Source organism: Bidens hawaiensis, unplaced genomic scaffold (assembly GCF_021521415.1).
Source record: "Bidens hawaiensis isolate Kalapana, Puna unplaced genomic scaffold, B.hawaiensis_p1.1 tig00009067_1, whole genome shotgun sequence".
NCBI classification, from domain to species: Eukaryota; Viridiplantae; Streptophyta; class Magnoliopsida; order Asterales; family Asteraceae; genus Bidens; species Bidens hawaiensis.
Genome location: NW_027491664.1, coordinates 219,895 through 291,983, shown reverse-complemented (window position 1 = coordinate 291,983; position 72,089 = coordinate 219,895). Strand labels below are relative to the sequence as shown.

Here is a 72,089-nt window from a genome sequence, read left to right as displayed (position 1 = left end):
AGTGAAAACAGTGAAAATAGGGGCTGTGAGACTCACCTGTGGTTCTTGTTAAGGGATTAATCGAGATTCGGGTTTTCTTGGTGTCGGCCTTTGAATTGAAGGTCTAGAATACGATTAAATAACAAGAAGTATATAAGAAATAGGAGAATATAAGGGTTGGAAAGTAGATCTCAAGTTTATAATCTCGGCTTACCTAGTAACAGGAACGGAATTGAAAATAACGGATGCTTGGGAGATGTTTAGTGCAAGTTTGCAGTTCTTAAGAGAGAAGTTTGAAGTGTGTTTTGGGTGATAATTTAGGTTACATATTTATAGGCAAGATTTAGGGGAACACAATCCCTTGCTTCAGGGGATTGAAATCTTTTCATATCTAGGTGTAATGATGATAAAGTATGGAAATTATTATTATTTATTTAAAAGTGGAGGAGTGGATAAAAGATTCTGATTTGATTTGGACAGGGCATGCAGGTCTGTGGTTGGTGGGAGTAGGGTGGCTGACAGTTGACTTTTCATGTTACAGTATGCTTTTTCAGGTGCTTTAGTCAGTGTACAGTTAAAAAGTAGAAATTTCTGAAACACGCTACTGTTTCCTTTTGGGCGGGAATAATCCTCCTTAAATCTGGAGATTAGGCTAAGTGTTCTGCGCGTATAACTTTGTGCGCATAGCTTTCTGCGTGAAGGACATTTCTTTGCTGCGGGTAGGTGCGTAACCTTCTCGCAGTTAGGGACATTGAGTTTCTTTTGTAGATTCTCCAGGTGGTCTTGGTATTTCAACATAGTGATCAGTCATGTTGAAGTCAATTCCATCTTGGAGCTTCAGACAAACTAGCTCTCAATGTTCCCGCCATGCGGGGAGGTTAGTTCCCCTTCCGCATGCGCATAAACGTTTTGGGATGCACCCGCCTTAGCATCATGCGGGACGGTCAACCCATCAGACAACATAAAGTTAAGTTACATGAAAACATAAAGCCAAAACATTCGCGCATGGCGCACATAACATATGCCCACGCCGGTTCTTACATCGCGCGCTCGCGCAGGGCGCACATAACACATGCCCGCGCTGACTCTAACATAGCGCGCTCGCGCAGGGCGCACATAACGTGCCCGCGCTGACTCTAACATAGCGCGCTCGCGCAGGGCGCACATAACACATGCCCGCGCTGATTCTAATTTAGCGCGCATAATATTCACAATCACCTAATTATTAGGTTGATTACTTAGTTTATAGGGTTGGGAAATTACCGGGTGTCACATTTTCCCCCTGTTAAGAGAATTTCGTCCCGAAATTTAGGAGACGTCGCTGGCAGAAGCCATGCTCTGAAAGAGGTGTGGGTATTTCATGCGCATCTGGTCTTCTCTTTCCCAAGTGAATTCAGGCCCACGCCTTGAGTTCCATTGAACCTTTACTAACTTGATTCTGCTTCTGCGTAACTTTTGTTCTTTCCAATCGGTTACGGCTAGAGGCTCTTCTACGAAGTGTAGTTGTTTGTCGATGTGAATCTCGTCCAACGGTAAAATTAACGTTTCGTCAGATAAACACTTTTTGAGGTTGGACACATGAAACGTATCATGAACTCCACTGAGTTCGGCGGGTAAACGGAGTTTATAAGCAACCGGACCGATCCTTTCCAGGATCTCAAATGGGCCAATGTAGCGCGGATTCAACTTTCCTCGCTTGCCGAAACGGGGGACTCCTTTCCATGGAGAGACTTTCAAAAGTACTCTATCCCCTACTTGAAACTCCAACGGTTTCCTTCGCACATCTGCGTAACTCTTCTGTCTGTCGCGCGCTGTCTTAAGGCGATCCCGTATCTGAAAAATCTTGTCTGTTGTTTCTTGGATCAATTCTGGACCAGTCATTTGCTTGTCACCCACTTCAGCCCAGCACAGTGGGGATCTACACTTGCGCCCATACAAAGCTTCAAACGGCGCAGCCTTGAGGCTTGTGTGATAACTGTTGTTGTAAGAAAATTCAACCAATGGGAAGTGAGTATCCCAGCTACCTCCGAAATCGATTACGCACGCGCGCAGCATATCTTCCAATGTCTGGATTGTTCGCTCGCTTTGCCCATCCGTTTGGGGATGATATGCCGTACTCATGTCAAGACGAGTACCTAAAGCCCCTTGTAACGATCTCCAAAACCTTGAGGTGAACCGACTATCTCTATCAGAAATGATGGACACTGGGACTCCATGTTTTGAAACTACTTCTCGAATATACAATCGGGCTAACTTTTCCATCTTATCGGTTTCCTTGATCGGCAGGAAGTGCGCTGACTTAGTTAGCCGATCTACAATAACCCAGATCGTGTCATAACCCCCAGGTGTCCTTAGCAGTTTGGTAATGAAGTCCATAGAGATTTGTTCCCACTTCCACATGGGAATTTCTGGCTGTTGAAGCAACCCTGATGGTTTTTGGTATTCAGCCTTTACCTTCGAACATGTCAGGCACTTACTGACATACGTCGCGATGGCGCCTTTAAGATTGGGCCACCAATGCAGCGCTTTAACATCTTGGTACATCTTGTCTGCGCCAGGATGTACGGAATACCGCGTCTTGTGAGCTTCGTTTAATACTTGCTCGCGCAATCCTCCCTTGAGAGGGACCCATATGCGGTTAGCAAAATATCGAGTGTTGTTCTCTTTGAGCTCCAAATCCTTAATCATACCCCCAAGGGATTCGTTTTTAACAAACTCTGGTTTCAAGGCTTCTTGCTGAGCGTCTCGGATGCGGGTAGAGAGATCTGCGCGAATGGTAAACCTTAGAGCCTTGACTCGTAGCGTTTTTATTCGCTCCTTCCTACTTAGCGCGTCTGCTACCACATTCGCCTTTCCAGGGTGGTACTTAATTTCACAATCATAATCATTCAACAACTCCACCCATCTTCGTTGCCTCATGTTTAAATCCTTTTGATCAAATATATGTTGAAGGCTCTTGTGATCCGTAAAGATTATACATTTTGTACCATAGAGGTAATGGCGCCAAATCTTTAGCGCGAAGACAACCGCTCCAAGTTCCAGATCATGCGTTGTGTAGTTCTTTTCATTGGTCTTGAGTTGGCGCGAGGCATATGCTATGACTTTGTCTCGCTGCATAAGGACACATCCGAGTCCCTGATGTGAAGCGTCGCAGTAAACGACGATGTCATCCGTCCCCTCGGGCAGAGACAAAATTGGCGCACTACATAACTTCTGTTTTAACATTTGAAATGCTGCTTCCTGATTTTCGCCCCAAACAAACTTCTTGTCTTTCTGAGTTAGCGCGGTCAGTGGTAGAGCTATATTGGAGAAGTTCTCAATGAAGCGTCGATAGTAGCCAGCTAGTCCTAGGAATTGCCTCACCTCAGTTGGGGTTTTTGGCGCTTCCCAGTTTTCGATGGCCTTGACTTTGGAAGGATCAACGTGTATTCCTTTCTCGTTTACAACGTGACCGAGAAAGTGAACTTCTCTAAGCCAAAACTCACACTTGGAAAACTTCGCATACAACTTTTCTTTCCTCAACAATTCCAAAATCAATCTCAGGTGTTGCTCATGCTCGGCCTTGGTCCGAGAGTAAATCAGAATATCATCTATAAACACAATTACAAATTTATCCAAGTATGGTTTGCACACACGGTTCATCAGATCCATGAATACAGCCGGCGCATTAGTTAGCCCGAAAGGCATCACTAAGAACTCATAATGGCCGTATCTAGTTCGGAAGGCTGTTTTCGGCACATCTTCCTCATGGACCCTAAGTTGGTGGTATCCTGACCGTAGATCTATCTTCGAATAATAACTGGATCCCTGCAACTGGTCAAATAAGTCGTCAATCCTCGGTAAGGGGTACCGATTCTTGACTGTCAGCTTGTTCAGCTCCCTATAGTTAATACACATTCTGAACGAACCATCCTTCTTCTTAACAAACAGTACTGGAGCTCCCCAAGGTGAAAAGCTTGGGCGTATGAAACCCTTGTCCAATAGTTCCTGTAACTGATTGGATAGCTCTTGCATCTCAGATGGAGCTAATCGATAAGGCGCTCGAGCCACTGGCGCAGCTACTGGGACTAAATCAATACGAAATTCGACTTGTCGCGGCGGCGGTAATCCGGGCAAACCTTCAGGAAAAACTTCTGGAAATTCGCGCACTACTGGTAAGTCTTCAATTCTTCGCTCATCTCCTTCCTTCTCTACTACATGCGCCAGGAAGGCGTAGCACCCTTTCCTTAGGCACTTGCGCGCCTTTAGGCACGAAATCAGTTTCGTCGCAACTCCCCTTCTTTCCCCTTGAATCACCAAGGTTTCTCCGTTCAACAGTGGGATCCGAACCTGCTTCTCATGGCAAATAACCTCTGCGTGGTTCTCGACTAACCAATCCATACCTACCACAATGTCAAAACTTCCCAAGTCTATTGGCAACAAGTTAATATTGAACCCGTGACCTCTCATGACTATTACACATTGTTCAGTTCTTTCGTTCGCGCATAACTGCCTACCATTGGCTAGTTCTATAGTATAAGGTGTGTCTAGCCTACTGGTTGCTAGGCCTAGGGAGTTTTTAAACTCAGCAGATATAAAACTTAGGTTAGCGCCAGTATCAAATAAGACAGATGCAAAATGGCCGTTAAGCAAAAACGTACCGGTTACCACATTCGGCTCTTCTTTAGCTTCGCTTGCGCCGATCACAAAAGCTCTCCCGCGAGCTTGGTTTCCCCTTTGCGGGCAATCCCGACTCAAATGCCCTGGCTTTCCGCATGCGTAGCAGTTGTCACTGGCTCCAGCTTCTTTAGCACGGCAATTCACCGTCTTGTGCCCTGGCCTGTTACATTTGGCGCACGTGACGCTCGCGCATTCACCCTCGTGGTGAAACTTGCATTTGTTGCACCATGGGTAAGGCCCGCTGTATCCTTTCTTTGATGGCTCCGCGGCTTGGATCGCGTAAACCCTTGCGCTTTCCTGCTTCTTGAACGGTGGCTGCTTGGAGTCGGACCCTCGGTGGTGAGAGTTCCATTTCCTCTTGGAGTCAGAGGTTCGCTGCTCATTTCCGCGCGTAGTCAACATACCCGCACGGACCGTATCCCTTGTAAGGGTGATGGCCCGCGCTACCGCCTCATCAAAGGTTGGAGGCGCTGCGGCGTTGAGCGGAACCCTAACAACAGGAGGTAACCCAAAAATATACCTCTCGATCTTCTTTTCCTCCGTGTTTGCCATGTCTGGCACCAACTGGCAAAGCTCGTTGAACCGGTTGTTGTAGGCGTCGATATCCGTTCCTACCATGGTGTGGTTCCAGAATTCCTGCTGCAGACTCTGAATTTCTGCGCGAGAGCAGAACTTTCTCATCATCATTTCCTTCAGTTCTTCCCAGGTCTTGTGAAGAGCAACTTCTTGCCCCAAAGTCTTCACTTGAAGCTTCCACCAAGACGAAGCTGCTTCTTGGAACATGCAGGTCGCGTAAAGGACCTTCTGGTTCTCACTACATCCGCTAATGGAGAGAACTGTCTCCATCTTGTCAATCCAGTTGTAGAGCCCAATGGCCCCTTCGGTACCCTTGAATGGCCAAGGCCTACAGGCCATAAATGTCTTATAGGAGCACCCTTTGTCCAAGGCTCCTGATTCGGGTTCTGGGGTCTCGTTCTGACGACCCTGACTAGATTCGGCCTTGCTGGCCTCATGTGTCGCGATCGCCTGCGCGATTATTTCCGCGAGTTCCTCGGGTGTCATGGTAATTCCCTTGGCTCTAGTTGGTGGCATTCTCGCTTTAAGAGTGAAAATATATCAAACTTAGCGCATGTACTCTGAGCACATAATGTTCTTATCTTTATTCACTAGACACTGTGTGACCCATGTTCCTAAGTGTGTGTATAGTTTCTTTTGAAAATATTTTCTTTGAAAAATATTTCATGCGATTCCCCAACGGTTATAGTCTAGGTTAAAACTTCTTTTCCTAGTTCGCTATAACCAGTGCTCTGATACCAATCTGTCACACCCGGCCCTGAACGGCGGAAACAGCCGGGCGCGCGCGAGTGGGGATTGATAATTAAGCACGGGCCATTGCAAACATTCAAAGTAAGATTTTCATTGCGCATGAAATGTTTAATACAAATACATTACATTGTTTAAAAATTACATAAAAACATCCAAGTATGAAAACTGTTGAAGATTTCCACGACATATCCCCTTGCGCGGCGAGAACAACCGTGCGCATCGAAAGGATAGAACTAAAATCTTCCAAAAAGCTAGTTTTAGATGTTCAGCGTGAGGTGCTCTAAGTGTGACTCCATGCGTTACCTAGTTATCTCCTGAAAGACACGTAAAACATTTGAATCAGTATAAACTGAGTGAGTTCACAAGTTTTAGTAACTTGATAAATCGTATTGCATCATAATCTTGATAAAAATCATTCTGAAACATAATTCGGATAGCATCATTAAAACACATGCTTGGTAAAACATAGTTCTATCAACATATTCTGATAAAATCGTTCCGCGGGTTACGCGCGAACATTTCTGGGAACTGTGCTCGTCTGTGTAAGTGGCGCTGCCACTACGAGCGAAATAAGTAATACCGTCCCGCGGGTTACGCGCGGACACTTCTGAAAAACCGTGCTCGCCTGTGTAAGTGGCGCTGCCACTACGAGCGAAATAATACCGTCCCGCGGGTTACGCGCGGACGTTGTGCCAGAAAACAAGGCGCTCGTCTGCGTAAGAGGAGCGACCTCTACGAGCGGGCTCAATCCCATAGTACTGCCCCGTGACATGCTAGGCACTCGTCTGTGTAAGAGGTGCGACCCCTACGAGTGGGTGGATCAAACCAGCAGTCCCTACCCTTAGAGTTCCAATGGTGAAGAGGTATGTACCCGCCTCAACACCGAGCAAGGCGGGTCAACCCACAAGATAAACACATTATGAAGGCACAAAGCCAAAACCTATGCGCATGGCGCATACAAAACATGCTCAGGCATCATATGCCCAGGCACACATATGCTCGCGCATCACATATGCGCGCGGCGCATATCACATGCTCGTGCATATCACATCTGCCCAGGCACACATATGCTCGCGCATCACATATGCGCGCGGCGCACCAGCGCGCGGCGCATATCACATGCTCGTGCATATCACATCTGCGCATGAAATATCTGCGCGTGAGAATAAAGAGAAGACCTCGCGCATCCTCAGGATTGGCGCATATCACACATGCACATAATCGACCTCGTCCTTATCCAAATCAGGATTAGGGCAACCTTGATTGTGCACGTCAGACAACCTTCCAGAAGGCATCTTTTTAAGGAGTAAGAATATGCTGATGTTGACAGCTGCCAAATGAAAGGTCGACAACTCAGCATGACACATGTGCTACCACGTGGTTACAACCAACGAGAAAGCGCCAGGTGTCCCAGAGGACACGTGGCGCAGTGCGATTGGAGGAGGCCAACGAGGTTGAGCCCAACCAGTGGAAACCCTAGCACTATAAATACAGCATCAACTCCACTTTGATGGACACATTCATACTCAATCATTGACAGTTACAGGCAGTGATATCACATTCAATCATATTGAATCACATTCACTCACAGTCAGTTACATACAAACACACAGTCACACAATCATACAGTATTCAGCTATTAAGCAATACTCTCCAAATTCCCTTACTGTCACATTATTATCTTCTCCACCATATACTTATTCTCACGCCGGAGGGTTACCCCAAAGAGGACCCCTCTGTCCCTTTCTGAGGGGTAAGTTAACGGCGTTGTTCATTTTGTAGGTGGAAGAACACAGATCCAGAAGAACCATCGGTGAAATAGTACAATCAAAACCCGAGGAAAGTAGATCTGCTACCAGCGAGTAGATCCACGTTTCTTCATTGGCGCCATCCACTGTTACAAACGGCAATCAGATCTCATCAGATCTACATAAAAAAAAAATCAATCACCATGGTTTATGGCATTCGTAACGCTGATCAAGCTCTGGAGGATATTGAACGTGAGGGTGTCAATGAGGGACAACAGTTTCTGAGGGTGCCGCGTGATTCTACGCGCAACACCAGTAACCGTCCCTTCATCACAACCCCTCACGGCCAGACTGAAACTCCTCCAGACGATCTCACGTTACAAAATCTTGCCGGCGCGAAACTGAAAGGACCAATGGGTCCAGAAGAAGAAACGAATGATCCGAATGAATGGCTCATAAACGAGCAGCGGCGTCTACTGGAAAAGTACAATGAAATGGTCAAACAGAAAAAGCTAGCCGACCAAACACAAAGGCAAGCGTTTGATAAGCAGACTACAAAAAGGCCGCGCGCGCCGGAAGAAGGACATTCTGTTCACACTGCACACACTGAGTTCAGTGATGAAGAAGTGCATAGCATGAGGAAGACGCGAGATACTCATGCAGGAGGCTCACAACTCCGCGCGCCTGTGAACATGGCGCCTGGAGCCAGAGCAGATCTGGATCTGCACATGCCGTACAGCCCGCCAGTGAGGGGGCAAGTGGACGTAACCACGCCGTACAGGCCGGCCATCTTAGTGAAGCACTCAAAATTTACTGAGCGCATCGCTAAGGCCCCCATCCAGCACAAGACCAAGATGCCAAGTGGTCTGGGCAAATATGATGGTACAACAGATCCAGATGACTTTTTGCAAGGTTTCTATAACACGGGAAACCTAGAGAGCTGGACGATGCCAACATGGTGTCACATGTTTGCCCGCTGCCTTACGGGCGCGGCGCGGGTCTGGTTCGAGAGCTTGCCGACTGGGCAAATTGATGGGTTCGAGGAACTATTGGAAAAGTTCCAAGCCCACTTCGTACAGCAGCGCAGACACACGCGCGATCCTGATGACATCATGCACTGCCTGCGCAGGAATGATGAAACGATTGAGGACTACATCACTCGTTTCAATCAGGAGTCTCTGGCAATCGGGGGTATAACTGAGCAACTCCTGCGCGTGGCTTTTATACAAGGCGCGCGCAGTGATCAACTCCGCCGAGCTCTCGTAAGCAGAGATGGTATGCCCACCACTTGGGCAAAACTAATGGAAGCATCGCGAGTCTTCGCGAGAAATGAATAGCAGATTGCCCAAGATAGGGCAAGAGAAAGAGCGCATCAGGCTGAATCACCGCGCAGCAAAGAGAAGAAGGCCAAACAGAACTCTGTATGGTCCAGGTTGCAACCAACAAGTTTTTCTTCCGCAGAAAAGCAAACGCAACCAAGCTCACCCCAGCCCCAAAAAGATGTTCGTAATCGCGGGGAGGGTGACAAGAGGGAGGGCGGCAGAGATCCTAGCAGACCTCTGCCAAGAATATGGACTCCCATCACTAAAACACCTTCACAGGTGCTAAGTACTGAGAATGTCCAATTCAAGCCCCCCAAGCAACTACACTACAAGGGACCGCAAAACAGTGGCAAATATTGTGAATTTCACAGGTCCCCGGGCCATAACACCGACGCATGCCATCATTTAAAGGATGCGATCGAGAAGGATGTAAAATCAGGCAGGCTGGCTCACTTGGTGAAAAACCCAAGAATAGAGGATGAGCAACCGGAAGGAGCCTCTGCCAGCAAGAAATACAAAAGAATCTGTGTGGCTGAGGGGGGACGACAAGGGCAGACGTCAAAAAAGAGAAGCGCGCAAATCCACGGAGATTGGCGCGAGCAGCAAGTTATCTTCCCAAGAATCAGGGGAGGCCCTTCAATCAGCAGCCCTCTCGTCATCACCACACACATTGCTCATTACGAAGTGTCAAAGGTCCTGGTGGACACTGGAAGCGAATCTGACATTATGTATGAGCAATGTTTCAGAAAGTTAGACCCGGCAGACCAAGCGCAGCTCGAGATGGTGAACGCACCAATTTGTGGTGTTTCAAATGAAATCATCCATCCCCTAGGTCAAATTCAGTTTGAACTAACTATGGGGGATGATGAGCACAAGCGAGCCGAAGTTGTCAACTTCTTGGTCTTGCCCACCACGTCATGCCACAATATGATCCTGGGTAGGGGAACGATTGCCTAATTTAATGCTGTACCGTCGCCAGCGCACGGCGCATTGGGGTTCCCTACACCAACAGGTGTAACATTTGTTTATCGCGATCATTTGTGCGCAGTGACAAGTACGCCGCGGGAAGGGAGAATGAAACTTCCAATGGCGGATAATGCGCCAGAGAAGTGGATTTTAAACCCAAAATTCCCAGAGCAAACGGTCACAATTGGCGCTACCATTTCAGACGAAACGAGATTGAGAATGAAAAGGTTTCTCGCAAAATACACGTCGGTCTTCGCGTGGCAACACTCCGATATGACTGGGGTCCCGCGAGACTTGGCGCAACATTCTCTTAACACGTTCAAGTCGGTGGAGCCAATTGCTCAGAAAAAGAGAATCATGGGGGATGAAAAGGCGAAGGCCATGAATGAGCAAGTTGAGGACCTGTTGCGCGCAAACATCATCCGCCCGATCCGATACCAGACGTGGGTAGCCAATCCTGTGATGGTAAAGAAAAGCAACGGGTCATGGAGGATGTGTATTGACTTCAAGGACCTCAACAAAGCATGTCCGAAAGACTGTTACCCCCTCCCAAACATCGACGCAAAGGTGGACTCCGTGGCGCCATTCAAGCTCAAATGTTTCCTGGATGCCTACAAAGGCTATCACCAGATTCAAATGGCACCACAAGACGAAGACAAGACGGCCTTCAGAACCGACAAGGGTGTTTTTTGTTACACAAAAATGCCCTTTGGTTTAAAGAATGCGGGCGCCACTTATCAGAGACTTATGGATTCGGTTTTCAGTGAACAAATCGGAAGAAATCTAGAAGTCTACGTTGATGATTTGGTTATCAAGAGCAGGGAGGAGAGACAAATGCTCAAAGACATCGAGGAAACTCTTCAGCGCTTAACGGAAGTTAACATGAAGCTCAACCCGAGCAAATGTACTTTCGGCGCGGAAGAGGGGAAATTTCTTGGTGTAATGGTCACTAAGGATGGTTTCAAGGTGAACCCTGAAAAGGTGGAAGCCATCCTTGACATGCCTTCACCATCCACCATGAAAGAGGTTCAGAAGCTGAATGGTAGGTTGGTGTCAATCAACAGGTTCCTAGCGAACCACGCCACCAAATCTACACCATTCGTTAACACTTTGAGGAACTGCTTGAAGAAGAGCCAATTCAAGTGGACGCCTGAGGCTGAGCAAGCTTTCAGTGAGATAAAAGAATGTCTCATAAAGCTGCCCGCGCTCACAGCTCCACTTCCTGGCGAAACCCTTACATTGTACTTGTCAGCTGGAGACCGCGCCATCGGCGCAGTATTATTGGTGGATCCCAAGGGGATCCAAACGCCAATATACTATGTGAGTCGGGTGCTGACAGACCCTGAGACGCGCTATTCCATCATGGAAAAGTTAGTTTTGTCACTAACACACGCGTCGCGCAAGCTTCATAGATACTTCAATGGTCATCCTATTGAAGTTCTGACAGGTTACAACATCCAGCAAGTCTTGCGACGCCCCGCGCTCTCCGGAAGGCTGACAAAGTGGGCGCTGGAATTAGGTGAACACACGATCACCTATAAGCCCCGTCCAGCAATAAAGGGTCAAGTTTTAGCGGATTTCATCACGAAAATCCCAGAGGGAAAGATTGAAGAAGCTCAGCGCGAGGTAGACCCTCCGCGAGCAAATGATGAAGAAGATGTTTGGAGGCTATTCACTGATGGAGCCTCCAACAGCGAAGGGTCAGGCGCAGGCCTCAAACTGGTGGACCCTGATAATCATGAATATACTTATGCTATTAGGTTGGACTTCAAGAGTACCAACAATGAGGCTGAGTATGAAGCCCTGCTGGCTGGTCTGCGCATTGCGCGCAAGTTTGGAGTTAAAAGGCTAGAGGCCCATGTTGATTCTTACTTGGTAGCTGCACAGGTCAATGGCCTTTATGATGCCAAGGAGAACACCATGCCTCTATATCTAGAGCAGGCAAAAAAGCTCGTTGAGCAGTTTGACTTCTTTAAAATCATACACATCTCGCGCAGCGAAAACAAGTCCGCTGACGCGTTGAGTAAGATGGCATCAACTAATTTTGATCACTTTGGCAAAGATGTCAGGGTGGAAGTGATGAGCAACCCGTCAGTGCAAACGCAATCTGTCCTTGTAATTCATACAACCCCTTCATCCTGGATAACTCCAATAATGGAATTCCTGAAGGAGGGGAAGTTACCGGACGAACGCGCACAGGCGAGAAAGATAAGACACAAGGCGCAGAACTATGAACTACTTGATGGTACATTATATCGACGCTCTTATCTTGGACCGCTCATGAAATGCCTGGATGCTGAAGAAGCAAGCTATGTGATTAGGGAGATTCACGAAGGAATCTGCGGAATACACGCTGGCCCGCGCATGGTGGTTGCCAAGGCAATGAGCTCGGGCTACTATTGGCCAGGCATGTACTTGGATGCGCTAAAAGAAATACAAAAATGCAAGGCATGTCAGAGCTACGCGCCAAACACCATGCGGCCAAAGAACAACTTGATTCCAGTGACCTCCGCATGGCCTTTCCACAAATGGGCCATTGATATTGTGGGGCCCCTGCCGCAAGCGCAAGGGCGAGTGAAATTTTTGGTAGTGGCGGTAGACTATTTCACTAAATGGGTTGAGGCCAAGCCACTAGCAAAAATCACAGCTGAGGCGATGAAGCAATTTATCTGGAGCCACATCATTTGTCGTTTTGGCCTTCCTATGGAAATTGTGAGCGACAATGGCAAACAATTCACTGACAGGAAGATATCCAGCTGGCTCAAAGAATTGCACATCAACCAAATCTTCACTTCGGTCTACCACCCTCAGGGGAATGGCCAAGTGGAGCGCGCGAATCAAAGTTTGTTAAATGGGCTGAAGAAAAGGTTGGAGGGAGAATCCCATTCTTGGGTCGAAGAGTTACCTAATGTCCTGTGGGCGCACAGGACATTAAGCAAAACTAGCAATGGCGAATCCCCGTTCAGCCTAACCTATGGGACAGAGGCTATGATCCCAGCAGAAATTGGATGCCCATCCCATAGGGTACTCATGATGAGCAAGACTGATAACGAGCGCGAAAGAAGATTGGACCTTAACTTGCTTGAAGGGCGCAGAGAAGCGGCTATCATCAATGAAGCCAAATACAAGAAAAAGCTGGAAAAATATTATAATCAGCGCGTTAAAGAGTGCCACTTCAAGAAAAATGATTTTGTCCTTCGAAACAATGAAGCTAGCCGCGCAATACCCTTAGGAAAAATGTCCCCCAATTGGGAAGGACCTTATCAAATCTCAGAAGAATTGGGGAAAGGCGCGTACACTTTAAAAGATTTGAATGGAAAAAAGATACCGCGCGCGTGGAACGCAGCACAGCTTAGAAAATGCTTCATGTAAAAATTCAAATATGTAATCAAGGCTTTTAAGCCATCATGAATGATGATTCGCGCTATCTTTCAATATTTGTTCTATTACCTTTGCATACATGTTTCACACTTCCTTTATTAATTTGGAGCAATATGACAACACTATATTGACTTCAAAAACAAAATAAAACGAAGTAAAACATACATGCGCGAGCCTTAGCTCAAACGCGTTAACGAGTCTTAACTCTAAAACGTCAGGGCATTAGCCCAAACCTACGAGCCTTAGCTCAAACACGTTAACGAGTCTTAACTCTAAAAACGTCAGGGCCTTAGCCCAAAACAAAGAGCCTTAGCTCAAAACACTCACAAACATCCATCTTACATCCCGCGCAGCCTGATCATAAAAATCCCTAAACACAACTAAGGCAAAGTACATGCCAAATCATAGTTGTTAAGGTCTCAGGTCGAGGTCGCGCGCGGAATAAAAGTGGATATCTGAGTAACACATGCTGACATGTAATGGCTAAAACTCATATAAAAAACGCTCGACAACCACGCGCAAAAAAGGAGTAGTGAAAAGTCATCGCGCATGTCAGCATAAACAAGATACTGCGAAACCACTTACAAAATAGGACTATGGTTAAGTAAATAATTTCCTTACAACCTTGTTCTTATTTTAACGTGCAAGCATATCTTATATCTATACAAGAAAACATGAAGAGATGAATGGAAATGCGCAAGATGTGAAAAAGGGAAAACAAATTTCATTCCATAGCATTGAAATTTACAAGTGTGATGGGTTACAAATTACAAGTATAACAAAAAACAAAAAAAAATTAGAAAGATGAAGGGCTTCTCAAGTCTCCACGTCGACGTCAGCCACTTCATCACCCTCATCATCTCCCGCAGCATCTGGCGCGGCCCGCTCCTCATCTCCGAACTGACCATAGTCAAGTTCTTCCTCCTCAATGGAGTCTTCTATCACGACGGTGTCAGGAGCAGATTCTTTCGCCGCGCCAGAGCCGCTGGCAGGGGCAACATCCCCCGCGCCACCATCATCGCCACCAGCCCCCTCGCATTCATCGAGCAACTTCTTTAGCGCGCCGAGGTCGGGCTGGTCAGCAAGCGCAGCTATCTGCAAATCATTAGAAAAGGATTGAGTACAAAAAACTTGGAAAATTAATCAAGAAAAATTCATTAAGGTCAAGGTACCTGCACAAGGATGGGGATGGGAGAATTCATGTACTTCTCCCCCACCGCGGCCATGTCCGCGCAGGCCGCGTCGCTCTTGTAAGGGTACTCGGATGGGTTTCTTCTTCAACATCCCATATTCATACCCATCCGTAAACCCTTCAGCTCGACCCACAAGGCGCGCGGCAGCATTGCAGTCCATCACAAGGGCCTGAAACTCGGCAGAATATTTCATCGCCAAAGCGCAACGAGTCATGCCCTGTGACACCAGCCATTGGCGATCCTGCGCGAGGCCAGCAACAGACGTCTCGAGGGCAGGAACCTGGGAGTTTAATAACTCAACAGTTTCCTTGGTCTTTTTTAGCTCCTCTTTATCAGACGCTGCTGCCGCCAAAATTTTTTCTTTCTCCGCCTGCGCAGCATCAAGTGCTTCCTGGCTAGACGCTGCCGTCGCCAAGGCCTCATCCCTATCGGCCTGCGCGGCCGCCAACTCCTTCTTCAGGCGCGCAACCTCGCTCTCCAGTGATGATTTCTCAGTGATACTCTGGACGATAGCTTGGTCACGCGCCTCCGCCTGCTGTTCCAAGACACGCACTCTCCGCGCGTACTTGGCAACTTCGGCCTCCGCCACCTGCTGCTTCTCCCGCGCAGCTTGGAGCTCATGCCCGCGCTTAATAAAGGCGATGTTGGCACTTGCTCGGTTTTCGCTGAGCTCCGCCTGGAGTTTCTCAGCTCGTGCGCGAGCATCAGAAAGGTTCCAGGCAGCCACCTTAGCCTCTTGCTGGGCTGCCACAAGAGCATCGCGTACTTTAATATAATCACGATGAAGCTCTTGGGAGGCAGCAAAGAAAGCTGACCCAGCGAAAATGTGATCGTTGAGCAAGTCAGCGCGGGTGCGCTCCTCCTGATACCTCCTTTCAGTAGGAGGCACGGCATGAGCCCAGAAGTCCTCGCATACGCCCATGGATTGGAAGGAACTGTCTTCATTAATATTCCATCTCGGGCGGTAAACGTGGTCACCTTCCTGCAAAACACAAGAAATGTTCTAAGTCATAAAACATACTTATATGGAGGTACGCGCAGCGGAGCAACAAATTAAAACATACCTGCGGGGATGAAGCAGAAAAGTCAGCGCCAGCCCCACCAGAAGTCTGCGCTGCGAAGTCTTGTGGCATCGCAGGGCTGGCGCGATCTCCCAAGGAGTCTTCAGCTTGAGCCCCCTCATCCTCCTCATCTTCTTCAATAGGCCTCTTCTCCTGCGACCTGGAGGGCTCCAAACCAGCCTCGCGGAGAGGGCTGCGCGTAGGAGGAGGCGAGGGAGGTCTCGACGCCGCCAGTTCGGCGCGCAATACGGCTTCCTGCTCCTTTGTAATCCCAATAAGGGGAGACTCAGCACTAGCAGGAGCAGGACCAGAACCAGCGGCGCCGGCAACGGCGCCAGGAGTGTCACCAGCAGCTTGTACGCCAGCTACAACTCCTATGAACAAATCAACAACAAAAAAGGGTTTATGATTTGATCAAAACAAAAAATTCAGAAGACAATGGCGCAAAACATACCTTCGCTCAATTCTGTTCGCGCGTTGAACATCGCCATAAAGTTCATTCTACCCTTTTCTGAGGGTAGAACAGGGGACTTCGAAGCAGCCCCCGGCGCAGCCTCAGCACCTTGTTGCGCCTGAGGCTGATCTGCTACCGTCGTCGGTCCTGCAAACATTCAAATGCGAAAAGATGTAATAAAAGTTCAATCAGAATTATGGGTAAGCAAAGTATACCTTTCGCAGGCGCGGCACTGCTTCTCTCTTCAGCCGCGTGAAGGGAGGAGGTCACGCCACCATACCTCAAGTGGACAGGAGGTCTGCCCACTTTCACAGGCAGGGAAGCTAAAGAAACCTTGGTGGTAAACACCTGGGTTTCCTCAGGTCCCTTCGTTTGAGCATGGGGATGAGCGACAGGGGTGTCGTCTTTCTTCTGTCTCTTACTGCCCCCTGCGCCGGATTTCCCCTTAGCTTTGCGCTTTAGTAGGGGCGCCTCCTCTTCCTCCTCCTCCTCTTCCGCGAGCTCCAGCTCGTAGTTCTCCAGCGCATCTACAATACATGCAACACAAGTGTTAGCAAAATTTGGTATTCTAAAGGAATAAGCATAAGTGCGAAGGCTTACCAGGCGCGTCGCTATCAAAGTCAAATGCCAGATCGACAGGGATGAACATGTCATCGAAGCGATCTGGGAAGCCCACCTCCCCAGCGCCAAGCGCGACGGAGCCACCCTCCACTTGATCATCATAAGCGGCGTGGATATAATCCTTGGTGACTGCGCAAAAACAAGTCAAGTGATATCAGCAAAAAGAATTATGTTCGCGCAGAAAAATAAATAAAGCAATGAAATAAACTTACACAACCCGTCGACTTGGATAACGGGCTCAAGCGCGCTGTCGGTCCACAGCTTACTCATGCCGACCCCCACCAGCGCCTTCTCGCGAATTTTCTTGGCGGGGGATGGTTCGGCGGTCAGTTTCTTAACCCAGGCGCCGGTTGGGTTCTTAATAACATCCGCATCCGCGGGCCCAGAATCGATCGCGCGCATCGTCATGCGGATGGGGATTACACCAGCCCTGATGTAGAAGAACCTCTCAGACCAGTCATGAAGGCTCTTGAATGACACGGTGCTGCACTTAACCTTCTGACTGCGAGGAATAAAGGAGATCCAAGAATCTTGGATCTTGGGCTTGTAAAAAAATTGAAAGCGCCGAGGGGTGGGCTCCTCGCGCTGTGATTTGCACATGAACTCGAAATGAGTCATGCGCACAAGTCCAAACGGATGGACTTGGGATATATGAATCCCGAAAAACCGTAACACCGCGCCTACAAACCTTGTCATCGGAAGACGAAGGTTGCAGTGGGTGAAAAAATGGATGTACAATGAAATATAGCCGGGAGGCGGGTCCGCCGCCGTTTGCCCGGCCACAGGCAACATGCAGCCAAACACAGGGGGGAAACCCTGTGACGAGATGAGGCTGTCGAGATCGGCCTGCCTCAACTTGCAGGGGATTTCATTCCACCTTTTCGTGGCCTTGGTCCTCCCTACTTCCTCCGATGTGGTCTCAACAACCCTCTTCCCCTTGCCCTTTTGCTTTAATGTCGACATCACCACAGATTTCACACGGCGTCTTCGAGAGGCAATAGAGGTGATTGAGGGGTTAGAGGAGTCTGAACTATCAGACATACAACTGCAGCAGCAGATAATCGAAGATTCGAAACGATGAATACACTCAACTCAGAATATGAAAGGCAGAAATTCGAAAATTAGCAACAATGAAGATGAAGATAAAAATTTTTTTCCTAAGGGCCTGCTTTTATAGGCCCAGGAGAGAGAAAAGTGGTAACTGATCGGATTTCACGCGCCCCCACTCGCAGGTGTAAGCCAACGAGGGCGCGGCACGTGTCCCTAACACTGTTGAGGGGACATAAAAACGTAACGGACCTGCCACGGAGCAGAGACGCGCCCCCACTCGCAGGTGCAAACCAATGAGAGCGCGACACGTGTTCCAGACAGCTGTGCGAGGGGACATGAAAGGCAACTGTAGCACCTCGAGCACACGAAACGTCTGACACGTTTACGGCGCACGACACCACCAACCAACCACGTGTTTGGACCCTTCGTTTCAACCAAATGGATAGAACTTCGCGCAACGATGGAAACAACCAAGAAAACGACAAAACCCCATCAGTAAGTCTAATATCTATCTTACCGCGCTAGCGCGAGATAAGACACACATTAGACTGGGGGGGCTTGAAGAGGTATGTACCCGCCTCAACACCGAGCAAGGCGGGTCAACCCACAAGATAAACACATTATGAAGGCACAAAGCCAAAACCTATGCGCATGGCGCATACAAAACATGCTCAGGCATCATATGCCCAGGCACACATATGCTCGCGCATCACATATGCGCGCGGCGCATATCACATGCTCGTGCATATCACATCTGCCCAGGCACACATATGCTCGCGCATCACATATGCGCGCGGCGCACCAGCGCGCGGCGCATATCACATGCTCGTGCATATCACATCTGCGCATGAAATATCTGCGCGTGAGAATAAAGAGAAGACCTCGCGCATCCTCAGGATTGGCGCATATCACACATGCACATAATCGACCTCGTCCTTATCCAAATCAGGATTAGGGCAACCTTGATTGTGCACGTCAGACAACCTTCCAGAAGGCATCTTTTTAAGGAGTAAGAATATGCTGATGTTGACAGCTGCCAAATGAAAGGTCGACAACTCAGCATGACACATGTGCTACCACGTGGTTACAACCAACGAGAAAGCGCCAGGTGTCCCAGAGGACACGTGGCGCAGTGCGATTGGAGGAGGCCAACGAGGTTGAGCCCAACCAGTGGAAACCCTAGCACTATAAATACAGCATCAACTCCACTTTGATGGACACATTCATACTCAATCATTGACAGTTACAGGCAGTGATATCACATTCAATCATATTGAATCACATTCACTCACAGTCAGTTACATACAAACACACAGTCACACAATCATACAGTATTCAGCTATTAAGCAATACTCTCCAAATTCCCTTACTGTCACATTATTATCTTCTCCACCATATACTTATTCTCACGCCGGAGGGTTACCCCAAAGAGGACCCCTCTGTCCCTTTCTGAGGGGTAAGTTAACGGCGTTGTTCATTTTGTAGGTGGAAGAACACAGATCCAGAAGAACCATCGGTGAAATAGTACAATCAAAACCCGAGGAAAGTAGATCTGCTACCAGCGAGTAGATCCACGTTTCTTCAAATGGTAAAGTGATCACTTACTCGTATCTTGCGCACTCATATCGAAACCCATAGATAACCGTTTGCATTGCTCGTAAATATACCATAATGAAACATTATTTAAACACATAATTACTTGCATTGCTTGTAAGAGTATCATGATAAAACATAATTTAGGTACGTGTCCCTCGCCCCGAAAACAGTTTAAAAATAGTGAAAACAGTGAAAATAGGGGCTGTGAGACTCACCTGTGGTTCTTGTTAAGGGATTAATCGAGATTCGGGTTTTCTTGGTGTCGGCCTTTGAATTGAAGGTCTAGAATACGATTAAATAACAAGAAGTATATAAGAAATAGGAGAATATAAGGGTTGGAAAGTAGATCTCAAGTTTATAATCTCGGCTTACCTAGTAACAGGAACGGAATTGAAAATAACGGATGCTTGGGAGATGTTTAGTGCAAGTTTGCAGTTCTTAAGAGAGAAGTTTGAAGTGTGTTTTGGGTGATAATTTAGGTTACATATTTATAGGCAAGATTTAGGGGAACACAATCCCTTGCTTTAGGGGATTGAAATCTTTTCATATCTAGGTGTAATGATGATAAAGTATGGAAATTATTATTATTTATTTAAAAGTGGAGGAGTGGATAAAAGATTCTGATTTGATTTGGACAGGGCATGCAGGTCTGTGGTTGGTGGGAGTAGGGTGGCTGACAGTTGACTTTTCATGTTACAGTATGCTTTTTCAGGTGCTTTAGTCAGTGTACAGTTAAAAAGTAGAAATTTCTGAAACACGCTACTGTTTCCTTTTGGGCGGGAATAATCCTCCTTAAATCTGGAGATTAGGCTAAGTGTTCTGCGCGTATAACTTTGTGCGCATAGCTTTCTGCGTGAAGGACATTTCTTTGCTGCGGGTAGGTGCGTAACCTTCTCGCAGTTAGGGACATTGAGTTTCTTTTGTAGATTCTCCAGGTGGTCTTGGTATTTCAACATAGTGATCAGTCATGTTGAAGTCAATTCCATCTTGGAGCTTCAGACAAACTAGCTCTCAATGTTCCCGCCATGCGGGGAGGTTAGTTCCCCTTCCGCATGCGCATAAACGTTTTGGGATGCACCCGCCTTAGCATCATGCGGGACGGTCAACCCATCAGACAACATAAAGTTAAGTTACATGAAAACATAAAGCCAAAACATTCGCGCATGGCGCACATAACATATGCCCACGCCGGTTCTTATATCGCGCGCTCGCGCAGGGCGCACATAACACATGCCCGCGCTGACTCTAACATAGCGCGCTCGCGCAGGGCGCACATAACGTGCCCGCGCTGACTCTAACATAGCGCGCTCGCGCAGGGCGCACATAACACATGCCCGCGCTGATTCTAATTTAGCGCGCATAATATTCACAATCACCTAATTATTAGGTTGATTACTTAGTTTATAGGGTTGGGAAATTACCGGGTGTCACATGTCAGGTTGTAACGTTATGTGTAAGGTAAGTATGATATGTATGCTTATGTGTATGAACGTGATAAAGTTAATAAAAGAAGGAAATGACGGTTGCATGGTTGTATGGTTACGAAAAGGGTACCGAGCCCTAATAATACTCGAGGTATGATGTATGGTTGTATGGTAACGAAGAGGGAATCGAACCCTACTAATATTCGAGAACTAGGGAACCAAACCTTACTAATATTCGAGGAAAGAGGGAAACCGAGCCCTAATAATACTCGTGGAAAGAGGGAAACCGAGCCCTAATAATACTCGTGGAAGGAGGGTACCAAGCCCTAATAATACTCGAGGAAGGAGGGTACCGAGCCCTAATAATACTCGAGGAAGGAGGGTACCGAGCCCTAATAATACTCGAGGAATGTGGGGCGTAATGCTCTTTATAACGTAAGATATGAAGGTAAGTTAATACAAAAGAAAGAATGAAAGTATGAAAGGATGAAAGTATGAAAGTATGAATGAAAGAATATAAGTTTATGTGTATTGTATAGTGTATGATTAACTAGAACTCACTCAGCGTAGCTGACTTTTAGTATGCACGCAGGTGAGTAGGATGAGGCGGCTTGCTTGAGGAGACACGTGGTATTGAACAAGAGTCTGGCATCTGAAGACGTATGATGTTTTAATTTTAATGCTTTAATGTTGAAAGACAAAGGATGTTTTGAGACAAGTTATGAATTATGTAATGTTTTATGAAAGTTTTATATTCCGCGTAAATGTTTTAGTTAACTCTGATATTTAGAACTGTGTTTATGAGTAAATCTAACACGAAAGTAGGGCTACCGGTAACGGGGCCTTACATATTAAAATAACGGCCACAAACTATCCCGTAAAATTGGGCTCTAAAAGCATAGCCCACAATGATGAAAATAGATAAGTCGTCAAATCACCTTCGAAAAACGTCTGAAGCCATCTTACTGGTAGTGCTCTTTGAGATCAGACTGATAATACGATCAAACCACAAGAGAACGTCAAATATGACTAACAGCTATCCCGTAAAACCGGACTCCAAAATACAAAGAGCACGATGATGAAAATAGGCAAACCACCAAATCAGCTTTGAAAAAACGCTTAGACCATTAGTCGTCCCTACTATTTTGAATCTACACGTCAAAGACCAATTTACTCACGGAGACTGGATTCAAAGCCTTAGTCCATGGCACCAAAATACTCGTGGATGGTGAATTCAAAGCCAAATTACTCGTCCATACAAATTAATTTATTTAATGTATATTTTGACATACGAAACATAAAAAAATAATTTGTATATTTAACAAAACAAATATACACACATATATATATTTTTTAAAAGCCAAATTTATAAGAAACAAGGAACCAAAAATATTAGAAGTATCACGAGTATCTCATATTAAAAATTCCTTAATCTTAAAACTCCAACACTTTTTCCAATTCATTTATAATCTTTTGTCTCAATTAGTAATCCAAACAAATCAAATATATAATTTACTTTAGTATAACCTCTTTATAGTTTAATACAAACCTTTTTGTTTAATTTGTATTGATTTTATGATTAATTATGTCAATAGAATTCCTACACTACACAAAAACAATATTTTAAATTCTTCTACAATCTATAAATTCACATGATTATTGTTCTAAATTTTGTTTAAAAAGCATCAAACTTTTCCTCCATTAGTAACCAAACCATGGTCTATATTCTCCTTTTTATCCCAATACCATTCACAATTGTACATGACTTTCTTGATTAAAGAAAAAGGCATAAACAACAACGGCAAAAACACTTAAAACCCCCCTAAAAAAAGGAAAAAAAGAAAATAAACTAATAAAAAAAAAAAAAACTTCGGTCTTGTCCATCAAAACTGAGCCGCCGGATACAACACCACTAAGCCGTCGGATAATCTAGCCGCAGATTCAGATCATTTCCATCATCATCCGAGTCATCAGCTTCATCTTCAGCTTCAGCCACAACTTCTTTACCTTTAGCCGCCTTATGCTCAACCAGCGAGTCCAAGCGTCAGCTCCAACTCCACCTCGGCTTGATCACTCTCAGCCGGCTTCTTACCCGGCGAAGTCTCCACCACTTCACGGCTCTCACCTTCCACCCCATGCGCCACTTCCGACTGATGGCTCAAAGCCGACTCATGGCTCGACATATCCTGCCCAGACTCCTCCTCCCTCGACCCGATCCAAACCCGACTCGCCTTCCCTTTTCCACCCGACCGCTTGAACCGGCCCCGAGTCCTCACCCGGTGAACCTCACCCGAGTTTTCGTCCTTTGTTATGTGACGAATGTCGTACGCCTTCAAAGGCGGCCCGTTGTTGGTCTCAGCAGTGTCCGATGCGATCGGGATTATCGGTGTGCCTTGGAGCACAGCCTCCACCGCATTCTGACATAGCTGCCAGCTTCCAGACCACAATAACCCCACGGACCCGTAGATTGGGTTCACAGTCCGACCACATGCCTCGTACAGAAGCGACCTAAATATCGCTGTCACCGTAACAAAACATTCATTTGTTAAGGTTTGAATTTAATACAAATTAAATTAACGTGCTAACGGTAATAATAACAATACATTATTATTTGATTCGCATAATTAATTTGCATTGTTCAGGTAATAATGTACTGTTATTGTTATTACATTATTGTTATTAATGTTAGCACGTTAATTGTTATTGTTATTACATTATTGTTATTAATGTTAGCACGTTAATTTAATTTGTTAGTAGTTTTTAAAACCCATCATTTTGTATTATTATTTTTAAATAATAATAATATACCAGGACGGAGGTGTTCAGGGCCGGCGTTAACGAGGTTCATAAGTCCGGCACGGCCATAAAACTTGGCGAGAAAGACGGTGGCGTTAGCTTGAGACTCAGGGGACTCGATCCACTGCAAGCAGGGGCGGATGCTGCAGTTTTCACTGCAGCCCTTACGGAGAACACGGCAACCGTTGCAGCTCATACGCATTGTTGATGATGATTGTGGTGGTGGTGTGTGTATAGATATAGATATAGAGATATAGAGAGAGAGAAAATGGTGAATGTTAATATTTATAAAGGGTTAGGCGGTGGAGTGAAGAGATACGCGGAGGAAAAGAGGCAGCCACTGGGTTTTGGGGAAGGCGCAGCTGTTTCTAAAAGGCTGGTATTTGCGTACGTGGAAAACCAGGTTTGAGGTTAATTGTTTTTTCTCCACATTCATGGAGGTACCAGGTGTCGGTGTTGATGGTTCTTGAATTTAAGAAAGCCTACGTCATTCTTTCTTGGGTCCACTTCATTTCAAAACTATCTCCTATTCTACTTTCACGTCCGGCGCGTTAATTCTTATGACTCGTTTAATATTGTTGAGTAATTTGATTATATGAAAAATATTAATAAAATAATTATATGTAAGTTTTATTAAGTATTCTAAATGAGTATGTTTATATTGACATTTGTTACGTGTAATATAATACTAAGAAGGTTTTGTAAGTATAAGTGAAATTGTCTCATAGGTACCATATCATCATAGTATATTCATTTTAAATTTTAATTTTTAACACTAAAAACTATCACATATAGTGATATAACGATTGTTCCAATATATAATTTTTAGAGCTACTTAGTTCCAAAATACATGTATAATAGAAGGTTTAGATGATTCAATCTAAGTTAAAGAAGTACTCAGTTAGGCCAAACGTACTGGGCGCCATTTGAGGGCGATAAGGGGCGACGAGGGGCTAGAACACCGCCCCGCCCTGGCGATTTTAGGGCGAATTGGGGCGGGGTGGGCGAGAGCCTTTTGTTGCCCGGAAGAAGGGCGAATTGTGTGTGTGTGGGGCCGGCATGTATGCATATGTGTGTGTTATATACACACACACATATATATATATATATATATATATACACATATATATATATATATATATATATTATATTACTATTTGTAGCCCCTACAATATTACACCTCAAAAACAAATTCTCACATCTTGCTGACTGGGCGCCACACGGTGCAAAACGCCCCAATTTGTAGCCCCTCTACTACACATAGCCTTAGCCACGTCATAAGATTCGTAACCGAACTTTTTAGTGAAAGCAAGTTAAAGTATGATTTAAATGTAGAACATGCGTACGGAATATTCTCCGTGGGAGGGGGAACATAAGTAGACCATGAACCGACCAATGTTTCGTCACGCTTCTTTATTAAATACATTTAATATGTGTCGCAATGGTTGGTGATTGGGAGACGGGGTTGTCGCCGGCTCGCCGCATACCTTATTGAGTGTTGGTAACGTCAGGGAGTGCGTTAATGCCTACGCAATGCACAATGTAATAACATACGTAATGTTTTTTCTTTTACTTTTTTTGGCTTCATTCCTAGTTCAAAGAAAGCGTTAGTTTGACAACTAATTTAAGAAACTAATAGCCATGCGTGGACATTTTGGAGCTTCAATAGTTGATTACATTATGGCCAGACAAAGTTACACTAACATGCCCATTTTAACATGATATGTAAATATATATTGTTGTGAGATATCATGTTTTACTTATTTTATTTTCCCCTCTTTTTTCTTAACAGTTGGAAAATAAGTGTATCATCTAAATGTATGTGTTGTTGCATTAGTTTTGGTTAAGTTTATGAAATTGAAGGTAGTGTCTCGCATCTTAAATAGCGACTACTGTACCATTTTGAAAATTTTATAAACTGGTTGAAGTTTTTTTTATTGGTAAACCATTAATATGCGGAAATCAAGTTATATGAATGGTGTTCCATTCGACCTAAATAAATCATTGAATCATTTATTCTGACGATCAACCATGGTTAGTCCCTTGCGTCTTTATATAAAACATGTTTTAGGTCTATATCAGAGCCGGCCATGAGGGGAGGCAGGGTAGTTGACGGCCATAGGCCCGACACCCCGCTAGGCCCCGAACTTTTTTCCTTAAAATATATATATTTATGAAAAAAAATATGTATAATCAATGTTTCAACACAATTACATAACCACTAGCTTGGTCTAGTGGTAAAGAGTTTTGGCATTTAACCAAAATGTTGTGGGTTCTAGTCTTATTTAAGACATTTTTAAGTTTATTTTTATACAAAAAATTTTTAACAACTCAAATCATAACCAAGTAAGCCAATTTAAAATTAAATTGTTTAAACTCAATAAATGTTCCTTTCACTTAAGGCCCAAAAAAAATTTCGCATTTGATCTAAAAAATTTTCCACCTTCTCAGAGCTGGCCTTGGTCTATATGTCCCAAACACAACATATAAGACATGGCTATATATTTGGAGATGTTAAAAGAGTTGCACACTAAGCAATATGAGTGCACGTTTAATACGATTCAAACACTAAACCATGTCAAAACTAAATATTATTTTAGTAAAATAATATATACGTATAAATATTAATTGTCATTATTTTATTATTATGTTCAGGATGAATTAATATACCGTATAAATATTGTTTTACATTTAATGAAATAGTTTTTTTTTTCTTTTGTGCATTACTTTAACTACTAACCAGTAATTAACCTGGATTAATTAAATTACAAGACTTTGACTTATATTATTGTAACTAAAGAATTGTTGATTTAATTAAAATAAAATAATTTAGTTGGACGGTAAACCATGTACAATTCTTGAAGCACAAACAATAAACGTTGTATTATTTGACATTTTGGGAAGGGAAAGATGATGCTTTCCTCCCCTCTAAAACCATCCACAACCTCATTAGGGTGGTGATACACATCTGAAAAGCTTCATAAGAATTGGTCAAAAACAAGACTTCATTTTGCTTTACATCATACTTTGACTACACAAAAAAAGTTGTTTGTTTTCTTAATCTTGACTTCATGTTTTGGCTAGCTCCTTGACTCGAACCACTTGCTTGATGTGGATACGTTTTATTAGAGCTTTCTTCTTTAAATCAAAGAAACTGGTTTTAGCTATTTTAACGCCCTAAAGTTTTTTTTTTTATGGTTTTAATTATTATTATGAATGAATCTATGGTGAGTTTTTACGAAGTGCTTATAAAACGTTGTACATAATTAGTCTTTTTTTTCTTTAATAGTCAGAGAACAAGTATATCATCCAACCTACCCATGCCCCCTTGCAATCCGTTTATCTTTGTAGTTCATGGCCAAGAAGTACCTTGTAACGGACTCTAAAAACACAACCCACGATGAAAACAAAAAGCCTCCGCCAAATCACCTAAAAACGTCTAAAGTCAGTCATATTAATAGTGCTCTTCGAGATCTTATTCATCATATATTTGAGCCACTAAGTGCTAAGGAAACCGAACTTCAAAGCCCGTGATATCGAAAATAGAAAAACCTTCAAATCACCTCTGAAATAACGCCTAAAACCATCTTATTTGCAGTGCTCATTGATATAAAATTCATGATATGATTAAACCACATGTATCGTATTTGAAATTAACTCATGTAATATTAATGTTAAAAAATTAATACAAATCAAATTGTCATTATTTTTTCCAACTTATCAATATCTTCTTCACATATTGTTTTTTGTTTTAAGAAACGTGTTAGCATCATTATATCAAGTAACAATGTAACAGAAAGCACAACTCTATTTACGTAAAATAGTATATAAATAACAAACAAAAAACAAATGAAGGGTAATTGTGGGTGAGGATTCGCTGGCATGGACAGGTGGGGTGTATTGGGGAGGGTTAAGCCGGCGCGTGGAATGTCAGAGTGCGGTCGAATCCACATATCCCATTTCTGACCTCAAATGTTCATATCTCACACATTAATATAATAATAATAATAATATTTTATCTTTATATTCTCAAATTTAATAGGAACTTTGTTTTACTCTCACTATACTTTAATATTTAATTTCAGCGGAGTATTATTTAATACTAGATGTATACTTTTTCAACTTTGTTGAGCTTTAATTAAATAAGCATTCTTTAAAATATTACTTAAAGTATTAATTAATTTAAAAAAAAAGGTATCGGGTTCAAGTTTCACTTGTAACAAAAAATATGGATTTTTAGTTTGGCCAGGTGGTTTTCACACGCAATGTTTTCATAATGGGATCGGACGTCGAACCGAACGTATTACTGGTTCACTGGTTGGACTGGATTTAAAAACCGGATGATATGATACATAGTCCAAATTATACAAAACTAAATCAACTTGACCGACTTGCCAACTTAAGTACATCCATGTTCACCGAATTGTGAATACGATCAGGAATTACCAACAAGTTTGATTTCCTTTCTTCTTTTACATTTCTTTTATTCTTCTATCCAAGACAAGTCACATACATGGGTTCAAATTTATATAAAGAATGAAAATAAAGAAGTAAAATTCCAGGTGGATTAATAGTGTATACGTGGCCCACTTGGGTTGCTCCAGGGTTCGTGCACTCGTCGTGTCTACAGCAAATCCTAGGATCCTAGTCAGCATTTTGTAAACCACTGTTTGATAGGCTTTCCTGTGGGCAAGAATCTATGGGCATATATTATAGGACCAAAATGCCACCACCTTTCTCTATGCCTATCTTCTTACTACACATTGTAAATTTAACTCTTTTTCAAATATATATCATTCTGATTTATATCAATTATTATATATACAATCTAGCTATATATCAAATAGTCATTTTAAAAGCTAGCTTCTAACTTAGAAATATGTTAAAATGACGGGGCGGCTCTGGCATAGGGCGATGTGGACGGCCGGTCGGGGCACTTAATTTTCAGAGACATAAATTATTTTATATTTTTATATTTTTATGAAAAATAATATGTATATTAAATGTTTTACTCTAACTATAAAATAACGAGGTTGGTCAAATGGTTAAAGAGATATGACTTTCAAGTGAAATGTTGCAAGTTCTAGTCTTACTTAAGACATTTTTTAGTTTATTTTTATACACAAAGTTTTTACATAACATATATCATAACCAAGTAAGTCCATTTAAAAAAAATTATTGTTTAAACCAAACAAATATCCCATTTACATAAGGCCTAAATTTTTTTGCTTATAATATTTCGTTACTCGTTAGAGTCTATAGGCCTTTTTTATTTTGACTCGACCGGGGCATATAAATTCTCGAAGATGGTCCTGTTAAAATGGCATAATAACATTTAAAACACCACTACACGACACTGAATAATTATGAATGATATGGTTGGGTTCGGGTAATCTCAACCACATACTCGTATGTAAAATAGTGAGTATCGGGCATGCTAGTGAGTAAAAAATTCCCTTTGTGATTTTCATTTATATATATTTTTAGACAGAATTATAGAAACTGTCCTTTATGTATGCGCCAAATTTCAGTGGTTGTCCTTTATCTTTAAAAGTAACATAAATTGTACTTTACGTTTCGAAATGTAACACCGTTTGTCCTTTTGACCTAACCCGGTTAGTTTTTCCCGTTAAGTTAGGTCATGTGCGTTGCACATGAGGGCAAATTCGTCAATTTACCTATTTAATTATATATAAACATTTTAAAAACAAAAAAACAAATTTAATAACTTTAAATATATATAACTTAACCCACCCAACCCCCCCCCCCCTTCTTCTTTCTCCCTTCCTGCCACACCAAGGTCTCTTTCCGGCGAGCCGCCGTCACCGCCGACAAAGAAAACCACCATTCCCGTTAACCCCGACCACCACCGAATCTTTGCAACTGACACAACCACCGTTTGATTAACCCTCCTGTTTATCGTCTCTATCACCACTACACCCAACCACCTTCGCTGTAACATAATTTCACCATCATTCACCCCTACACCGGAAACCCCAAAACCTGCCGGAAGTAGATCTGCATCTCTCTTACTAAAAAGCCCCAGATTGAAACCCTAGCTACCCGCAACACTCTAGATTTGGATAATATCTTTCGAAAATAGCCACAAATCAGAACCCTAGACATCAGCTGCCGCTAGATCTGCTATGTCTGATCCCTGCAATTTGCTAGCCACCTTCGTTTGAATCGGAATACCGTCGCCAGAATAATGTTGCAGGTAATAGTGGTTGAGTCGGAATACTTGTAACATGCTAGCTTCATTCATTTGAGTCCTGTAATACGCTATGTATGACCTCGACAATGTTTAAGTTGGAATACCGTGGCAGGTTGTTGTGGTTGTGTTGAGGACAATGGTGGTGGAAGGGAGTGTTTGTGGGTGTGGGTGGTGGTGGTTTGTGATGGTGGTTTCTAGTGGGAGTGGGGATGGTCTTCGTTGTCGACGAAGACGACGGCTCACCGGAAAGAGACCTTGGTGTGGCAGGAAAGGAGGAAGAATAAGAGGGGGGTGGGTGGTAAATTGATGAATTTGCCCTCATGTGCAACGCACATGACCTAACTTAACGGGAAAAACTAACTGGGTTAGGCCAAAAGGACAAACGGTGTTACATTTCGAAACGTAAAGTACAATTTATTTTACTTTTAAATATAAAGGACAACCACTGAAATTTGGCGCAAACGTAAAGAACAATTTCTGTAATTCTGTCTATTTTTTAACCTTTATAGTCCTTTTATACCTTCATTCATATAACTCTTACAAATTAAATATAATATACTATATACATATAAGCTTTGTAATGATTTTTATATTTATTATTTATATAATATATATATATATATATATACTTTACAACATGAAAAATATAAATGAAGCATTAATAGACAAAATTTAAGAAATTTAATTCTTTTTATATATGAACCAACTAAAATGAAGCATTAATAGACAAAGTTTAAGAGGAAATAAAAACTAAAACTGAAAATTTTCGGGTGTATGATTCAAGTAAACGGGTATATGGTTTTAGGTAATCAGGATGAGTATCATTTAGTCTCATACCCGCGGAAAACTTTAAACTAAAATCTCAACTTGATCCATACTCGTTAGGTTTCAGACATACTCGTTTCATACGTTTTGAGTTTCATATAAGATTTGATCCATTCACACGTGAATGGTTCATGAAGTCATAAATAATAGTTTTCAACATTTTCATCGTTCATTTTTGAACTCTAATTTTATTCATATACATGTTCTAATGTTCGTGAAATGACTTTTAACACATGAATCAAAATGTAGTTGTATATTACTATATATTAGTATACGTAATTCTTCCTATTCTGATATTACTTTTATATATAAATCATTTAATTAATACAAAACCAAATTACATATAATTAAAAAAATCACATAAACATTCGCCGCTAAAAATAGTTATAACTTATAAGACGACATTCTGTTTCTTTATGTTCCTTTTTATTTCTTCTGACGTATAATATCACTTCTTAGAGCATTCTCATCATGGGGAGGGATAATTTGAGAACTTCTTGAGTTGTTAGAATTTTGAGAACTCAATATGGACCACACATTTAATTAAATGAGTATGGAATATGTGGCTGAAAATAAATCTGATTAAAAAATTAATCAGGAGAGAGAATAAGTATCTTTGATGATTACACAAGTTTAAATGTTAGTTACACATGTGTAATAAGTCTATTCGGTGTGTAAAAAAATACTGTAATTTTTTGTACATTACTTACAATTACGTATTACACATGTGTAAAAAAAATTCAAAAAAAAATTATTAAGTTGAGTTCTTAAAACTCAAAGCGGTTCTCAAAAGAAATCAATCATTCTCATCCTATCTTCCAAAATTACGTGAGAGAAAACTATAATGATAAAATTATAAAAAGTTAGTATTAAATTGAACATGAGAGAGAACTGTAGTGTTTTTTTTTTATTTTAGTTATAGAGATAGGGATGTGTGATAGGTTGGAAATGTTCTTATGCCTTTTCTTTTAAAAGTAAACCACCCAAATATGAAAGTAGAGTCGCAGAGGTGAAATAAAACTCTTGAGTTAGGCCCTCACTTTCTTAGGGCTTTCAAATTGTAAAGCAATTCACAAATTAAGTGTAAGTAATTTTGATTTCATGATTGTTACACGTTAAGAGTTTGTACTCTATAATTATAGATACATATATATGACATAGGAGTCATATATGATGAAAAGCAATTTTTCTTGTAATCTGTTTTGGGGCTTCAGCAATATTAAAAACAGAAACAGATTACAACATGAAATTACATTTACACAACACAACTAGGTATAAATATTTGTTTTTTTTAAAGCTAATTGAATTTTATAAATAAACAGACTGATTTTCGGGATAGGAATATTGATGGACAGATGGTTAAAGCTGGTGAGAGAGAATCGATGAACATGACAGTGGAGCGCGTGGAAAACATGTGGGGTTTCAGTCTCCGGTCGAATCCGCACATATGATGTGGCCCACCTTCCTTGCTCCTAGTTTTTCGGAAGTCCTGATTAGACTGGTCGCTATGTGAGGGGCTTCGAAGCCCCTCCCTAATGCCACGTCAGCGTCATGTGGGCACCGATGACTTCAAACCCCATCTTAAAGATGCACCTCAATGGTGTGGGGGCCTCGATGTCCCTTTATTTATTATTTTTTACAAAACCAAAAAATCAACAAACACAAACCCATCTCAAATGGCCTGACCGGAAACCCACCTCCTCCACCTCTTCTCCCTCATCCTCCACCTCACCACCACCACCGATCTCACCAAAACCTCAAAACCCACAGCCACAGCCGGCCGGAAATTGGTAGGAGACCCTTGTGTTACCACCATCACTGGTCTCACCACCACCATCGATCTCACCCAAAACCTCCAAAACCCACAGCCACCCAAAACCTCCAAAACCCACCAAAACCTCCACCACCACCTTCTTCAAAACCACCGCCAGGTATGTATGTGTGTTTGAGAGGGAGAGAGAGGGGGGGGGGGGCACATGATTTCCCATCCGCGCCGGCCGTTTGAACCACCTTTCCCTCGGCGCCCTTGGTTGGACCGCGCCCCACTGCAGTGTTCCGCGCCCATCGGCGCCCGCCAGCTCAGTCTTTGAAGCCCCATGGCGACCAGTCTTAAGGTTACCACAAACCAAACCCCCCATCTTGGTTTTTTCCATAATCTAAATCAAAATTTAAGATTGCACTCTAAAATCAATTTAAAAATTATATATAACTTTAAGTTGATCTAGTTTAATGGCATGAGTGATTATTAGTGCTTGGATCCCTTAAGGTCTTAAGTTCAAAACCTGATTCAAGGGATTTTTTCATAATGTTAGGTTTCTTTCTTAATGACGTTCTTAGGTGAGTTAGGCATGGAGCGTCACAATCAGTATAGACGGTTGATATCTCGTTTCAGGAAGAATCATTCGGGTATTGTGGGTGGTTCCAGACACTGTTAAGTAATAATAATAATAATAATAATAATAATAACAATAACAATAACAATAATACATAAGTTATCCAACTATCTACTTATTTTATTAAAAAAGAATACATATTGTTCACAACAAGACCCTCCATATAGGATGTCAAGTATATGACATGTCTCAAGGCCTCATGCTTCAAAATAAAGATGGAGAAGGAGAAGGAGAAGGAGAAGGAGAAGGAGAAGATGTATACAAAATACACTTTAGTGGTAATTGTGTTAGATTTATTGAATTAAATATATACAATCTCTCTTCATGTATAAAACCAATATTATATTTAACTGTTGATATTTCCATATTTCACAATATAGAAACTATATAATAATCAAACAATTTATCTTATTTTTATCGACCAAAATCAAATAATTATTATGTTTTAAATAAATTTAATTATGTAAAATTATCTGTTATTTTAAATATGACATTTACAATTCATTAAAATATATAACATATACATACATATTACGTTTATTTATTTATTTTCCATCTGTGTGTAACACGAGTAACTAATCTAGTTTATCATTAAAAAAGTAAATTATAAGACAACACATTATGACCAATGTGTGGTTTCTTCACTTTCTTGCAATACTTAAGTCCAATGGTATCAATTGGTGTTTGTTAAGATGTAGTTTCTCTCAATTATTAAGGGTTTAAATTTCATAATGAACAAAATTGGTGCAAAATTTACTGTTCAAAATATTTTTTTAACATAGTCTAAGAGAAGTTTTCATGTGTAAACTGTAGTTCTTAGTCATAAGTTTACGTTTATTAAGGATTCATGTAGGGTACTTTGTTTAATTCTTGTTCAGTACTAATCACAAACTAGTAAATGAGGATCAAAACATATAACTAGTTTTGTGTTGAATCTTTAAACACGTCGAATGTTTGTGGGAACCATTAGAAGATCAAGTGGTTTATGTTGTTTTCTACATACGCTCGTGTTATCCATGAGCATCCATGGAGGACGTATTTGTTAAATATGGCAATAAGCAAGATGGGGGGCCATGGTTTTGTGTACTTTTTTCCTTTTTTTATTAATTTTAAAATGTGAAATATATATTTGTAGTGAAAAGATCCAATACACTAATCCTTAACGTACATTAACGTACGTGAATCCCGTTTTTCACGAATCGATCCATGAAATCACATCCCAATATCTCGAAATCGTCAATATATATCCAATTAATCATTGGTTAACCGGAAAAAAAATAGTTTTGGATTGTTAATCGATCAATTTTTTACTTTTTTCACAAAGACCGTTTTTTGAGCGTTTTCTGAGCGTTTTAGGTTTTTGGCTGAGCGTTTAAGATTTTGTGAGCGTTTTCTGACCGTTTTAGGTTTTTGCCTTTTTTTTTCCTTTGAGCGTCTCGCGTACCTCTCGTACGTTAAGGCATTAACGTACAATATCTTTACCCTATATTTGTATATTAAATTTTTTAAATAAATATATAACATTTTATAGTATTGTAACTTATGTATTTTATAAAATTGAATTCAATATTACGTCTCTTCTAAAAAATGACATTGTTTTTTAATAAATAAGCAGCGTAGTGATTACATTAAAACACAAGGCAAACGGGCAACAAAATGCGTTGTTATCTCTTTTTGAATTGCAAAATCAAATTTAAAAAAAAAACATTCGCTGATCTTGGAGTTATACATTATGCATGACTCGTTGAACTCGGCTAAGTAACTTCACAACTACATGCGCGAGGGAACCAAAAGTGTCAAAAGTAAAATGAATAGACACATGTTGGTTGTCAAGACACGCATTCTCATGTTAAGTCACCTTGCGTGAAGCAGCTTTTAAACTTTAAAGCAGTTTGACAGACAACTCCTCAAGCCCATTAGAGGGGAAACCCTTGTTAAATCTACACACACGTGTTTTTCTTCTATCCATCCAAACACCGAAATGACAGCCGGTCGAAGAGTCGATCTTCCCTCTGACGGGTCAATCATGAAATTCACATGTGCTTCTTTTTTAACAGAATTCCGGTTTGCCTGAATTTGTCAAAGAGCACATCCCTAACTAGATCATGTTGGTATTTGAACCTCCGAAGCTCTTTACAATGTACCGCGTGCTCCCCGTATGAGTCTAAACACGCCTTGCAACAAACATGACATATCTCATCAGCCGGGAATAGAGGAATAATGAGGCGATACTTAAGGATAGTACGATACTCCTACTTAAGGATAGTACGATACTCCACTATAGACATATGCTAGTCTAACCTATCTATAGGGATAACACGAAGAAAATCTTGAGCACGTGGTGCTCATAGACAACTCAAAAAAGGCTTTTTGTCTACTTGTTATGTCAAAGTGTGACTCCATGTTGTGAACAACTTTACTAAAAAGAGCATTCGTCAATGCATGTTAGTCTGAAACTGTCAGAATCGACTCTTGGAAGAAACACTATGGTGGTGTTGATTTTTAAACTTATAAAATTTAACTTGAAATTCTACGTGGTCGAAAATTTATGTCGTAAAGAGATACTCGAATATACGAAAAGGTTAAATAAACGTGTTTAATAACACTTGTATTTCATCGAACATATTATATAGCACTTAACTAACTCTATTATATAAGTTACAACCTACCTGCAAAACCGACTACTATTTTTAACTATATTTGATGGTATATGACCAAAAAAATAATCAAAAAAATCAAAGAATATTAACATGTTGAAACTTATAGAATAATATGTTTTATTTAATTGTTGATTGAATAGTGCTTATGCATGTATCTTGACAAATCAATCCCCTTTGGGAATATTAAATCCAATATAACTTATTCCGTTCACTAGAGGCCAAAAGTATCATCCGCGTAATATATAGACTGGTATCACTTTTAACTTAAGTTTTAATGAAGTTTTTAGTACTTTTAAGAGAGAGACAATTAATAAATGATGTTTAATATATATGTTTTCTTTGATAAAACTATTTTGATTTATTTGTATCGGACAATATCATGCACTTGAAAATATCATTAAGTTTATTTGAATAGATATTATTATAATTTACCAATGTATGTTAGTATACCTAAATTTTATATTTTATCTTTATAGGATTGTTATTTAGTCAGAAAGTAGGGCTATCACTTTTACCCGAAACCCAACCCGAAAAAACACGTACCCGAACCCGTACTAACCCGACCCAGGAAACCCGAACCCAAGAAAAGACTAACCCGAACCCGAACCAAAGTAATTCGGGTTGGTTCTTGGGTTTGATTTATAAGTTTCGGGTCAACCCGAATAGCCCGAATAAACTTTTAGTTTTGAAATTAAATATATTTTTAGGTATAATAAGTTTAGTCTTAGCCACTAACGTTACCAGAATATGGTCCTAATCGATTGTTGTCATTACAAGTTTACAACTATTAAAGATTGATTGTTTATTGTTAATTTAAGTTTTTTGTTTATTACTAATAGCAACCGCAATCGAAAAACCAAATCACGCCCGATTGAAGACGATTATAGTTCGAGTTAGTTTCACTCTTCTTTTGGATTGTTTTATCAAATTATGTTGGTTTATTATTTGATTATTTGCTTACGAGCAAAGAATAATATGTTGTGTTTTTATTATTTTAGCATTGTAGTTTTTTAATTTTTTTTTGTTTTGTTTTCTCGGATACTCGAAACCCGATTAAACCAACCCGAAAAAACCCGAACCCGAATTACCCAAACCCGAAAAACCCGTGAGAGATTCGGGTTGGGTTTCGGGTCAAGATTTAAAACTTTGAAACCCGAAAAACGAACCCGAATAACACCCCTATCAGAAAGGTAGAAATTGTCATTTATTTTATGCTGGGGGTAAGCATTTAAAAGTTATTTTGTTGAATGATTAAAGGTAAAAATTGTTAGGGTTCAAGTTAAAATAAACTCAAATTTTTATGCGATTTGTAATGTTAGTATGATCAAAATACTTAGGTGTGCCAGTGACCATGGTTTAGATTGTTGTTGACAATATTTGAGTAAGTGAAGTTTGACAATGAAAAAGTGCTTCTAAAGATATTTGTGGTCGACATGATTAGATAAAAGCTTTTATAAGATGTGATATGCACCAAAGCTGTATATTTTTACAAATATTCGCTAGTTTTATCAGTTATCTATATACTATATTATAATATTTGAAAGGGGGTTTTATCAACACATCAATCATTTGCATACTTCAGGTCCTTATCAATATCATACAGGTTAGATGAGTTATTATAAAGAAACCACATCAAAACATATAGAAGATATTAGTTTTCTTCTACTTCTATTCACAAAAATGAGCATGCCGTGTGATAATGTCATAATGATAACAAGTGTCGAGCTCAGTCCTGAGACATACTATAAGGCCTTTGGCCCAAATGAGATGTAGCCCATTAAGCTTAACCTAATCAGGCTTTATCAGTTGAGCTACTCAGCTAGGCCCGGACACGGTCCATTAGGTCCAACATGACCCACACCATGTCCTATGGCCTATATTAGAGGTGTAAAAAACCTGTTTGGGACTGGTTTTAGGAAATCCGAAACGAATCGGTTTGGGTTTAAAACCGGTTTCACCAAAACCGGTTCCCCAATGATCTATCAAATCGGTTTTAAAACCATACCGGTTTAAGTCAAACAGATTTCGACCAACTGTTGACCAAACCAGTTCAGTTTGGGTTTAAAACTGGTTTTGTACACCTCTACCCTATACAATAAGGGCTATCTCTCACATGATCACCCCTCCTCCCACTTCTCCCTTACCGTTTTCTCTCTTTAGAGTTTAGATACCAAGTCCTATGACTTACACTTCATAAACTTATACATATAGTGATACTGACTTGACCTTCAGAGGGTGGTCCAAAGACCCTGGTTTTTGACCTCGTCTAACGGGGTTCTTTTGTGTGGGACCGATGAAAACTTGCTTCATGTTCTCTGAACAGCACTTGGGTCTGTAAGCTTTTGTGTCTTGCATGCAATATCTAGATCTATTTGCACTGGTTCAATAGAGTTGATAACCCTATATACGAGTTTCGTGATACTACGCAACCATGCATCAGTTTCATTCTTTCATTGTTTACAAAACCCTGGCATAAAGATTTTGTGCCTCTACAATTAAACATATCGTTACTTTCTTTTCACCGTCTTTCATGGATTAAACGACGCATGCCTTCGGTTTACGTCATGAGTAAAAGCTTGCTTACGATAGGTTTTCACTGGTACCTTCATAGAAAGGTACCACATATACATATACTTCTCCATGTTTAGACTAAAAAAGTAATTAGTTGGCTGATTTAAATTTTAAAAATTAAAATAAAATAAAGTACACATTTTTGAAAATGCATGGGTGACGAAAAATATGTCGCTCTCTTTATACAACATTAATATCTTTTTCAAGAACATACCGGCCCAAATAGTTGGTGGATTGCCTATTTACAATTATTGTTCTAGAAACTAAAAAGCACATCACATGTAAAACCCAAACTCTTCAAAAATTATAAACAAAACATTCAACAATATTAGTAAAGATTTTAAGCAAAGTTTTTTTTTTTTGTTTTTTTGGTAGTAATACTTCGTCATTTAAATAAGTTACTATTCAGGTTAGATTATCCGATTTGTAGCGGTTAAACTAGAGCTTGATTCATTTGAAGTCGATAACTTATACGCAACATATTCATCAATCTTTACGCCCTAAAACATGTCAATATTTTTTATAGGACCTTATATTCGAGGACGTATTCTTATGCACATTTGAACAAATTTGCATTTCTAAATTGAATTATCTTTGGCGATAATGGTTTTAACATATAAAGAAAACCATCGTGTATTGTATCGGCCAAGTGTTATATGTTCTGCTCTCCTCTTGATACAATAGAAGTCTTCTTTATCGGTTTGATTCGTTCAATTCTACGATGAAATCATATCAAATGATTCTTTTCATAGGGGTTGAACCATCCAAAATCCAATTGGCTGAGAATTAAGCAAAACACAAACAAGTTCCACTTATATTTCTACAACAGGATAACATCAGTACAATTAAAACATGTTTGTATGTGTTACTTAACGTTTATTGCTACAAAAATTACATAACATAGACAATATAAATACATGTAAACATCGATGTGTTTCTTTACGCTTATGGATACAACAAATTACATATCATGACAATGAGATCATATAAACACCATCTTAAGTTTTCGAAAACATCAGGTGGTTAACTCCAGCCCGGTATAACCGTAACTCGCACTCTGTACTCACATGAACCTCCGTGTTTGCAGGTGCAAATAACACATCTCCCCCACGAACCAAATCCCCAGACAACAATGATGATGATGACGACGATGATGAAGAAGGTGACAAAGAAGACGATGGTGACAACAGTGGTGATGATGACGATGATGGTACCGCTGATGATGATGATGTTGTGTACATGAAACCTTGTCCGGAAAAAAATTGCTGGACCAGGTCCTGCAGGGAAAACAACGGATCCACCTTGGTCAAACACGCATTGTTCAACCTCAAATTCCTCGAAAGGCGGGTTGTATCGCTTGGTATACTCGTTTACTGAGACACCTGTCAATATTTCAGGTGCACCCTGAGACATGTAATAAACATAATCAGATCGACAGTCATGATTAAATAATAATAATTATTATAATAATTTAAATAATAATCAAGTGTAAAGTGACCTGTTTAAATGTGAGCATTGAGCAAAGAATTTTGACATCGCGGTGTTTTGGTGTAAGTCCAGCACGCACGACATTATCTGAAGTAGCCATGCACTCGACACATTCACCATCCAAATATGCATGAGGCTCGTTTGGTGATATATACAAAGCTTCACCCGGGTTCAACTTCACATGATTAAAGAAGAAGGATGCTAAGACACCGATATCTTGCGGGTGCTCATTTTCAAGTTTCAATGCAAGTTCTTCTTTGCCAGTTAACTGCCTTGTCTAATAAGTCATCATCAAAAGAACAGCATTAACTTATGCGCATTCAAAAACCATCATATGCACATTATAACTACTTATCATGATCACATTTGTACCTTATTTTCCAGGTTTAACCGAGTGGTCAATTTGGTCACAGCTGCAGATATCACCTTGCTTTCAGCTGACATGAGTTTAACGAAAATTGACTGAAGAAATTGTGTTTGCTTTTCCTCTCCATCTTCCGCGTTGACCGGTAAAACTTGGGCAACCACTTCCATGATCTCTGGAACACTTTCAAACACAGCTTCAAGCTCCTACAATCAATCACAAGTCTGTCAGAGCTTTATTTAATATATTATCAAAGTTCAAAAACCGTGTTTACCTTGAAGGTAATAAATCCACATAAAGCCTCAAACTCAGTTAATGCCAAAACCATTTCAGGTTTATGATTTGCATCTTTATAAACATTCGGCTTCAATGTATGAAGAAACCCTGCCAGTTCCTTATCGGGATGAGCCTGTATTGACAATGCCCGTGCAATCGAAAGAACCTGATTCATGTGCACTTGTAGTATTACATCAGTGATCATAACACAACACAACCATAATATCCAAATTAATTATCGGATTGACTCACAAAAATATGATATCAAAACATAAAATTTCTCGGTAGCGATGTGTGATCATAGTTCTTTACAGCCAAAATAACCTATATTTTGGTCGTTAACAACATCTATTAAATCAATACCAGTAACCAGTATGTTTTTATTATGGCAATTTGACCTTGGTTATAACCCGTTAACCATTTAACCCCGATTATTGATTTTTGTCACTGATTTGTTATGTTTACGTTCAATCGTTTATGTTTGAACTATCCTACGTGAACTTTGGAGTACTTAAGTGAACTTTTATGTTTGTTTTTTTTTTTCAAAATTATACATATAATTGACAACTTTGATGCTACTAAGCCCTATTGGGCCAAGTGGCGGCAGGCCGTCAAGTATTTGATCTTCAATGCGATGTTTTTCATATCATGGGTCTTTTATTTTTCTTCCTTCAACACGAGTAAGTGATCAATGTTCGAATTTAAAGTCACGCTCTGATTTTAGGCACAAAATTATAGTAAAACACATAAAAACGTTAAATTCTTAATATGATCATGTAAGACGAAAAATGCATGCTTTTCTAAACCATAAACAAAGTAGAATTGGCATGAACTCCACAACTAAAGATAATAGTTGCTCTAGAATTCTAATATGTACATTCCCTTTAGAACTTGTCATGTGTTCTCATACCATAACATCCTACATAACCAACATCACAAAATTATTTTCAAGATTCATTAAATCATTAATGTCCGATCAACCACTAGAAGAATTTGGTCGAATTACCGACCAACTTGCTAGTAATCCCATAATCCGGTGACGTTGGTTCCGTGTCATGACCCTTCAACAGACCACCATCGTCCACCACAATATCGACAACCTCCGGTTTTCGAGCATTCATATCATCATTCTGAATCCCTCTTAAGGTTTCCTCTACTTCTTTCATTGTTGGCCTCATATCTCTTTGTTGTTGTAGACACCGGAACGCTAGTTCAGCTACCAACGCGGTCGTCCTCCTCACCATCCCATTTGTCTCAAACCCGATACTCTTGTCAACCAACTCATCCAACCTATGGTTTTGAATCTTAGTTATAGCCATATTAGACAAGTTTATATCGAGCCGGTGCCTGCTGGTGTCAACCGCTTGTAATGAAGAAATGAGCTCAATTAAAACAACCCCAAAGCTATAAACGTCACTCTTGTCAGTCAGCTGATAACACTGGTAGTATTCAGGATCAACATAACCAGGTGTCCCTTGTGGGGCGGTGGACACATGTGTAACATTTTGGAACAATCTTGATAACCCGAAATCAGCAACTTTGACTCGGAAACTTTTATCCAACAAAATGTTGGCAGTCTTCACATCACGATGAATGATGCCCGATTGGTGTAGGTAAGTTAGTGCAGTGGCGGCTTGTATGGCAATGTTGAACCGTACGGGCCATGAAAACAAACTCGAGCTTGAGTTTGCTAGTTTTCCGTGAAGATGATCGGCTACTGTGCCATTGGGGATATACTCATAAACTATAAGCAGTTCTCTGCTTCGTTTTGAGGTGCACCCGTATAGTTTCATAAGGTTTTCGTGTTCTAATCCTGTCAAGATCCTAACTTCGTTCACGAATTGTTCCACGCGTTTGAAATTGTTCTCGTATAAACGTTTGACAGCAACTTCTCGACCGTCAAGAAGCTTACCTGAAAACAATATTCAAAGAGTTAAACAAATGCCTCATAGATTTAGACAATACACAGGATTATAAGTAGGGAAAATACGAAAATATTCATTTTCATCGAGGATGTTAACAAAATAAACTTGATTTTTGAAATTACGAAAATAGCCATTTTTTTAACTAATTTTCAAAATTTTCCACCCGTAACTAGGAGGACGTGTCACCAATCACTGACAGGTTAGACCCTCGATTAAAATCTCGATTTCGAGAGTGGAATCTCATGCTTTTAAGTGAAAGCTCATGCGCCACATTATAATTACAAAGACTTTTTTTTTCTAATTTGTGGGGCCTCAGACGCAACAGATCAAATCTATTGTGCTAGAATGAGTCTGTTGCGCCAAAGGATCCAATCTGCTACATCAGACTGGAATTCGTTGCGCCAAAAAACATTTGTCATGCTCTGGTTGATTGGTAACTTCACAAAGTTAAGGCTATTTTGTTAACGTTCTCGAACAAAATGGATATTATCGTGGAGTTTTACCATAGTACACTGTTCCAAAACCGCCATCACCAAGTTCTCTAGAATCATTAAAGTTATCAGTGGCGATTTCTAACTCTTCATAGGTAAAAACTTGAGCTCCAAAATAAGAGCTTTTCCCGAATTCTTTAGATGTTTCTGTTGTTCTTGGCGAAGGATACGGGGGGATGCTAGAAGTGGAATTAGAATCATCACTAGCTAGTTGTTTGCTTGAAAACTTTGTGAGGATGGCTTTGCTCTCGGTTTGAGCGGGTGACGCTTCCTTGATGATCACACGTCTTTTTCTGCGTTGTCGGCAAACAAAGATCGCCCATCCGATGCCAACACCGATAATAACCGCTCCAATGACTGGAAGTGCTGGAATATAAAGATGAAAGAGTCAAATTTTAGTTTCTTGAAATAATGATAGATGAAGAAACTTTAGTCTGTTTAATGTGAGTAAAATACATACCTATATTCAGATAATTAGTCTTTGAACTCCCTGCAATTATACAAAATTTAAGAAAGTTTTAGATTCAAATTTTATTTAATCAAAACAATAGCTTAGAGTTTATATCTAAATGCAATGAAAAGTAGTTCTTTAGCATGTGTTTGTTTATCTTACTCTAGTATTTGGTTATTAGTACTCTTAAGTCTTAACTAGTCATATAATATGAGAAGGCGAAACGTCTGGTGGGTTCTGTGTCCTGTTGTTGAAAATACAAGTATCGAGCGCATTAATTTTTGGGGACTTTCGACTTCGGAGTTTAAATTTTTGGATTAATGGGAACTATGTGTTAAATTTGTGTTTGTTTCAAAGAATTTTATGATCTAAAAGTTTTCTTGTATAAAACTATCCAGCTAAAAAAATATTATGAAAAGTATTACAAAAGGGTGTTTTGGTATGTTTTTTTAATAATTAGGTAATAACCTAACACCTCTAGCTTCCTAGTTTATCAATATTACGCAAACCGGCCCTATAGAATAAACTAATAAACATCTAGAATCAAACTTTTATGACAAACCTTTATAAAGAAAACAACGTGTTAGTCATGACACGAATCTGAAAATAGAATAATACATAAAATGTATTCACAAAATAGCACAAATACAAATCGCTTAACTAGATTTTAATTTTTACACTTTTACGCTAGTAATATTCAAAAATTGTGTACGCAATAGCGAAAATACAAATTTGCATAAAACAATAAAACAATTATGTTTAAGCTACAATAAGTTTAGGTTTTAAAGTTTAGCTTAGTTAAAACTTTAGAAGTGTTTCTTCTATACATTTGGAGTTGTTCATGTTTGAACGGAAGTAGAAGTGGAACGAAAAGAATACCTGGCCGTTTATCACATTCACCTAGTGACGGACCGTTGTAGCAATAGCAAACGAAACTATTATTATTAGGATAAACCCCACACGAGCCGCCCGATATTATGCAGCCTTTACATTGCTCACTCTCTTCGTCCGTAACGTACCACTTCAAGGCAAACCCCTTTCCCAGGGCATCAACAAGGCTTGTCCGGTTCTGGTCAAGATCGCTTGCAACGTTTTCAAAAACCGGAACAACAATGGATTGGTTACACGACGTGGTTGGTTCATAGGTCACGTTGGTCATTGTATGGTTTATGGTACACTGATACTCCAAAACCGTAGTTTGAGGTGGGTTTGAATATAGAGGGCACCCGTAACCTAGAGTCAGGTTTCGAGTGCCAGAAGTGTAGTTAAAATTTGTTAAATCAATCGTTGTGTTGACGAGTCTTGATGGACATATTTCTCCCCAATAATCCGTTCTTGCGACCGTGATGGTATGTGAGTGGTAATCGAACGCAATGACTCTGTATTTTAGTGACTTGATTTTAATAATGGGGATGTTGTTGTCACAGTTTAGTTTGTAAGCTTGTTTACCGCAGTAGTTTGGACGGTTGTCGCCCCAAAACGGGTATTTGATGAGTCTAAGGCTACCACACGAGAATTGTTCGCCTCAACGCTTGTAACGTGGATCGTCGGTGCATAAACATGTTGGGATTTTTATTAGGATCAAAAGGAGGAAAAGAATGATGTATGAATAAGGGGAATTGTACATGTTGAAATGATGAGATTATAGAAATTGCAAAATCCATCTTATTTATGTTTATCTTTATGACAAAACAAAGCACTTCTTGACCATATAAAGGATTTGATGTGTGTAGAAACTTGTTTCGGTCATGTCTGTTACTAGATAAAGCAACAAACAATACAATGCAATGCCAAAATTGAGAATACAAGAATATATAGACTATAGGTGATACTTGTTGACCGGTAAAACGTACATACTTTATCGTAAATGTATTATAAATAAATATGGTGTTGGCCCAGACAGATCAAACAATCGAATCAAACAAACTTATCAAACAAACTAACACGAGATATTGGGGTGACAACCCTCGACTCTTTTCATATAATCAAACAAACATACCAAACGAACTTCACGAACTTATCAAACATACATGGAGATGAGACTCCTTAACTCTCTCTCAACTCTCTCTCTTAAAACTAATAATCTAGACCATATTTATAGACTCACTAAACTTGCTCTCCAAGACATACATTTCCTAAACCTACTACAATTCAAATAACTAAATTATAACTTAACAAAATAAACACTTAACTTTATTAATATTCAAGATTAATCCTTCATATGGATTGTAATCTTTTTGTAACTTTTAATTTATTATGCAAAATGTGTCTTATTATTATTTATTCATGTTTTGTGAACCTCTCTGTGATCCTGTTAAACATGTCATGTCATGCTATTCGTGTTTTTAATATGTTAAACATAAAGTGAAAATAGATAAAACACTTCAATACATACGAAAGTAGAATTAGGAAAATAGCAGTGTACCCGGTGATGATGGTGACGATGGTGGTGATAAACTAACATTAGTTTTGTTATTAACATTTGAGCAACTATCAGCCAAAAGTGGTGATCCAGGGCAAGCACATCTAGTCGCAGCTCTAGTCGCATCGTACACACACAGACCACCTGACTGGGTACAGTCCGTACATGGCCCAGATTCCACCTTCCACTTGACCTCAAACCCGTCCTGGAGAGCCAGAATCAGCCCCATTGACCCCATAACCCCAAGGGGGAACGGGACTATTACACTAGTCTCACACGTCCCGGGGCCTAGGGCCCCGGGAAACAAAAATACTCGACTAGCCTCATTACTACCACACAAAAGTGTGCCAATCATCCCCAAAAGTTCGAAAGGAATCGGGCATTCGAATAGGAAAGTGATATTGGTATAGCTTGAGGTGTAATCAAACAACTCGTGATCGATGGTCGTGTTCACTAGATCTTGGGGACAGACTGAGTTAATCATATCTCCTCGTACAAGTTTCATAATTTGAGTTGTCGGGTCCACTCCAAGAACCCGGTACCCTATATTCATAATATTAATGGTGGCGATATTCGGTTGGTCACAGTTAAGCTCAAGACCCGGGTACCCGCATTGTACGGGGTCCTGGTGACGCCGAAAGGGGTACTGGAAGCCGGAGATGGACCCGCAACTAAACGAGGCATTGCAAGTGCCGTAGAATCCTTCTGAGTTAGCTAAATGGATTTTGATAATGAGGAAAATGAGTAATGTTTTGGGGAGCAAATAATTGAAAGTATTATTATTCATGGAGAATATTGAAGGATGAAATGAAGACTGGGTTGAGTGTTAAAAGTTGGTGGTATATCAAGTCATGGTTGCTTAAGGGAATCACTCAACTCAAGTTAACAACTTTTATTATATTTTGAACGGCTCAACTCAACAACTACCACCATGTGTGATGTGTGAAAGAGTCATGGTTGGTTATTTAAATGGGGGTGTGGTTGTTTTATTATTAGATTAAGGTACCACCAACTTGACTTTTGGTGTTTTGTTTATTCAATTCTGTAGAGTAGACTTTTCATGTTTTTAACTCATAGACCAACTTTATGACTAGTCTCGACTAAGAATGGACGTACACGGTTATAACACATAAAAACACAGCCACCTCCTTGCCTTTTGTTGGTCTGGGCCTATGTTGCTGAACCGGTTTTATGTTCGGGGTAGAGTGGGTTTCTAAAGAACTATTGTTTAGAGTATTCAAATTCAATTCATCATCTATTAATCCAAAATTACACTAAAAAACATTACATTTTTTTCTTATTTTTAATTAAATAATATTTTTCATACATTTATCATTAGATTTTCTATTTCTTTTACTCACAACTACTTTTAACAAATATTAAAAAACTATAAGAGGTAAACAGTAGATTTTTAAATATACTGAAAAATCTATACATTTTCTCTTTTATTTACTCACAAACACTCTAACCCATTCCATAATAATTTATAAAAACCCCACTCACACAAATGTGGCCCAGTTGTAGCTTCCTTTTATGCTGGGCCTATCTTGTTGCACACGCTTTTTAAGTTGGGAAAATCACTAAAATTGTCTGTTTTGAATTTTGAGGCTATGTGTAGTGGAGATGCTACAATTGAGGGCAAATTGTGACACGTGACCCCCAGTCAGCATGGAGTGAAAATTTGTTTTTGGGGTGTAACAGTGTAGGGGCTACAAGTTGGGCCTACAGTTTCTTTTTTTATTATTTTCCTTTTATAATAAACTAAATAAATAAAAACCAATTTATTTAAATGATTAAATATAAATGCATTAAAATTAAAAAGAAATACAAAAAAATTAAAAAAACACAACTAATAATGCATTAAAATTAAAAACAAAATACATAACTAAAAATATTAAAAAACATAACTAAATAAAATACTAATATCCATAATATTCGGGCATTTTTCCATTCGTTGTCGTTGCAATAATGCGGCCTCCTCGTGTAACCCGGCCGCTTTGAGGGATTTGTATTCTTCACTCATTTCCCGCAATTCCAACATTTGGGCAATCTTTTCGTGTTCTTTGTCGGTTTCTCTCATGGCCTCGTTGAGTTCCTCGACACACTTTTTTTGTTTTTTGACGATTTCTCTCATGGTAGCGGCGAGTTCCACGAGTGTCGGTTGGTTCGGGTTGTTTGTAGGATTCATTTTGCTAAATTTTTTGAAGAATTTGGGTATGAATTGTGTATGAAATGGATATGAAATGGAGAAGAAGGTGTATGTTTATATATATATATATATATTGTTTAATTTTTTTTTTATTTTTGACCGTTACAACGGTCAAATTAATATAATAATATTATTATTAAAACTCCATCGGCGATAAAAGGACCCCGCCCCCGCCCCTTTTCGCCCACATATCGTCGGGGGGGGGGGGGGGCGGTGTTCTCGTCCCTCTTCGCCCAATCTCACGCCCCATTATACACAGCCTGATGAGGATGGTAACAAAATACGGAGTAACTTAACTCTCAAACTTACGAAAATAGTTGTTAAATTTTTAGTTATAATTAATTTTCACCAATCATTGTCATTAATAACTGATGGATTGAATTCTTAGTTAAAATCTTTTGCACCTGAGTGCAATTTCCAATGCCACAAATAACTTAAAAGAGAGGAGAAAAAAAAATCCATAAAGAAATAAGATTCTCAAAACAATTCATGAAATTTGTACTGAACTAACATCTTGGTATTATAACCGACGAAATTTTACAACCAACTAAAACATGACTTCTGGAAAGTTTCTGACTTTTCCGACGAGATTTTTAAAAATCTTGAGGTTTTCATCCATATTTCTAATTTAAATCATTTTGTAAAAATCAGTCTCTCCTGACGATTTTTTTATATTTCTTATCTGGTCCGTTCAAATTATATTTTTCTTGAGAACAGAGCTTTATGAATTTCGTCTTCCAAGACGCATTTTGAACGAATTTCATCTTCCAAGTTCATATTCTCATGTTTCTTATCTGGTAAGTTTTAAAAGTTTAATATCGTCTCGACCGATATGATTTTTGATATTCCGTCTCGACCGACTAAGTCTTTAAATATTTCGTCTACTCCGACTATATTTTTAATTAGGTTTCAGGTGAACCCCACTTTCTTAAATTAAATTATCAATTAATTCTATATTTTAATGGAAGAAGGTGGAAGATGATGAAGATAATAATAAGTGGATTTATGGTTTTTATAATATAGTTTAATTATTTTATATATTAATAAGCAAATTTAAATATTAAACAAATTAAAAATGTATAATAAAATTACAAATTCAAAACCGGGTATGAATACCCGGTTGTACCCGAACACATACCCAGTTTCAATACTCGAACCCGATCATACCCTACCCGGGTACATAGGGTTGAGTTTTTCTCCTTAATACCCTACCCGAACCCTACCCAATCTCTCTTAATACCCGATCATACCCGAACCCGGGTATTAGAAAAACCCGATTTATGCACCTCTACCTCGTGGCTCTTAATTACCTGTGGGCTTTTTTCTCATCTTTTCTTCAAGCCAACAACTTCAGCCCAATGAGTATTTTACTAAAACTAATGACCCATATCACAATATAGCTCCAACTCCTTTAATTTTCTTTTGATTTGATTAATTGATCCTGCACACAAAGATCGAAAACACATGTTTCAATCAATAATATAACGATTAAGATTATAGTTACTCAAATATATATATTTTTTCTTTTTAGTGTAAAGCAAATGTCACGAGAACTTTATTTCCTTTTCATTTCTTTTTTTTATTATTATTTATTTAATCTCAAGAAAAACATTTAACAAAAATATAAAATAATAATCTTAAAATAGCACGACGTATGGTAGACATTTTTAACTCGTTTTAAGCACCAATCACCTACAAATATAAAAGAACTTAAAGTAAAGTAATCGTGTTCGATATATTTAAATAACTAAAATGCACGATATTAGACATTAAAAACATATTCTTTTACCCACTCATCACATCCACATCAGATAATTCTATCGAAGAAACAACCCTTTATCAAATCCATCCGATTCCGAATCGACCAATTCCGGGATCTTTTGCAACGAAGGCCTGTCATCGAATTCTTCAATTATCTCTTGCGCACATACTGACTTAGAGAAAAAAATTTGAGTTTAATTTTAAGTTGTGGGGGCTTTGGCGTATCAAATCCAATTTTGTTGTGCCATGCACGGAACTGCTGCTTCAGGAGGAATGTGTTGCGCCAAAATGATAGAATTTGCTTACCATTTTGACCATGTTGCACAAAAGGATCCAATCTGTCGCCAACATAAAAATATATTGTCGCACTTTGATTGATTGGTAATTTTAAAAAGTTAAAAGACTATTTTATGAGTTTTCATAGTCAAAATAGATATAGTTTCATAGTTTTCCCTTTTAATTTTTCGGTAGATTTCATTTTCAACACGGTATTTACATTTTATTAAACCATGTCTAATTTTCATAATATCCAAGTATATTGATGCTCTTTTCATATCTGCATATGAGTACACACAGATATACATATTATCATATACATGCTTTGTTTCTTGTCCAACTTCTAAGTGATCCATCCAACAACTTCAAATGGTGAATTTGATATCAAAGACAAAACAAAAAAATCATTTTGCTAACTCCCAAACATTTATTGATCAAGAAAACAACTCAAAACCTTAAATTATAGTTACAGACCACATCTCGTTTTCTATAGGCTAACCTAGACATTTTACTCTAGTACGTATTGCTACAAAATAGGATATATAAACAGCTTAATTTTTATAATCGAGCTCAATAGTCATCTAGCTTGTTAGTCAAGTAAGTAAATTACTAAGATAAGATTAAACCGACTTGTTGTAATATATGATTTGTGACAAATTTCTAAAAGGTGAAAAGTATAGGGGTTAAAAGGTAAAAAAAAGTTGAAAAACCTAGAAAAATATTACAATTTACAACCATTATTGAGAAGTTCTTTTTAAAGTTTTTCCAACTGTAAAACAATATTTGTTGAATATTTCTTCCAACAGAACATGAAGCTTAATTAACATTTGTCATATGATGAGCTAGTTCACTAAACCTTGCTAGTGTGAGCTAGGAAGAGGAGTCATCCTTTGCAGCATGCACTGTTTGTCCTCTCTCACTGGTTATACATTGTGTGGATGAGGGGGACATGTCTAGTTGGAAGTTGCAATGATTCAAAGCTTCCTTCCAGCATCTCCACAACTTTATCTATGGACGGTCGATCTGGTCAATCGGATTGAATGCACCACAGGCTCACTATCATCATCTTCCTAGCTAACTTGTCTTCCTCTTCATCATCAACTTGCTTATATATCCAGTCTGGAAAATAGGCTTCATTCGTGCTTGTCGAGCTACACTCATTGTGTTTACGTGCACCTGTCATTTCAAGAACCATCATTCCGTAGCTATAAACATCAGATTTGTGAGACGCGCCTCCAAGAGTCCTAAAAAATACTTCAGGGGCTATGTATCCCGGAGTGCCTCTTATACCCATCACAGACACAATACTCTCTTTCTTTTTGCACAACTTTGCCAGCCCAAAATCAGATATTTTTGGGACAAATTCTTCGTCCAATAGAATGTTGTGAGGCTTAATATCGAAGTGCACGATTCTAGTGTTACAGCCTCGGTGTAGGTACTCTAGACCGCGTGCAATCCCTTTTGCAATTAGGAATAATGTGCCCGAGTCCAAATGAGATCCATCGCCATGTAGAAACTTATCTAAAGAGCCATTTGGCATAAACTCGTACAATAGTGCTCTTTTCTTTCCATCAATGCAGAAACCTAAAAGCGTGACTATGTTGACATGAGAAGTTTTACTGATGCTAGCGACTTCGTTGACGAAATCCTCTCCATATCCCTTAGCTCTATCCAGCATCTTCACTGCAACTAGTCGCCCATCAGGCAACTGTCCTTTGTAAACACTTCCATAGCCTCCTTGTCCTAGTTTCTCAAGGAACGAGTTTTTCATTTTCTTGATTTATGAATAGTTATACCTTTTCGGAGACAAAGTTCCATTGTTCCTTATGGAAATTTCTATTTGATTTGCTGCTTTTTTAGTTTCCCATAACTTCCTTACATAATACAGTATCACAAACAACAGGAATATAATTGCTGTGATGCCACATAAAACACCTGCATGAGAGGTTTAGACATTAGTTAAGAATTAAGATGTATCTTAAACAGCAAATGTTTTTCTTTGTGGAATCATTAGTTAAACAACATTAGTTGATGTTCATTTAAAACGAGAGGTGTGTTTCTGTTTTCATGCCAAATGTAGTTTGTGAATACTTAATTATCCAATGTCCTTGCCCTGGATAAAAGTTGTTTTTACATAGTGCTTACCGGTTACAAGTTTCCATTTCCTTTTAGATTTCTGAATAGCTCCATTGGATCCTGTTTTGGGGAGAAAGTAAAATGTATGTTAACTTGGTGATGGAGATCAGACCATGAACTATAAGTATTGTTAGCAGTAGCGGATATATGCATTGAGTTGGTTTCTTTGAGTCATTACTTAGTTACTAGTGGCTCCATCATTATTTGAGTATTCTCCTCTAAAAAATCGCTTGTACCATTTTTACTTTTGAATAGTAAATTACCATATGCTTAGTACAAGATTGGTTCAATTAGTCTGTTTTTTAAACATTAGATAAAAAAAAAGGTAAAAAAAGAATGATACAAAACATATCAAAACAAATAAGTGAGGGTTAGAAACATGTAGATTTAGGAAGGATGAGATGTGTACCTGGTGATGGTGGAGATAAACTGACATTAGTTTTGTTGTTAATTTTCGAGCAATTATCAGCCAAAAGCGGTGATTTAGCGCAAGCACATCTAGTTGCAGCTCTAGTTGCATCGTACAGACACAGACCACCTGACTGGATACAGTCCGTACATGACCCAGATTCAACCTTCCACCTAACCTCCAACCCTTCTTGGAAAGTCCGAACCAACCCCATTGACACCGTATACGCAATCGGGAACGGGACTATTACACTAGTTCCACACATCCCGGGATCTATGGCCCCAGGATATAAAAATACTCGACTAGACTCATTAATACCACACAAGAGTGAGTCCATTATCCCCCCAAAATCAAAAGGAATTGGACATTCAAATAAAAAAGTGATGTTTGTATAGCTTGAGGTGTAATCAAACAACTCGTGATCGATGGTCGTGTTCACTAGATTTTGGGGACATACCGAGTTAATCATATCTCCTCGTACAAGTTTCATAATCTGTGTTGTTGGGTTCATTCCTAGAACCCGATACCCAATATTTTTAATATTAATGGTGGCCATATTTGGTTGGTCACAGTTTAGCTCTAACCCCGGGTACCCACATTGTACGGGGTCCTGGTGACGCCAAAAAGGGTACTGGAAGCCGGAGATGGACCCGCAACTGAACGAGGCATTGCAAGTGTCGAAGAATCCTTCTGAGTTAGCTAAATGAACTTTGATCATGAGGAAAATGAGCAATTTGGGAAACAAATACTGGAAAGTATTATTATTCATGGAGAATATATATGGAAGTAGAAGACTCGGTTGAATGGTATTGGAGGTAGTTTGAGTTACCATTGCTTAAGGAATCACTCAAACAGCTCCTATCATGTGTGAAAGGTGACCAATGTTTATTCAATTGCTATATGGAGTTTTATTATTATTATTATTATTATTATTATTATTATTATTATTATTATTATTATTATTATTATTATATCTACGTAGCACGAAGTTGATTTTTTTTTAGTTTTATCACTTTTATGTCGATAAATTTTTGTAGACTTTTCAGCGTTGACTTACTTTATGACAAGTCTATAACCAAAAACTATTAAATTGAACGTCATTGCATTTGAGCTTTAAAATTTTAATATAGAATCCAAATTTGAATTTGTGATGAGTCAAATAAATTTCTTATATTGGTGTATGTAGTTGATTAACTTGAATAGCTATAGCATTGTAACTAACTAAATATAATACATGAGTCCATATATGATAGACATCAAACATAGTGACGTTAAATCAGGTTCAACTACATGGGGTGATTGGGCATTTGGGCTCATACCACATAAACCACCCAGTACCCTAGTTGGGTTCTTTTATGAGTAATGAGAGTAGAGCGAATTTCTGATTTCCAGTTGATTATGGAGTTATTAGACTCACTTGGACTAGTTACGTAAATGTAGCGAAACATGGTCCAAATTAGAAAGGCCGGAACTTCGCCTACGTTTGGTGTGAGGAATCCCAGACGAATTGGTCTTGACAAACCATGTCATATCATGACAAACATTAGCTATAGGCGGCTTGACCCAACCATCAATACCCTAATTCCAATATTTAGAGTATCTGCTCCTAGCTAATTTCAGCAATTTTTATCTTATTTTGTAGAAATGTACTACGAAAGTCCTAACTTTCAATCTTATATATGGGAACCCACTTGTTTTTAATATATATAATCACGCTCTCTTAATGTGTTTTATCCTTATCTCTAGACTTCTAAATGGTAAGTAAAAGACTTCTAACTTACAAGTTTCATGCATCACCTATCCATTTACTTCACTAGTGTAGGAGTAATTTGTTTAAACTAAAGATCACTGGCTATCACTATCTAGCAACTACATCAAATAAAAACCAATTACAACCCATACGATTTAGAAATCACTATCATATTATAGCGATTAGCTATCACTGACCAGTGGCCCAGCTCCAACTAACGATCAAGTAAATTGAATTTGGAAATAGAGCTAGAGAGGTCAGCATTCGATCATCTCTTCCCTTTAAACCTAATGAAGTTCACATTTGCCAACTATTAAATTGAGCACATATATATATCTATATATATATATATATATATATATATATTTTGTGAAGGTTCACCTTAAGTGGAGATACCATCGATACATGTGGGTATGTGAATCCATCTCATAAGTCTATGTTCGGTTTCCATTTTAATATGCACTAGCATTGAGTAGCAAGTAATACACAAGAATTCAATACTCGCTTTCAAGCAGCTAAGGTGCTGTCTTTGTTTCCAAACTTGCTAAGAAGTAAACGGTAACCTACTTAAATTGGAAAACATTGCAATTTCTTAGACAAACCAAAATAAAATAAAAACTAAAACACAAACATATGAAATTTGCATCCTACAAAAGCCTTTTCACAGGCTTCAAAATCAAAACTGAACTTCAAACTAATGTTACATCTTGAAAATAAATGATTATGATTTTGGTAGTTCTAAAACTTTGTTATTTACATTCCCATTGTAAATATCTACCATAACCATCAACCATTAGAAGAATTCGGCATACAACTGCCATATAGTTTGTTAGTAACCCCGTAATCAGGAGATGGTGGTTCTGTATTTTGATTATTAAACAGTGCACCATCATCCACCACAATGTCAAGAACCTCGGGTTTCTGAGAATTCAACTCATCATTCTGAATCCCTGTTAAAACTTCCACCACTTCTTTCATTGTCGGCCTCATGCCCGACTCCTGTTGTAGACACCTGAACGCCAGCTCAGCCATCAAGGTGATCCTCCTCCTCACGAAACCATTGGTCTCAAACCCAAGACTCTTATCAACCAATTCATCCAATGTATGGCTTTGGATCTTGTTAATAGCCATTGCAGCTAGGTTTATTTCAAGCCTATCTCTGTTAGTGTCAACCGCTTGTAATGAAGAAATGAGTTCAATTAAAACAACACCGAAACTGTAAACATCACTCTTGTCGGTCAACTGGTAACATTGGTAATATTCAGGGTCAACATAACCAGGTGTACCTTGTGGGGCGGTGGATACATGTGTGGCATTGTTTGGGAACAATCTTGACAAACCAAAGTCAGCAACTTTGACTTTAAAACTTTTATCTAGAAGAATGTTGTGCGTTTTAACATCTCGGTGGATGATGTCCGACTCGTGGAGGTAGGCTAGTGCTTTCGCTGTTTCGATGGCTATGTTTAAACGCACTGACCATGTAAACAAACCTGAGTTTGAAATTGAGTTTGACTTTGACGTTGACTTTGACTTTGACCTGGCTAGTTTTCCATGAAGATGATCAGCAACTGTGCCATTTGGTATGTACTCATAAACTAGAAGTAATTCTCTGCTTCGTTTTGACGTGCAACCGTATAATTTGACCAAGTTTTCATGGTCTAATCTTGTCAAGATTGCAACTTCGTTCATGAACTGCTCTACTCGTTTGTAATTGTTTTCATATAAACGCTTCACAGCAACTTCACGACCATCAAGAAGCTTGCCTAACAAAATCCAACAAGTTAATCAACGAGACGTAAATTCTAAAAAATCAAGATCTAGAAAACAAAAGGGTTAATACGACGGATACCATGGTACACGGTTCCACAACCACCATCACCAAGTTCTCTTGAATCACTAAAGTTATCCGTAGCCACTTCCAGTTCTTCAAAGGTGAAAACTTGAGCTCCAAAATACGAGCATTTTGCGAACTCTTTAGTTGTTTGTGTTGAAGGATATGAAGGGGCACTGGAATTGTAAATAGATTGAGGGTAGCTATAGAATCTGCTGCTCGAATCAGTAGTTAGAATGGATTTGCTCTCGGTTTGGGTAGTACTTGGTTCTTTCGTAGTAGTGCGTCTTTTCCTCCTTTGTTTGCAAACAAACAATCCCCACAAGATTGCAGCACCAACAAGAACCGCTCCAATAGTCGGAAGTACTATAGAATTCAACACACAAGAGTAGAATTTAGATTCTTCGAATAATATGATCGCGATATTTAGTAAAAAATTAAAGCAATTTTATTGAGGGAATAGAATCATACTTATAGTTAAAATCACAGACCCTTTCTTGGAACTCCCTGCAAATAAACAGAATCATTAATACGACGAGCGTGCATCGATTAAAGTTAGTTTTGTTTAAAGAAGGCAAAACGTCGAACACCTGGTGGGCTACAAATCCGACTGTTGCAAATGCAAACAGATTGAGATGTAGCAATATCAAATCCACATTCTCCATCCAATCTGCCACACTCTGAACACTGTTCACCATACGGATCACTATAAACAACCTCAAACCCGTGAGTCAACGCTTGCGCAAGAGTCAACAAGCTTCGATTCAGATCAGCACCAACAGTTCCAAGCAACGGAATCGTCACTCCATTCGTACAATGAATCATCTTTAGAATCGGATCAATCGGGACCTCCCCGATCAAAAAATACGAATCGGTTAAATCCACACCGCCTACGTCACAATAAAACCGATTCTGTGATTGAATAACCATAGGCGACGAGCTGCACCCGAAGAATATCGTCAAATCCACATTCTTCCCGCCACCAGCGTCGAAAATTGTTGAGTCAAGAGTCGAGTTTACAAACGTGCCAGGACAAGTATTGTTCCATAAATCCGATCGGGCTAGAACAAGGGTTTTATCGGTTAAATTGACTTCAAGAACGCGGTAATTAACTGATTCGATGGTTATCTCGGGGTAGGTATTGTCAGGGCAGGTGAGGCGGAACTCTGGTGGACCGCAGTGATCAGGCCGATTGCCCCCGGTGAAAGGATACTTGAGGTTGTCTATATTACCACAAGAGAAAGTGCCTTCGCAGCCGGGGAATGGGGAGAAATCAGGCTCGGTAAGCGAGACTGTGAGGGCGCAGAAGCGGATTAAAAAGACGGTGATGGTAACGGTGACGGAGAAGATAGACTGAGGAGGCATTTTGGGGGGTAATGGTAGCAGTGAAGCGCCAAGTTTAAGCAGTTGGAAAGTGGGCGTTAAACTTTTGAAATTAACGGGAAAATTCCGAAATACTAGTCGTTTATTACGGGCCCAGGTATTTTTTTAAATAGTATATTTTCGAATCACTTTTTGTTTTTTAATTATTTATATTTAATTTAACTATTCCATGTGTTTTGTTATATAATTGTAATGTAATAAACTAAAGTGAGATTTAAAAAATGCATGACAGAAAAATACGACCATGAGGGTGTTTAAAGATTCAGAAAAGTAAAGCTCATATGGAAGATAGTAACTTCTTATTTTATTTAATATATTTTATGTTGTAGACACTAATTTGGTTTAAGTCAATGTTTAAGTGGTCCGTTTTAATTATAGGTATGATGTTTGAAATTGTCGGAAGAACTAAAGTGGGATAAATAGGACAGAAAAACAAGACCATGAGATTGTTTAAAAATTTAGAAAAAATAGAGGTCATATGACACTTGGGTTCATAATTTTCAACATCATTTAAAGATTCAGAAATATATAGAGGTCATATGTACTGAAATTGATAGTGAGATAAGAGGATTGGGTTTTTTTTTTCTTTTTTTTTATTTATCGGATGAATCACTTTCTTATTTGTCGAATAATTATAGATGGTGCGTTATTGTTTTGGGTATGCTCAAGTGGCCTGGTTTCGGATGAATCACTTTCTTATTTGTCGAATAATTATAGATGGTGCGTTATTGTTTTGGGTATGCTCAAGTGGCCTGGTTTTATTCTACACTAGTAAGTAGACCCCCCGCGTTGCGGGGGTGGGGAGGCATGACAAAATATTGTGTTCTACACGACAAAAGTCGGCGGGTGCATGACAAAGGATTATGTTTTACATGACAAAAGTCGGTTGTCCATTGCCACCATAGACAACCGTATAACAGTACTCACATGTTGTAATATAGGGTATTCGTATTTAATTGGCATAGTTACAAAAATTGTGTTTTACATAATTGCATGTACAATTACTTGCTGCCATACTAAACAAAATAAGTGAGCAGTTGCTTTATTACGTACAAAAGAGTGCTCTTGGTTTATCTAGCTACCATATAGTTGGGTTACAAAAGTGTTGGATAATGTAGTTGTGCTTTAGCATTGTTTTTGCCTGCCCTGCGTCTGTTGATTTTGTCAAACCTTGCAGCAGGTTTCGCAAGTGGCAGTGCAGGAGTTGGGCGTTGGTGGTGTAATGCTGCTTAGGCGAACCTCGGTGACAACTACATGTTACATATTAAGACAGTAAGACACATACACACCCCTAAGTGTACATTATAGAAAACATAAGAATATAAAAAAGGCATAGGAGAGATAGCTAACCTTAGTTGTAGCACGAAGACTCTTTGAAAATAAAGTTAGCTCAACCAAACAACTCCTGTGAACCACAACTTACGTGTCAAATGAGTATGGCAACCATCAATGGTCAGTTTGCTAATTTGAAACTGAACACCACAAATTCTTGTTAGATTTCTAAAGATGTATGTTTTAGTTTGATATTAACATTATTAAAACCTAATCTTTATGCTAACACCATTAATTTTTAACGAAAACTTTTTTTGAAAAAGTAGAAATGAATTCAACACCAATATAGTTGTGATCTATATGTTGCTATGAAAGTCAAAATACAAAAAATAACCCCAAACAATACCTGCACATGCTATTTTTGTTGGCATCCTTTGCACGATCGACCGACCCATTACATGCTAAGCCTTCTAATATGTAACCAACTCCGAACAAAACTTGGTGCGAGCTGCACCCATTAGCACTACCCGAAGCCCTGGCTAAGTCAAACCAAAATAGACTTACTTCAAATCAAGAATTGCTTTAAAATAGTTTAGAAAATATTGATTAACAAAGTTAGTCAAGTAAAGATACATTGTATTCACCATCTAAGGAAACCAACAAACTAAAAAAATAATTTATCTGTAACATTAATCTAAAAAAAAACTAAAGATGATTAAACTCTAAACTACAAAGCAATACAAACAACAAAGACATACCTGTAGCAAACAAAAATAACAGTACACCAAAGCAACACTTTATTGTTGTGTGTTCTAGGACATGCATAAGAAAGAAGCCAAAAACATAATCAGATGAGATCCGTATGAAGCGACCAAACGGCAATATAAATAAGTCAATGAACTAAATGCAACTCACCTTAAATTTTTAAGAGCCTCAAACAACCCATAAGCACCTGAAACAAAGCAAACATATAATGTCAGCAATTAATATTTAAAATAAAACATTGGTTAGCCACTCAAACAACCCATAAATCAGTAGTTAGCAATTAATTTTTAAAGGAGCCTCAAATAACCCATAAGCACCCATCTACAGGTCTACTCGTCAAGCTTCTCAAAGAAAACAACCAAATTTTCTGGTTAACGTAATTAATAAGGCGACCATCACTTTCGCCTATCATCAACATGAGGATAAGCAAGAAACAGATCTCAAGCATTTCAACAAACATCTGGCATGTATGTTAGACAACCAAATCACATTCATCAATTAGTTCACATGTAGGCAAAGTAAAGTAAAATACGAAAACGCATTCTCAAAATAGATACCCTAAAACGTTATCTGAATGTAACTCAATTAGCAACAATTAGTGTAAGACATTACCGTAGGTTGAACGAAACAGAACAATGTGGCAGAACCGATAACCACAACCTGCAAAACAAAACAAAACAAAACAATACAAAACAAAACAACAACCTAAAATTCAGGAAGATAGAAAATAGAACGAAAAAGAATGACAAACCTGAGCCAAATGATATCAATTTACAAACCAAATTACCGCATGCTACCCAAAGAAAACAAAAAAATTCGTTTGTAAACCGTTCTCTCTATCAAGCATTTCATCAAACACATGTTATGCATGTCAAAACTTCAGTACAGTTTGAAAACATGTAATGAAAAACACAATTAGCAGAAAGACACAACATTTAACCTCAATTTTCCATACCATGACTGAAACTCAACATACACATCATGAACAACGAAAATGAAGACAGAAAACTCTAAACCAATTTCGAATTGAAGATTGAAGATTGAACCCTTTTCACCTGCAACAACGGAGACGAAGCGAGAGAGAGATACGACGGTGGCGATGATTTTGCAGAAAAAGAAAAAGATCGGCAACTGATAAAGTAAAAGAATACGTGTAAACTGTAAAGGCAAGGAGACGCAAGTCCAAGTACAAATCATGATCCAAGATGTACAAGTTGTTATGCCAACCGACCTTCAAAATTGTAAATATATAAATTAGTCAGGTTAAGTCAACATTTTGTTGATTCTTTATTTTAGCCAGAACGAAATAAGTGACATACCATTTGGAATCCCGAAAGAACCAAGCGGAACATATAACATTTTTACCAAAGTATAGTAGTTATTAACATATATAAAATGTGTCCAGTTAAGTTTTAATTTAAAGGGAGCTTAAAGTACATAGAGATTACCGTGAAAAATCTTGTGAGCAGAATACTATGAATACAAACTTTCTATCATATCTCGGGCACACGTTTAAAGTGAAAGGAGGGAACCTTTTTTTTCTTTTTGCGTACAATCATGTTTTGTTAGGTATGTACGGAGGGAGATGTGATCAGTAACCCTATAGTCAAAGATAAAATCTCCCATGCACTATAAAAAAATTAGTCTAAGACAACCTTTATTTCACAAAAAAAGCTGCATTAGGTGAAGTTGCATTAGATCTAGTGCAACCTTTTTGTTAGATAACGCAACTGTTTCTTTCAAATGCAACCCTCTAAAAGTGTTGCATTTGAAAGAAACATTTGCGTTATCTAACAAAAAGGTTGCACTAGATTTAATGCAACTTCACCTAATGCAGCTTTTTTTGTGAAATAAAGATTGCCTTAATTAGGCCCATTTTTTTGTAGTGATTAATAGAATACGCTATGTTTAGAAGACATTTGATCATATATTGTATTAGTTATAATTTATATTCCTTCCATAGATAGTCACAGTATTGTAATATATATTTGATGATGAATAAGAATGAGGCAAGGATCCTATAGTGATTATTATCTCTTACATGGTATCACGAGAATAACCCTAGCCCACCATACAATCCTTCAGGTCGGCAATCACCATCTTACTGCCGCCTCCTTTTCTTCCAACTTCCTCTCCTCCAATCACATCTCCCTTACTATTAAAACCAATGGAATCCAACTACACCTCACATGCCACAAACTTTGGTCAACAATGGGCACCACATCCTCCTTACAGCTCACAATGGCCACAAGCATACACATATACAAATCAGCCCACTCAAGCTTCATACACCATGTCTCTCAACCCTCTGGACCAAAGTTGGGCCTTGGATACCGGAGCAACGCAACATATGACGAACAATCCGGGTAATTTTCAATCAATTTTTAATAACGGCATTTCTCACAATATTATTGTTGGTAATGGCATGACCATTCCGGTTGCCGGATACGACAATCAAACCCCTACCTAAACCTTTCCCTCCTCTTAAACTCAACAATGTTCTATACACGCCTAAATTAATACAAAATCTAATTTCAGTTCATCGCCTTACGATTGATAATTGGATTTCCATTGAATTTGATCCTTTTGGTTTTCTTGTGAAAGATTACAAGACCCGGGTTCCTATCCTCCGGTGCAACAGCAGCGGTGATCTATATCATCTTCTTCCATCTATGCTTTCCAGTCTCACCAATCCATCCACTTTTGCTGTAGTTTCACAAGACCTTTGGCATCGCCGCCTTGGTCATCCAGGACATGATTTGTTGAATAAACTGAAAAACTCTACTTCCATTTCCTATGTCAAAAACAATAAAAACATTTGTCAATCATGTGTTTTTGGTAAAAGTACACGTTTACCGTTTTATGGTTCTACCTCTTGTACTTATTTCCCCTTTGACATTGTTCATAGTGATTTATGGACTTCACCCGTTATTAGCACGGCCGAGCATAGATATTATATATTGTTTTTGGATGATCATACAAATTTTTTGTGGACCTACCCGATTGCTCATAAAACCCAGGTATTCAACACGTTTATTATGTTTTATAAACTAATTGAAACTCAGTTTGAACGCAAAATTAAAACCCTACAATGTGATAATGGAACCGGATACATTAATCACAATTTTAAACAATTTTGTGCTCAAAATGGAATGGTATTCCTTCTCTCTTGCCCACACACGTCATCCCAAAATGGCAAGGCGGAACGAAAAATTCGCTCAATAAATAATCTCATTCGCACCCTTCTCGCTCATGCCTCCCTCCCTCCCAACCTATGGCACCATGCCCTAGACATGGTCACCTATATCCTTAATATTCTACCTAGTAAACTACACAAATATCAAACCCCTACCCGTCTCCTTTATAACCGTGTCCCCGCATACGACCACCTTCGTGTGTTCGGATGTCTATGTTATCCCCTCTTCCCCTACACTACAATCCACAAATTAGCTAACCGCTCAACTCCGTGTGTCTTCCTTGGATACCCATCCAACCATCGAGGCTATAAATGTCTAAATATTCACAAAAATCGAATTATCATATCCCGTCATGTCGTCTTTGACGAAACCATTTTTCCTTTTGCCAATTCTTCTTCACCGCCTCCAAAATATGACTTCTTAAATGACCACATTCATCCCCTTTACTGGCGAAATATAATGGACCAACCCACTCCCTTAAATCCATCTTCCCAACCCACTGTCGAAATCCAACCCACATCTTCCACCTCATTTGACCAACAAATGGCCCACTCCCACTCCCCTAATAGAACCCAGCTTACGGATATACCTCCCCAACCCCACAACCCACATACTTCGACCCAATCCATTTCTCAACATCATATTCATTCCCCACCTTCAATAGATTCCACACCCACTACCTCCTCCCCACCTCCATCTGACCCTACATTCCCTCAGTTAACTCCCGTTCCCAATACTTCTAATACACATCTTTCCCCCCCACCTGCCAACTCACAAAATATACCACCACCCACGCAACCCACTCGTACTATGCGTACTCGTGCAATGGACGGTATATCAAAACCCAAACAATTATTTAACCTCCATGCAACCTCTCCCGTTCCAATTCCGAAAAACCCAATCCATGCTCTATCCACACCGGAATGGTCAAATGCCATGACTAATGAGTTTGATGCCCTTATTAAAAATGAGACTTGGGAACTAGTTCCGAGACACCCCACAATGAATGTTATCCGTAGCATGTGGTTATTTAAACACAAATATAAATCAGACGGTTCCTTGGAACGTTACAAAGCCCGTCTAGTTTGTGATGGTCGGTTACAACAGGTTGGTGTGGATTGTGGGGATACTTTTAGCCCGGTTGTTAAACCAACAAAGATCCATACTGTCTTAACTTTGGCTCTTTCGCAATCTTGGCCAGTTCATCAGCTGGATGTTACTAATGCATTTTTACATGGACACCTTAACGAGACAGTCTACATGTATCAACCTTTGGGGTTTCGCAACAAATATTATCCCAATCACGTTTTTCGGTTAAAGAAGTCTTTATATGGATTGAAGCAGGCTCCACGGGCTTGGTATCAACGCTTCACAGATTATGTTCTCAGTTTGGGGTTTACGCAAACCAAGTGTGATAACTCGTTGTTCACACTTCATCAAAACCACCACACCGCCTACCTTCTCCTCTATGTGGATGACATTCTTCTTGTAACATCCACTGATGGCCTTCGGGGGTATCTCATGACCGATCTTGCCAAAGAGTTTGCTATGAAAGATGTTGGTCTAGTTAATTATTTCTTAGGAATTCATGTCTCTCGCTCAAAGGACACCATGTTCCTATCTCAACACGCGTATGCTTTGGATATCATTAAAAGAGCAGGTATGCAAGCTTGCAAGCCGGTTGATACACCGGTTAATACGAAACCGAAACTTGGATCTCAAGCCGGGGAACCATTTGAAGATCCGACCCTCAATAAAAGTCTTGCAGGGGCACTTCAGTACTTAACCTTCACTCGACCCGATATCGCGTACGCGGTACAACAAATTTGAATGCACATGCATGACCCTCAGACCGATCATTGGGATGCCTTGAAGCGAATTGTTAGATACATTCAAGGCACCACCGACCATGGACTTACCTTAAGTAAAAACATGGATCTCTTCCTTGTTGCTTATACGGATGCCGATTGGGCCAGGTGTCCGGACACCCAGAATTCTACTTCCGGCTACTGTGTGTATCCGGACACCCGGAATTCTACTTCCGGCTACTGTGTGTATCTCGGCAATAATCTTCTCTCATGGTCTTCTAAGCGCCAATCCATCGTCTCCCGCTCCAGAGGCCGAGTATCGCGGGGTGGCCAACGTAGTTGCTGAAATATGTTGGTTACGTAACTCCTTCTTGAGCTTCGCCGCCCCGTGTCACGTGCTACTCTTGTCTATTGTGACAATGTTAGCGCGATCTATCTTTCTGATAACCCAGTTCAACATCAACGCACTAAACATATTGAACTCGACATTCACTTTGTTCCCGAGCAGGTCCAACGGGGTTGCTTTCGGATTCTTCATATGCCTACACGCTACCAAATTGTGGACATCTTCACGAAAGGTTTACCTTGGGATCTCTTTGAAGACTTTCGGTCCAGTCTCAACATTCGGTCACCTCCTGCTTCGACTACGGGGGTGTAATAGAATACACTATGTTTAGAACAAATTTGATCATATATTGTATTAGTTATAATTTATATTCCTTCCATAGATAGTCACAGTATTGTAAATATATATTTGATGATGAATGAGAATGAGGCAAGGATCCTATAGTGATTATTATCTCTTATAGTGATGAGTCCTTGAACTAGTTCTAAAGCGCCATCATACTATTGATGTTTGTTGTGGATGGCCTGAAATGCTAGGGTCTGGATTACTAGATAGACAAACCAAAAGATAAGAATGCAACATCAAGTAGATTGTAAATAACTAATTATTTAATGGATTAAAGATTTTTAGCTTAACCGGGAACTATAAGAACATGTTCTAAGTAAACGACTATGGTAACAAAGGGAGAGCATAATAATGACCATTATTTGAGATGTCAAGTCTCACACGATTGTCAACTTCAACTTTTTCGGAACCAAAATAAATGAGAATCGTTGAAGGTATTGCACCCACATTAGTAGCTGATAATATTGTTTTATGTCATGCTTGGTTTGTCATGTACGGAACCTTTGTTCTTATACAATGAAAGGATTACAAAGGATTTGTAAAGAAGTATTAATTTCAAGAGGAAAAATATTTTCTACTTCAGATCGAATCAACAATGACTATGGTGCTGTTTGTTTTTCTTCTAAAGAACTTCTCCACCTTTTTTGTCTGCACCGAGAAGAGGACGCGCAAACGTTAGGCTCTGCAGTGTGTTTGTTTTCCGAAGACGTTTCATTAAAAAACGTCTGCGCGTCCTCTTCTCCTAGAAGCATTTTTCAAACCACTTCCCACCTCTTTTCCTCATTTTCTTATTTTTTCACCAGACAACACCTTCCTTCTCCTCTCAAACCCTTGGTCCACCCTCCACTCCTCCACCCGTCTCCTCCATCCTCCACCGCCGGCCACCCTCCATCGCCGCCGCATCTCTCTCTCTCTCCCCACAGATCCGCGGCTTCTCCTCCAGCGTCACACCCTCGCTGCCGGCCACCCCCACCCACCACACGCCTCCTCCGGCCAACCCCGTCCTCCGTCGCCACCGCCCTGGCCAGACACTACCGCGCCTTCGTTGCCCCATGTAACACCACGTCCTGAACCCTCTCAATTTTGGTCTAAATATACTAACTTAGAAAGTACAGGGACCAGAAATGATAATTCTAAAAATAATGTCCTGCCGCGGTACGCGACGGGGTAATATGTAACCCATCGCGTAGCGCGATGGGGTTGATGAGTCACCGGACACGTGTTAATACCGTACCGACACGTGGCGCAATATGACATGACACGTGTCAACACCGCATAAGGCGGTGTACTTTTGCGGCGTCGCGGCGACCAGTCCCAAAGGGCCGGGCGCGGTACGCGACGGTGTCCAGGATTGGCTATATAAGGGGGGTGACGGGCATGAGCTCAAATCATCCCAAAAACACCTTCCTTTACACACACATAGCCTTGGAAAGCGTGCCCCGTTGCCATAACGAGCCGACGTGCTGTTTTCTCGATATTCGTGCAAGAAACGAAGTTATAATCAAGAAACAATCACATAAGCGAGTAGATCAAGTCCTGCCTTATCGTGTTATTATTCTAAGCATCCAATCTAAGGTAGGAGTTATGTTTAAGTTATTTGAATTATAGCTTATACTATCAATCGAGGCTATGGCCTTTAACCTTGATCGTATTTTACAAACATTCATTCACAATCATGTTTTCATAAACGTTACTTCATGATAAAGTAATGTTAAACGAAAGATATATTTTGACGGGCATGTAGTAACTAGAAGGGGGATATCACTAGTAATTCGCATAAATCCCAATCAAACGAGGGACCCGTTTACTTACCTGGAGAAACTTACCAACGTGATAGAACCTATTAGGCCAAAACATGCTATATCAAACGTCACATAAAACTAAGTGTTTTCATTCACAATCAAAGATAAACGATTTCAAGGTTAAGCTTACAATCATAGTTTAACATCATTCAAAATATTCATACGAACCTATTTATGTATAGGTTAAATATCATTCACAGTCAATCAATCAATCAGTCAAGGTTTACAACACTGACGGTACAGGTGAATACGTTAACCTTTTTAATCACTCAAAACATATTATGCTCAATGAGACGAACGGGTGTTTGTCTTAGCAAGTCAATCAATGTCTACATGAGATCATGCAATATCTAAAACTTTATAATACAAAGTAGAAAATAAAGTCAACTCAGACCGAATACACATGTATCTGGATTCAAACATAACCGTTCAGCCTAACCATTCTAAGACTACGTGGTCGCGGGCTAATGGTCATAACTAGTCTCCCGGAAAGGGCTACGTGGCTTGGGAACAATTTTGTGTGTAGGGCAGTGGTACATAGACCAGAAGTAGAAATGCTTCTGCTGAGCTTGTAGAGAAAACTATATTTGTATTATATTGTCATTCAAAATGTTTTATTGAGTCATACGTGTTCACCAGCATATAGCTGACGTATTTTTTCAACCCATTGCAGGTAATTAAGCTTAAGTAGCAATAGAAAGGATTGGAGTCTTATGAAGATAGTATCGCGTACAAGATGTCTCTATTTTGATAAACTAAATCCTTGTAATATGAAACTTATCTTTTGTAAACTAATACTCGGGTATTTAATTCCCGAGTAAATTTTCAATGTAAATTAATATTATATTCAAACCTAAAGTCTTCCGCTAAAATCAATCCAATACTCTGATATATTTACAAAACAGGTACCAACTTGTGGTCACACGCCTAGGCCCTAAGTCGGGGTGTGACAGGTTGGTATCAGAGCCATCAGTTTCAGCAAATTAGGTATTAAACATTAGTACCTAGGCTTTAACCATTATTATTATCATCTTTATTGTTATTCGTAGGGATAAGATAGGATTGGTAAACCTCCTATCCCTAATCTAACTAAAATGCAGATGTCTTATATTAACTACTTTGGTCGTAGACACCGAGTAGCTATAAGATCAGTACCGACAATCATTAACGAACCATCCGATATGGAAATTAGCAATATTTACTACACTAGCTTTTTCAATCGTGATCAACCAATCAATCCGGTATTACCGTACGGGAGGCAACCTGTGTATCTCCCAGGAAGTCAACAATGTCCAATCGAAATCTCCGACAATACCGAGGACAACGTTCCCCAGTATTACCCCTCCGACATTCCAACATACCATCCTTCCGAGAAACAGGAGGTACAGAGTAAAAATAAACAAGAAACTGAATCGGAGTCATCAAGTTGGATGAATTGTCACTCAGATCAAAGGAGATGGCAATTCGGATCACCACCATTGGGTTATCAATACCAGATCCCACCGACTATAGCTGAACCAAGTCGGAAGCCTAAAATGAGGGTCAGCTTACCATACAAAAAGAGATCAGTTCAATCACCAATCAAAAATCCTTATGAATCTGAGGAAGATCCCGAGGAAGAGGAGGATTCCAAGAAAGAAGATGAGGAGAATCAATATCCTTATTTTCCATCCTCTAAAGGATCAATACCATCGATCTCCCAGCAAGCAAAAGAGATGGAGGAGGCAAATCTCATCGAGGAGTTTTACACCAGCAACATTCCTGATGAAGAAATGCATGCATACGTTGCTAACCCACATCTCTATCCACAAGAGAATGCTTATATCTTTCCAGCCGCATCCGCACCAACGGAATATCCGAACCCGCCATATTCGGTGATGGATGAGCTGAGTAACGAGAAAGTGGACAAAAAGAGAAGAGGGAGAAAGATTGTCAAGAAGTGTGACAAGATGAAAAATCTTGTTACAAAATGGATTAAGGATTAGAACTCATAGCTATGTAGTAGTTGTTATGATCTTTTTCTTGTAAGATAAATAAATGTAATATAAAGTGTGTCTTTTCTGAAATTTTATTTTATTCATGTAACAACATGTCTAAAGCAAACAATAATCAAGAAACACAAGTAAACAATAAATGAAAGACAATCGAAGAAATCATGCAAGAAAAAGTAACTGCAGAAAATATACAAGCCATACCACAAAACTATGTGCTTGGTATCCGCGATCTAATAAAAGAGGCTGTGAATCCAATCTATGAAATATTGAAAAATGATCAAAGTCATACTGCCTCGCATTCCAACAAAAGAACAAGTCGAAGTAAGAGCGAATCTGCTACTTCGAAAAGAGAATCAAAGAAAGAATCTAAAAAGGAATCGGAAAAGAAGGAAAGTAAGAAAGAGAAAGAACCGAAAAAGAAAGAAGCGAGTGATGAAACCTCGACTGCTGAAAACAACCTCCATGAAAAGACAAAGAAACTTAAAATACACGAGGGTTGTGATTTCAAGGTGTTTAAAGTCTATAACCCCAAAGAATTTCACGGGGATAAAGGAGTGATACATACCCTCCGATGGTTGGAGGAAATGGAATCGATTGTACTAATAAACAAGTGCACGGAAAGAGAGAAGGTGCAATATACCTCCCAGATGTTCAAGAGGGAGGCATTAGAGTGGTGGAATACCCCGATTGGAATCAAGGGTAGAGAGAATTTATATAACCTAGACTGGGCAACATTAAAAGCTATGGTAATGAAGAAGTTCTGTTCAATTAACGAAATGGATCAGATTCAAACCAAGCTGTGGAACCACAAGGTTTTGGGAACCAATCTCAAGGAATATAACACCAAGTTCCTTGAGTATTGTAGAATCGTACCTCATTTGGTTACTCCTGAAATCAACAAAGTGACGCGCTATATTTACGAGTTGCCGATAGAGATCCGTGACTTAGTTCGATCACATATGCCGACCACAACGGAATCTGCCATGGAGCTGGCCGGATATTTGATGGACGGGATGTTGAGGAACCGATATGAGAGAAATAAAGATGAGGGAAAAACAAGTGTGGGTGGAAAGGTGAAAAAGACGGAGAAGAAAAGAGAAGGGGGATTTGTGTATAGTCGCCCCATGTTGGTGCATGTCGTGTAACAGATGATCTTTTGTGTTTGTTAGAATTGAGAGCAACGGTCAAAGGGGAGACTGTTGGTGCATTTTGTGACCGTCGCTATGCAATTCTGTTCAGCGTTGTGGAAGTACGAAGTTAGAGCAACTTCGCTATAGGCGAAGTTGTAAAACTTCTGCCATAGGCGAAGTTAGAATAACTTCTCCATAGGCGAAGTTGTAACAACGTCGCCTACAGGCCCAAGCCCGCGAAGTTTATATATATATACGTGTGTCTTGTTTAGGTTTGGAGATCCAGAATTTAGTGTGTGTTTTGAGTAGTTTGTTTGTTTAGAGAGAGTAAGAGACTAGGAGAGTCGTGTGAGACGACCCGAGGTAGAGCTCACCTCGGGTCAGTCGTGTTTTCTGTTTGGTTACGGTATGTAACGTGTTTTGATTATTATATAAGAATCCGCAGATTTGATTATCCCGTTCTTGTATTTGTTCGTGTATTTGTTCGTGTACGTGTTTGTGTTCTTCATCTTTACACCAATAAACGAGTCTAGGAGGATTCCGCACTCCTATACCTCGTGCGGATCTCGTATCGATCGGCGACGCCCCCGGGGGGACTTACATGAGGTCCCCCTCTTAACTGATGATCTTCTGTTTGCAGTCAACCAGCCGTGTCTGAATCTGTCATGTAGCTTCACAAATCTACCAATCACCCAGCGTCTTCCATATCAGATCTCCCCTTCAGTGTAAGCTTCTCCGACAATATAGATTGAGGTCTTTGAAATGCATGCATCCTCGTGCCAATAGATCATCTCAACCAATCACGTGAGTCCATCTGACTTCACCAACACGTGAAGTTGGGCTTCCTCCACAACTTCACCAACTCGTCGGCATACGATAAGGTTTAATCTTCAACTACTCAACATCAAGTGATCAATTTCATCACAAAACCACCTTGACAGAATCTAACACATGACCATTAATTAATCCGAAGCATCTTCAATCACCAGGGATAACGATCAAGAACATAAACACTTTAGTTCCCGATTAAATCCAACTTGTTCCAGAATTTTCACTCTAATAAATAAGCATCACGTTTCAGGATCCAATTCTCGAACGCCTTGAAAATAACATAAATAATATGCTCTGACCGCAATCCAGTAATGACAAAAACCTTCAGTTCAATTTGACTTTCTTCAGTTGGTCAACCTCGAACAACAACAATTTCATTGCCCACAAACACCCAAATATGTGTCAATATCCAGTTTCAATCAATATCCCATTCTCAAACTCAACTCCATATCTAGAGTTGACACGTATTTGTTCACACGTAAGACCCAGAGATAACAAGTTTCACTCGTTGACGGAACAACATCTCCGGTCTCACAATAATCGTGTACACCTGGCCATACAGACGAAAACACCAAAATACTCTTTTTTTTTTTTTTTTTTTTTTTTTTTTTTTTTTTTAACTTCGCCTGTTCATAACTTCGCCTGGCTATAACTTCGCCTGTCCATAATTTCGCCAGACCTTATATCTTCGCTGAAACCCTACGAACAGTGACGGCAACTTCGCCTGATGAACAATAACTTCGCCTGCGGCGCTGTTCGGCCAGAAACGCACAGAAACGTGCCAGAAACACCAAAACGCAGATCTCGAACCATAGCATAAGAGCCTAAGGCTCTGATACCACATGTAAGTCCCCCCGGGGGCGTCGCCGATCGATACGAGATCCGCACGAGGTCTAGGAGTGCGGAATCCTCCTAGACTCGTTTATTGGTGTAAAGATGAAGAACACAAACACGTACACGAACAAATACACGAACAAATACAAGAACGGGATAATCAAATCTGCGGATTCTTATATAATAATCAAAACACGTTACATACCGTAACCAAACAGAAAACACGACTGACCCGAGGTGAGCTCTACCTCGGGTCGTCTCACACGACTCTCCTAGTCTCTTACTCTCTCTAAACAAACAAACTACTCAAAACACACACTAAATTCTGGATCTCCAAACCTAAACAAGACACAC

The 72,089-nt window shown here is 39.8% G+C and overlaps 3 protein-coding genes and 2 pseudogenes across 4 annotated transcripts; all 5 read right to left on the bottom strand.

Moving 5' to 3' along the window:
• Positions 1-22,501: 22,501 nt before the first annotated feature.
• LOC143530907 (LOB domain-containing protein 41-like) lies at positions 22,502-23,802 on the bottom strand. Its single transcript, XM_077026318.1, has 3 exons — positions 23,589-23,802; positions 22,810-23,298; positions 22,502-22,778 (listed from the first exon to the last, which is right to left on the bottom strand). Exons 1-3 carry the CDS (start codon positions 23,776-23,778, stop codon positions 22,693-22,695), a joined length of 765 nt encoding a protein of 254 aa, XP_076882433.1. The 5' UTR covers positions 23,779-23,802; the 3' UTR covers positions 22,502-22,692.
• Positions 23,803-39,101: 15,299 nt separating this feature from the next.
• Positions 39,102-40,542, bottom strand: LOC143530906 (mannose-6-phosphate isomerase 1-like; annotated as a pseudogene). Its single transcript, XR_013134934.1, has 4 exons — positions 40,366-40,542; positions 40,100-40,297; positions 39,738-40,004; positions 39,102-39,643 (listed from the first exon to the last, which is right to left on the bottom strand). The product of XR_013134934.1 is annotated as a mannose-6-phosphate isomerase 1-like (transcript).
• Positions 40,543-41,283: 741 nt separating this feature from the next.
• On the bottom strand, positions 41,284-46,704 carry LOC143530934 (LEAF RUST 10 DISEASE-RESISTANCE LOCUS RECEPTOR-LIKE PROTEIN KINASE-like 1.4). Its single transcript, XM_077026344.1, has 4 exons — positions 45,660-46,704; positions 43,244-43,273; positions 42,796-43,149; positions 41,284-42,279 (listed from the first exon to the last, which is right to left on the bottom strand). Exons 1-4 carry the CDS (start codon positions 46,441-46,443, stop codon positions 41,351-41,353), a joined length of 2,097 nt encoding a protein of 698 aa, XP_076882459.1. The 5' UTR covers positions 46,444-46,704; the 3' UTR covers positions 41,284-41,350.
• A 4,114-nt stretch (positions 46,705-50,818) lies between these two features.
• Positions 50,819-53,279, bottom strand: LOC143530962 (LEAF RUST 10 DISEASE-RESISTANCE LOCUS RECEPTOR-LIKE PROTEIN KINASE-like 2.4 pseudogene; annotated as a pseudogene).
• Positions 53,280-54,847: 1,568 nt separating this feature from the next.
• On the bottom strand, positions 54,848-57,393 carry LOC143530905 (LEAF RUST 10 DISEASE-RESISTANCE LOCUS RECEPTOR-LIKE PROTEIN KINASE-like 1.4). The gene is made up of 4 exons (XM_077026317.1): positions 56,619-57,393; positions 56,500-56,535; positions 56,047-56,394; positions 54,848-55,960 (listed from the first exon to the last, which is right to left on the bottom strand). The coding sequence occupies exons 1-4, from the start codon at positions 57,391-57,393 to the stop codon at positions 54,984-54,986; spliced, it is 2,136 nt and encodes a 711-aa protein (XP_076882432.1). The 3' UTR covers positions 54,848-54,983.
• Between the last annotated feature and the right edge of the window lie 14,696 nt (positions 57,394-72,089).

Coding starts and splice junctions, on each gene's coding strand:
- LOC143530907 (XM_077026318.1), bottom strand. CDS start 23,778: ATGCGTATGAGCTGCAACGGTTGCCGTGTTCTCCGTAAGGGCTGCAGT. Junction 23,299..23,588: donor CCCTGAACACCTCCGTCCTG/GTATATTATTAT, acceptor TTACGGTGACAG/CGATATTTAGGTCGCTTCTG. Junction 22,779..22,809: donor GCTGACGCTTGGACTCGCTG/GTTGAGCATAAG, acceptor AAGGTAAAGAAG/TTGTGGCTGAAGCTGAAGAT.
- LOC143530934 (XM_077026344.1), bottom strand. CDS start 46,443: ATGAATAATAATACTTTCAATTATTTGCTCCCCAAAACATTACTCATT. Junction 43,274..45,659: donor ATCGTCACCATCATCACCGG/GTACACTGCTAT, acceptor GTATAATTGCAG/GGAGTTCAAAGACTAATTAT. Junction 43,150..43,243: donor GACTAATTATCTGAATATAG/GTATGTATTTTA, acceptor TTTATATTCCAG/CACTTCCAGTCATTGGAGCG.
- LOC143530905 (XM_077026317.1), bottom strand. CDS start 57,393: ATGCCTCCTCAGTCTATCTTCTCCGTCACCGTTACCATCACCGTCTTT. Junction 56,395..56,499: donor GTCTGTGATTTTAACTATAA/GTATGATTCTAT, acceptor TGAATTCTATAG/TACTTCCGACTATTGGAGCG. Junction 55,961..56,046: donor TTGTGGAACCGTGTACCATG/GTATCCGTCGTA, acceptor GGATTTTGTTAG/GCAAGCTTCTTGATGGTCGT.